Source organism: Diabrotica virgifera, chromosome 10 (assembly GCF_917563875.1).
Source record: "Diabrotica virgifera virgifera chromosome 10, PGI_DIABVI_V3a".
Lineage (NCBI taxonomy): Eukaryota > Metazoa > Arthropoda > Insecta > Coleoptera > Chrysomelidae > Diabrotica > Diabrotica virgifera.
In genome coordinates this window covers 9,460,269-9,532,357 of record NC_065452.1, presented here as the reverse complement: position 1 = coordinate 9,532,357, position 72,089 = coordinate 9,460,269, and the positions used below count along the sequence as shown (strand labels likewise).

The following is a 72,089-nucleotide window of genomic DNA, read 5'->3' as shown; positions in this document are numbered from 1 at the left end:
GTTAGCAAACAAAATTATATACAGGATGACGGTTTAAAACTCAGAGATGCCATACGGGAAAGAGTCGAGAAACTCGTATATCCGGCAGTAATATCGATGAGTAATATCGATCCAACCGCAGATATTAAAAGCCGAATAGAACGACCCCAAGCTACATTTGTATCAATGAGCAACATACTTTGCAGCTATAATCTTAGTATTGATCTTCACGTTAGAATGACATATTGCTATATCTTTCCAGTACTACTGTATGGAATAAAGTTTTGACTCTACGTGAGGCTTAAAAACCTTTGAGATATGGCTATGCAGACGATTAATAAGATTAAGCTGGGTCGATAGAATTAGAAATAAGAAAGTCCTTAGATGTAATAAAGAGACGCAAGCTAGAATACTTCGGCCATATTATGAGACACACTGAAAAATATGAACTTTTGCATCTGATAATTTAGGGAAATATCCAAGGTAAACGTGGTCATGCTAGAAGAACATCATGACTGTATAATATAAGATAATGGTACGGAAAATCGAATACATTATTATTTAGAGGTGCTGTCAATAACGTGACGATAGTGAATATGGTAGCCACTAAGATATCCAACTATGTATAACGGTCATGGAACTAGAAGAAGATCAGGCCCTAAAAAGACCTATGTCAAGTACTTATCGCGTTGGCGCCCAATTTTCCTGCAGTTACAAACAACATGTTTGACTATTTCTTTTGTATTTTGCCCAATTTACAGGCCATACTAAGTTCCTTTCCCATTTTTAAAATTCCTCCATTATGGGTTTTCTTGACACACAACAAAATGGTCATCATCAACACTTTGTGAGTCTTACCTTATTCTATGATTTTACACCACTCTGATATGTTTCATGCTTTGTTTCATGCTTTGTTTTTCTAGTTGGTAATCTTTGGAGTTTTAGATCTTTTCCACTCTGTCCGTGTATCCAAGTTTGGCCTTTTGACCTTTTCCTGCTGGCATATCTGACTTAATATTTCCTTTGGTACACTTTTGGTACAGTACTTTGCGGTACTGGTCCAATAAAAGAAGTATATGGGGCCTCTTTAATAAAACTATCAGAAATCTGATTATCAACAATTCCTTTATGCCTTGATACTAAGAGTAAAGGTACAATGCCAGTTGTTTAAGGGACTAATTACACTTCCAAGCTGTTATCTACACAAGCTGTAGACTTTAAAGCCTTCTTGGGAGCTTGGCTGTCTGATGTAACAAATATTTTAGCTGATCTGAGGCGTTTTTAAGGAACTCTTAAGCACAAAAATTTATTGCCACCAGTTTCAGTTGAAATATTGGATAAGTATTTCCCAGGGGTCTTGACAGTTGAAGCGATAAACTACCCCAGATAATTGAAGTGATATTGAAGAATAATATTTCAACCAACTCTGATAGTTATCGTTTACCCTAGACCAGCTCAATCTCCTAAGTTGTGAGTCTACCTTGTCTTAATAAAAAATATGAACACTGAAAATTCAGAATGGAGCAAATAAAACAATAATTTAACTAATCATGTTTATTTTTCACAAAAGACATAATTAAGTAATCTATTAAAAGATATACAAAAACCTTGCCGAAACTTAACAGAGCAGATTATACTTATTTAATGCCACTTGGCATCTGTCTGCGGATTCTTGGTGTCTTGCTGTTAGTTCTGCCACTGGCTCTGGGGTCGTAGATGTTCTGACCGCCAGGCCTGGTATCGGTCCTAAGGTATCGGTCGGTTGTTATGTTTCTTCGTAGGTTATCGCTGCATCGCCGGCGACATTGGGGGCTGCAGGTTTAGGAAGTCATCCCACGAGGTGAAGGGGTTGTTCAGATGGTTTTCTTATTTATCCAGAAAAACCAAATTTAAGAACGTATGTTTGAAAAATGTAGCTAAGAGGCCAGACATTGCCTTAAGTAGATTCCAAAATTAAAATAAAAAGTTCATCTATTTTAGAGGAAGGGTTACACTTGACAGAGTTACTGAGTGGGGGCTTAAAACTGACAGAAAAGAGAAACGACAGTGATATGCCATTGTCAGGAACCACAGAACAATGAAAAAAAAATGTTCTGAAAGTTTTATTCGGAGATATGCTTATAAATAACGAAAGAGGGCGCCAAACAAGTTTTTAACGGGTTAAAACAATCATATTATTATTATTAATGAATTAATAAAGAAGGTAAAAGAAAATAGATATTAGAAAATAAAATAACAAGGATGTGGCGTTTATAACGTTACACAGTATTGTGTTAGGACCAGTAACCGCTATCCCTACTCCCCCTTGTGCTTTTGACCGATCAGTATTAAACGTGAAGACATTTCTTGTGCTTTGTCTGATTTCGTTTTGTCTTAACTAATGCTGTTAATACTTCGTTGTGTGCTCTTAAAATTCATAAAATCTCTAAATACCCCTCTAAAGCTGCAGTGGGACACAAACGCAATGCACCCGTGATTACCATTAAAAACTGAATTTAGGACTTACTAACGACCGATGTGAAATATTTCTAATTGTGTTTATTAATCCCATGCCTATTGACAAGGAAGTACATCATATTTATATAAACCCCATTAACGGCCGAGGCAATAAACAAAGAGAAATTTGACAATTTATTTAATAGAATGGATTAAAAACACATAAATTAAGACTAATTTACAACCAAAATTTTTTTTCTCAAGAAAGGAAAAACAGGTGTGTGCGTATACGCACCTTTGGCCGAATACGGGTACAATTTTTAATAAAGGAACATGCTATATCTTAAATGTAATTTAAATTTTTTAGATGAAAATTTTCGAAACATTCGGGGTGTAGAGGCACTCCACACTTTTTACTTATAAATAGCATTACTCTTATTATATCCTACATATTTTTTTCTTGCGCTATTATCGTCTCTTTTTATAATATGGCTAATATTGTCGAATCTAGATTCATCTGGAAAAGCAAATTTAGATGGACGTCCATTTACTGAGTTTGACACTGATGTAGCAGTTTCTTCACTTTTCTCTGCATGTCCACTATATTTTAGTAAGTTACGAACCAATCTCGAAAGAAACTCCAGTTGGGAAATCTTAGAATCATTCTCAACTTTAAAAATTTTCTCGGTTCATGATTCTTTATCCTCATCCTTCGACCAATACATATCAACTTGAGGCCGAGTATGATAACCAGATAATATACACATGCCAATAAATTTTTTTAAATCTATGTCATTCATTTCAAAATCCCGACGGTTATTCTGAGATGCATAAATATTTTTTGTAAAATATCGAATGATCTCAACTAGTTCTCTATCAAAAAAGAATAAAAAAACTTCAATAGGTGACTTGCCCCCATATTTAGCTTTTATATTTTCTAAATGCCGATCAGACTAATGTTGAACTACTGGTGAGTACGAAGCAATATCTGGTTTTACTTAATTTTGGACAAATTTGGATTTATTATTTTTGCCTGGTTCTTTCTTTGGACGTTTTAATCTGTGTTTCAGAGGAATATCATAATCAGAATTGTCAGAATTCCCATTCCTTGCAGTTCATATGTACCTGCAATATTAGTTTTTATTCCTTCTTCATCAACAATATTATCATCAATGTCTTCTACATCGGAAATTTCATCTGTTCCTCATGACACATAAACCACATCAAGTGAGTCAGCATTTTTACAATCTGAGTCCTCTTCTAACAAAACCATTAACCATTTAGTCGTTAGTGCCCTCTTCATTTAATATTTCGCGAATTTACTAAAAGAAACAAAAAAAATGCACTACTGTTCACGTATCTACATGATAATAATTTAGATTACCTCATTTTAATTTATTTGGAATGTAAAACAAATAAACACAAGGAAAATGTCAAACTGATTCATGGAATGAAGAGCAATGACGTCTAACGAAAAAACTATAGTATGGTTTCGGCCAAAGGTGCGTATACGCACCCATCGTATACACATGCAATTATAGGTCTTATTTTTAAGAATGAGTGAATAAGTTTAAGAATAATAAAAATTTCAACATATATTTATAATTATAGCATACAAAATATAAATTATGTTTATAATATTAGTTTCGAAAAAAAAATTGTTTATGAAGATGTGCATAAATCATTAAATCTTTAAATTATGTAAAATTATAATAATCTTAAAATATTATTTAACAGGTAATATTTTTGTTAAAAGAAAAATGATACTATATACCTCAATCTATTGAGATGTTATTTGAAAAAAAAAGAAAACATTGAAAGAATTATCCTCCAGCCAAAAAAAATTAACAATAAAGGTTGCGTTTACGCACCTTTGGCCGTAAATGGGCTAATGATCCAACTGGACAAAAATATTTGTTTATTTATACATCATTGCACCAGAAATCCAAAAATTCCTAAATTGAGAAAGATGTCATAAAAACATATACCTATTAGGAGATAATTAAATCCGAAATACGGTGAAATCAAGTCAGATAAGATACGGAACGATATTATTCCTTTATATACAGATTCACAATTATAATGCCTAGACTCATGCATAATTATTGTGGTATAAAGCGGTAAACCAAGCAATAAACACAGCGGGGGTTTAAGAAGCTTTGAACTTTTAAAATGTCAGTGCAAAGTCCAAGGATAGTACGAATTTTATAAAAAATATCTCTATCTAACAAGTTGTATGTTACTGAAGATATAACATTTTAAATGTGGAACAAATTTGAAAATTGTGAGGAAATATAAAACTATTGATGTATATAGACTCACCGTAGGAAATCTATACAGTTGAGCTAGGTCCCCTGGGAGGTGAATCTGTAATAAAATTTTTGAAAATTGGTTTAAATTTGGTACAATTTAAATTAATCTGAGTATTTAGACAATGAGAGTTTTCATTTGTTTCCTTTGTAATCTCCAAATCCTCTAATAAGTCTAACTCCAAATAGTTTTTCTTCCTACTGATATCATGTAAAATAGAGGAGCCTGTATTGCTGTTGAAATTATGTTTGCTGGACTGTAAGTGTTGACCGAAATTTGAAGAGTTTGGCCTTTTCAAATGTACTGTTATTCTAGTAGAAAACTTGCGAATAGTTCTACCTACATAAGAGGCATCACAATCGTCACATCTTAATTTATATATACCACTCTTATCCAAGGTGCTCATCCTAATTTTGGTGTTAATTAGAAAGCAGCCTAAAGTATTATGTAACTTGAAAGATATTTTGATATTGTCAATTGTGGAGGTGAAAAGTTTCGATGTTCTTTTAGAAATGTCACTAATGTAGGTAAAGGAGAAAATACTGAAGTAGATGATTGAGAGGAGAGGAGAGAGAGGAGTAGATGATTGAGAATAAGCAACCTTTTCGGCAAGTTTGCGTTTCGCTCTATTGAGAAGCCTATGAATAATGTTGGGATTATAAACACTGTTGAAAGCGATTTTCTTGAGAGTACCAAGTTCTAAATTGAAGTTGTCACTGGAAAGTGGAAATTTAAGAAGCCTACGTGTAAAAACGAAACTATTTAAAGCAACCATTTTATGTTGCGTAGGATGGTTAGTTTCTCCACGTCTCCCTGTCTTGAGCTACCAGCAGTTCCAGGCAGATCTCTTTATATCGTTACAGCGTCCAGCGCGTTGGTGGTCGACCTCTGCTTCATCTGTCTGCCCACGGTCGCCATTCCAATCATCTTCCAGTCCACCTGCCGTTCAGTGTTCTTGTCACATGATCTGCCCATCTCCATTTCTTTTTCCTACATGTTCTCCTATGCCTTTGATTTTTGTTTGTTTGTCTGATGGTATTATGTGGTATCCTGTCTATCCTTGTGATTCCCAGCATGGCTCTCTTCATGGTCCTCTGCGTCACTCTTAGATTTTCTACAGGCCTTGTGGTTAATTTTAGGGCCTCTTCTACATTTTTAAATATTTGCCGTAGCTTACCAAACGCAGCTCAGCCCGAACAAATTCCGCGCTGTATCTGCGCTTGGTTGTTCTTTCCAATTTGTATCTCGTGTCCAAGATATTTATACACATGTGTTTCTGTTATGTCTGCGTCGTCTATTCTGATGTTTTGTGCAAGAACTAAACATCGAAACACCCTGTATAACGTGCAAATTTAAAGCAAAATATGAAAAAATATTTTCACGTTTTAGGAATATCTGGGTTAAAATCATGAAACAGTAAAATAACAAAAACGGTTAAATCAACCTAAGTATCGAACCATCTGAAATAAAATCAGTTTCAGATTGAAAACGGTGGTATTAAGACCATCAACAACTGCTACAACAATTACAATATTTTAACGATTAATTTCCACAAGTCACCGCAATATTCTTGCTAACGATAGATCGTCCATTTGAGTAAATTGGTTGGGCATGACTAGTGCTTTCCCGAATCTCGGACCAAAATGTGTTTATGATGACGTTCCTATTATTTCCAGGCTTAGGTCGGCCAATCGGTGACAACCTCTTTCCTGCTTTGATTGATTTCTGTCATTTGCAGATCCTCCAGATTTTTTTCTTTCGTAACATTTCGAATATTGATTTTTTGTTTTTGTATAACATATAATAATAAGTATAACTTTGTCGTCAAATGTAATAAGAGAAAAGCACATTTTTTTAAAGATTTTTATTTTATTTGGCAGTAGCTTGTGTTACTCTTTCAAAAGAAATACATTTTGCAAAATTTTAAAACCAATATAATGTTTATACAAAATTTAAAATACATAATATAGTCAATAAAGTCTGATGGTATGAATCATTGCATATTCTCCTAAGGAGTATAAAGGGTGAGTATTTGTAAATATCTAAATCTTCTGGTAGTGTATTCCATCTTGTGGTAGTCTTCATATGTGATCTGTCACATTCCCAAATACTTTGTTTTATGCTCATTAATAATCAGTCCATATTGCTTAGCCTTCGCTTCAAAAAGTTTGAAGATCCTCAGTAGTTCCCTTCCATCCAGTTCTTTCCATTAACACTACATTGTCCGCAAAGGCCAGGGACTGACTTCTGTTGTCATAGATCATACCTTTTGTTCGTATTCCACTCTCTCTATCTCTCTATCACTCTCTCAATAATGCCTCCAACATTACATTGAAGAGTAGTGTGGACAGAAAATTTCAGGTTAATTTTTTACTGGTCATTGATAATCTTTTCCTAAATTCCAAGTACTCTTAGGGCCTGGTACAGACGCGTTATTATCACGGAATCGTAAGCTTGTTTGAAATATATAAAGAGAAGGTTGTTTAACTTTAGCTTTTGCTCGTACGTACTGCTCTAAATCATTTTCAACACAAATATTTGATCTATGGTGGATCTGCACTTTTTGAATCCTCCCTGGTACTCACCAACCTGCTCGTTTTAGTACCTTTCCAGTCTGCTTCTTCATCTAGATCAGTGATACCCCTACTGTTCTCGCATACTGATCTACCTCTCTTCTTATGAATGGGAGATACTATTGCCTCTCTCCATACTTCCGGCATTTCCTCTCGCTGCCAGATTTTCGTCAGTAGGTTATAAATCCGCGTTATGAGTGCTGCTCTCCCATGCTTGATTAATTCTGCAGTAATATCATGGCTGCCTGCACTTTTATTGTTTTTCATGCTATATGATTTCTCTTATTTCTTCCACGGTTGAAGTCTCCATTGTTTCCGTCGGGTCGTTAGCTTACCATTTCATTTCGATACATCCCTCATCACTTCCATCCTATTCTTCATTAAGCAGATCTCTAAAATGCTCCAGCCATCTACCTAGCTTCCCCTGTTCATCTCCCATTAGATGCCCTTATTGACTCTTGTAGTATTTCTGTTTTTTTGTACATTGGTCACTGATTCTTTTCGCCTCCTGGTAGAAGTATCTTACATTTTTATTAGTATAATGCTCTTCAATCTCTGGAATGCTTTTTATCCATATGTTTCCTTTTCTTCCCCTACACACTTTTTCCGTGTTTCTTCTCTCGGCTTCATATTCATTTCTATTTTCGTCACTTCGTTTATCGATATATTTTAGTCTTGCCTCCGTCCATTTGTTAAGGCTTTTCTTGCAATCGGCTCCAAACCAGGGATGGTGGTTGTTGACAAAACACAGGTATTCGGTTATACCCACGCGCGGATACAGAGGGGGGTCAAGGGGTCCATAGACCCCCTATTGTATTTAGTTTATAAGTATTTTTTTTATTATTTATTATTGTTTTGTGTCAACCAGAGTTCAATTCTTTTGATACCATAGGTATCTGAGATGACTGAATTTTATCCTTAGAGTAAGTGTGAGTCGTATGGCTAAATCTGGACAAAAAAATATTTGCGGTACGTCTGACCCCCCTATTATGAATTTCTAGATTCGCGCCTGGATATACCGGTTTTTTTTACCTACGGTTTAGCCTACCGGTTATAACCGGTCAAAAAAACCGGTTGTTCCAAAACCGGTGTTCGGTTTTTGTAGTCACAGACAATACCCAATAGGTTACATTTACATTGCGCTTCAGTTTGCGATACTCCATTCGAATGGATATCAGTCCATATCAGTATAGCAATCAGTCATCAGTTTTGTGAAATCGGTTTCAGTCAGCTTAAAATTTCTCATTTTTGCGTGGTGGGCGAAAAATTTTCACATTTTTTCTCTGAATTCAGTATTTTTTCCACTTACCCGGTTTTTCACTGGTTATTACTTTAAAAAGAAAAAACCGGTTATAATCGTGACAAAAAAAAAACAACCGGAAAACCGTGTTTAGGTTACAACCGGTAGGTTTTTCCCATCCCTACTCCAAACCTTTAAATCTCACCCTCTTAACTCCACCTAACGGCTTTTGAGCTACTTCGTTCATAGCTTCTTGTATTATTCCCCACAACCTTTCAACGTCACCTGGCATTTCGCTTTGAAGTAGTTTTGTTTTCACGACTGCCTGGAAGTTGTCAGCGGTTCCTTAGTATGGCGACGTCATAAATTTTTTTATACGACATTCTCTGTTGTCTGACGTTTGGGATAGTTTCTTTTAACTGATCATTAGTAGTACATTATGTGATCGGATTCCGGGTCTGCACCTCGAAACATCTGTTATTCATTTCGCGTGATTGCTCTCCACTAGGACGTGGTGGTCGATTTTTTTTGCGTGTTTTGCTGTCTGGAGTGATCCATATATGGATGACTGTAGGCATGACTAGTGCTTTCCCGAATTTCGACCACAATGTGTTTATGATGACGTTCCTATATTTCCAGGCTTAGGTCGGCCAATCGGTGACAACCTCTTTCCTGCTTTGATTGATTTCTGTCATTTGCGGATCCTCAAGATTTTTTTCTTTCGTAACATTTCGAATATTGATTTTTTGTTTTAGTACCTATATAAAAATAAGTATAATTTTGTCGTCAGATATAGTAAGAAGAAAGTAAAAATATTTTTTGTTAAATACTGATTTTTATTTAATTTGGCAGTATCTTGTGTGTACTCCTACTAAAAAGGAATATTTTTAAAATTGCAATAATTTTAAAACGAGTATAACTATATGCAAATTTTAAAACCAATGTTGTTCTTAAAGTGACCTTTGCTCAATGGAAGTTGGCTGCTGCAATTGCTAACTCTTCTGTCTTCAGCCGTTTTTATAAGATGTTCAACATTTAGCCCTGTCCATTGTCGGATGTTTGTTAGCCACGATAGTCTTTTCCTTCCTAGTCTCCTCTTCCCCTCGATCTTTCCCTTCACTATTAGTTCAGGGTATTGGTACTTATTATTTCTCAGTATGCAGTACTTCTATATTTCTATGCAGTACTTCTTCCTTTGAGATGTGCAATGTTCATGAAATTTTAAGGATTCTTCGACAGATCCACATTTGAAAGGCCTTCAGTTTATGTACGGTGGATTTTTAAGGGTCCACGTCTCAACTGCATATAGAAACATTAACCAGATGTAGCATTTTAATCATCGTAGTCGAATTTTGAGTTTTATTCGAGAATTACATAAGTAGCAATCTAGCCTGTTCTATTCTGGATGTTATTTTCTAGATCAAGATTGAAGCTGCCATCGATCCAGCATACCAGGTACCTAAATATATTGACCTGTTTTAAAATGTGTCAAAATGTGCCCGTTTATTCTGCAAGGTTAAGGCATTCTGGTTTTTTCGGTTTAGCATCACTGTATGTAATAAAGCCTAAATGTAAAGGTTTTAGAGTAAGTAGGTATTATTCAAAACCTCCATATTCCAAAAATAATTTTTTATGATTCGTTTCATTAAGGGCCCCTTTTACAGATTGTCCTGGTTTAATTCTTAGATATTTGTGTGTTTGTTCTTCTCCTTCTCTCATCCCTACCTCTCGTATCTATGGCTTGCTAACCTATGTGGTTGGCTGTTTGACTATTCGGTGAGAGCCATGTGACCTTATGGATATAGCGGTTAGGGAATAGCTATTTGTATAACGAGGGAGGAAAGTGCTACTTTTCCTCCCTAGAATGAAGTTTACTGCCCGACGCAGTAAACGGAAGGCAGTAATAATTCAAGGGAGGAAAAGGCACTTTACTCCCATGTTATACATATGGTTTTTCCTCCTTCCTCAAATAAAAAGTAATTTTTTCATGTTTACTTAATTTATTTATGTAACTAACCAACAAAATTTGTTAGAACTAAAACTAACAAGTAGGTACAATATAACTGTCAACTGTCAAATATAAGTCAAATTGTTAATGAAAACATTATTAAATCAAAATAACAATTTACTGTTTTTTTACAATTTTGCAAAATACAGGGTGTTTTATAAATAAACGTTAAAATGTATAGATTCTTACGTAATAAAAAATAGATATTGTACAGGGCGTCAATAAGTTATATTTCATGAATAAAATACCATGACGTCACTTTTACTTTTCCTCCGTAGGGAGGAAAAGTACAACTTTGCTGCCTACAATCAGGTCCGGAAAAGTATACTTTCGGTAGAGGTTGGTGGAAAAAAGGTTTATGATCATTCCCTTGCTAGGAAGTCTATTAGCTTCCATTTTCATGAGGTTCATCTTCGGTTTCTTCAATTTTAGCATTCATATCTCCGATTATTATTTTTATATCATTTTTTGGTGACTGATTGTGTGCGGTCTCTAGATGCTGCTAAAACATTTATTTTTTCTTCTAGGTCTTTTTCTTCAGTAGGACAGTAAATGTTGATAATTATACATATTAATGAACTTTGATTTAATTTGTAATTTACATATTCTTTCACTTAACGTCTGGAAGTCTAGTATATTTAAATTTATTTTCTTGTCCACTATGAACTCCACTATTTACTGCCAGTTAGTTTACCACTTTGTAGAATTGTTAATTTAATTTAGAAATTACTTGTTTCATATTTTCATTACTAGAACAATTTACTTCCGTACTTCTTATACTCTACCTACAGTATATTGGACCATTGGCTGTCGAGTGTCTAGCTATAATCCAAAACAGTCACAAATTCGTGAAATCATGTTAATGTATCCAATTAATAGTGTGGCAAGATAAATTATAAATATCAGGTTCAGTTTAAACTAACCTTCTTTAAAATGTCAATAAATATTACCAATAAACTGTTAATTTGCAATTGTGTAAATTTACCATCATCCATCTTGTTTTGCATACCCCTGGTGTTATGAGGTTTAATAATTATTGTCTATCTTTAATGGAAATACCCCCATATTTGATTAGTGCTAGGTCGTATGGTCAAGATGCGATTGAGGGCAGGTTGTTGGAACAAAACACCCTGTATGTACTGGTGGTCGGCAATACTATTTGCTGGTCACAATTCAACTGATTTATAGGAGAGATAAATAATTTATACCCACATCGACAAAGCGTTTCTCTTCTGGAACCAAGATATTCGTGTTTAAAATAAAGTTTTGTATGAAACGATATCCTTTTTCCAAAGTTCGCTTTGTTTTTCTTCTTTTGGCGTCATAGTCCTCGATGGGTCTTTGCCTGTCTGGCTATGTCCTTCCATTCAGACCTCTTCTTCTTCTTCTTGTGCCACTCCTATCGGAGATTGGAAATCATCAAGGCTACCCTGACTTTGTTTACAGCTGACCTAAAAAGTTCATTAGTGGTGCAGCCAAACCACTCTCTCAAATTCCGCATCCACGACATTCTTCTACGGCCTGGATTCCGTTTTCCTTCTATTTTTCCTTGCATTATATTTTGAAGTAATGCGTATTTATGACCTCTCATCAGGTGACCCAAATACTCGAGTTTTCTTCGTTTTATCGTTAATAAAATTTCTGGGTCTCTTCCTATCCTTCGTATTACTTCAAGATTTGTGATTCTTTCAACCCAACTTATCTTCAGCATTCGACGGTAGAACCACATCTCGAAACTTTCAATATTTTTTATGTTGTTCTGTTTGAGAGTCCAGGCCTCTACACCGTATAATAGCGTGTTAAATACGTGGCCACTTAGCATTCTTAATCGTAGAGGGATGCTTATATCTCTGTTGCAGAAGAATTTTCTCATCTTTATGAAGGTGGCCCTGGCAATTTCGATACGTCTTTTTATTTCATTGTTTTGGTCTCCAGTTTCGTTTACTAAAGTTCCCAAGTATTTATAACTTGATACTTTTTCAATTTGAATGCCGTTTATACTAATATGTGCTGGTTGTGTCATGATTTTACTGAATACCATATATTTGGTTTTTTGATATTAATGTTTATGCCATAATTGTTGTAAGCAATATTTATGTTTGTAAGTAATCGTTGTAATTCTTCTACTGTTCTTGCAACTAGTACAGTGTCGTCTGCGTATCGAATATTATTTACCGTATTCAGACCTCGCTTATGCTTTTCTCCTTCATAGTCTTATATTCATGGTTTTCAGGTCGTCTTCCACGTCATCCAGCCATCTCGTTCTTGTCCTTTCTTTTCTCGTCTTCCTATAGGCTTTTATTGTTATATTTTCTTTGCTGTTTTTGCACCTTCTTGTCTCTGGACATACTCCAGCCGTGACAGTCTTTGACTTTTTACAAATCTTACAATATCATACCCTTCGTTCAATTAGTTAACCTCGTCGTTTCTCCTGATTCTCCATGTGCTGTCTTCCTCTTTCACCGGTCCATACACTTTTCTCAGTATTTCTCTCTGGAATGTCCTTAGTTGGGCTTAATCATTTTTTTTGTGATTACCCATTTTCATAACTATAGGTTACTATGGGTCTAATCAATGTTCTGTAGACAGTCATTTTGGTTCTTTTGTCTAATAATTTCGATGGTATTGATCTTCTATTAGCATAGTATGTACGATTCCCACGGGAAATACGTGTATTAATTTCGCTACTTACGGAATTCTTCTGATTGATTTTCTTCCCAGATATGTGAAGGCATCCACACGTTCAATAGTATGTTTGTCTATTGTTAAATTATTTTCATTGTCAGGTGTTCTTTTGATGGTCATGTACTTCGTTTTGGTTTCATTTATTTTAAGCCTTCTGTTTCGTCCTTCAGGTTCAATTTCCTTGAATGCTTTTATTAGTCGTTGATTGCTCTTACTAATAAATATTAGCTACATTATCTGCATATGCGGTAATTTGCACTGTTTTGGTATTTATATGGCCGGTTACATTGGTTTTTCTGATGTCTGCCTGAAGAACTAGGTTGAACAGTAAGGTTGATAGTGCGTCTAACTGTCTCACTCCCATATTGATGTCAAATAGGGGGAGTCAGTTCTCCATCTACTCTTACTGCGGCTTTTGAACACTGCAAAGTCATTTTATGAGGCTGATATATATTTAGGTATATGTATATTAAGAAGGTCTTCCAACATTTTGTCTATTTGTCTCATTTGTTTAAAGTCTATACATATTAAATAGTTATATTTATGTCGTATTCATAAACTTTTTCTTGTATCGTTCTAAACATGAATATAACATTGTCTGTAGTGACTCTATTTGGTCTGAATCCGTTTTGATAATCTATTGTAGATAATAGAAGGAAGAACTTTGTGTACTGCATTTAGCAATGTAATTGGCCTATAATTCTGGCATTCCCTCTTATCTCCCTCTGCTATAATGCCAACTGCCCATTCCTCCGGCATTTGTTCCATGGTCCATGTTGATGTTATTAGATAATGAATTGTTCCATTCCTCGAGATTTATTGTTTTTTAGTTTTTTATTACATATTTGAACCACGTCCTCATAACTTGGATTTTCAGTGTGTTGCTCCGCCGCATAATCGAAATATTCTTTCCATCTCATAATAATTTTTTATTTCTCTGGTAGTAGTTCCCCGTCCTTGTTTTTGCATATCGTTAATTACTGTGTGATTTCTTTTATTCTTTTATGGAATAATGTATATAAAATAGATTTTAGGTTCATCACCACTGTTACCATTGGTAACAGTTAAAAATCTTGCAAATAAATATTTTATGATTACTGTGAAATAATTCCATTTTATTTTATTTTTTTTTTCGATCGAAATATGAGTGTTAATAGTAATTCACTAAAAAGCCAACTAGACGCACGAGAATACTGGCGAATTTATGCGACTCGGTTGCAGGTAAAATGTTAAATGGATGGGATTCTGCAGAAAGGAACCAAACCGCAAATATGTATTTTCCCTATGTGAAGCGTTTCACATGTCTGCTCTTATGGGGGCAGGGAAAGAACTAACTACTAAGATACTGGGGGGTCGAAATGGGGCTAGTAGAAGGAACAGACACATAAAGCCTCGTTGCAAGACGGCAGCTCAATGGTTGTGCGGTGGTATAGGTCGCAGATTCGTTAGGGAGGGGGAGGGGTGTTAAGACGACTAAACTACCATAATCAAATACAAAAGGGTACTTACTCAGACTAGAGGATCTTTCTACTATTTAACCAAAAGGACGCCGTTCGAAATAAATCCTCTGGTTCACATATGGGTACTTACTAGACATTCGGTCTATTAATTGGGGGGACATTCCTCATAGATTCCTCGTTTGGGGTCATACTGGGCTACTATTTACTGCATTCTATGACTTCTATGCCATTTTCTTTTCTTCTATACTAAAACTTACACAGTTGCATTAGACATCTGGTTAATAATTTTCCAAAGGTTATAGAAAGAAAAAGGTACATCTTCAAAAACATTTATTTAAAACTTCAAACTTTATTTTTACTATAAAAAATACTTTCTTCAATATGAAGTTATTACAACTACTAATTTACCAAAACTTTGACTTTGATATTACAAAGGTTTTAACCTGGTTTAGACTTAACAATACTCTCAAATATGAAAATGATTTTACATTACAAAAGAACTTGTTGGACAGTGTATGTCAACATAATATTTGACGTAGCTGTCAAATGTTAAAGTCACTGTCATTTACCATTATGAAAGCAATAGCAAATTATTATTATTTTTAAACTCTTTACCAGCAAACTTTATATCCATTTGGAATCCTTACAAAATTAAAAAAATGTCTAATACCTTTTTAAATCACTCTTCCAAACACAAACATCCTGTCATCACGCTTGTGGGTGGGGCGCAGGACTTTTATCTTCAATGGAAATGGAACGGACAACATGGGCGGATTTGGGCCAAATCAGACATCTCTTCGGAAAATAGAGGACTTCAAACTAGAGGACCATATTGGTCCACAAAGGGCACAGGATCATAATTAACCATCGGGGCTTCAACAAGGATACAGAAACCAAACCACTAAAATACCGGCTAACTGCGTCACCAATATTTGCACTTGCATTTTTCACCTTTCAAATCCAAGACTATGAAGTGAAACTTTTTACGGGTGTTCTCTAATGATTATAGAACAAGAATAAACCATTCTATTTGATTTCGCATAACTATAATACCCAAATTATGCCGGCATGGTGGTTTCTGGAGTTCAACAAGCTGGTCGAAGTGACACCAGCAAAGATTGGTGTAGAACTAACTGCGCTTCGCTCTGATGACACAGATCGAGAAAAGTATCGCGCATTTAAAAAAGCGATTTTCGCCCTTAATGCCGCAACGTCAACAAGCTCTGGACGGAACCATTAGGCTTTTCAAAGGGGAGTTAGGGTACTTTTCAGATGGACTAAACCATTTTTTCAAGGGGATTACCCTACTTTCTAACATTACGCAATATTTTGTAATGCTCAGAAGCAGGGCGGGCTTTAAAATATTTAGGACGGGATATATAGCATTAACAAATTGGAAAAATAGATGTTCTTTTTGGGAACTGGGATATAAAATTAATGAATGCTATTAACAAAACATTATAGCGGGAAATCCAACTGCTATATATTAACAGTATCATAGGTTATAAAATACTCCGTAGATACTTGTGCAGAAAAGAACCAAGCCACATACGAAATATACCGTCCTCTATGAGCAAAAGAACCAACCAACATTATCGTTGCAGCATGACAGCGTTCTGCAGAACAGATCCATGTGGGTTGGTTCCTTTATGCAAATTAACTTAAGTTATTTTGCAGAAGGGAACCAAGCCACAAAAGTGGATTCTTTTAAACAACTGTTTTCTTGACTTCACTTGAATTCACGGGACTTCCACTTCCAGAACAAATTATTAAATCCCAGTAATTTCATATTAATATTTTTTTAGCTTATACGCCTGATTATGTAACTCAATAATGGAAAATAAATGTTTGTTAATTTTGAATTCACTTAAGTTGCTTTGCAGAAGGGAACCAAGCCACAAAAGTGGATTTTTTTTAAAGCAACTCTTTTCTTGAATTCACGGGAATTCCAGATTTTGAAATCGAACAAATTATTAAATCTCAGTAATTTCTATTAACATTTTTTTAGATTATACGTCTGGTTATGTAACTCAGTAATGGAAAATAAATGTTTGTTAACTTTGAATTCACTTAAGTTGTTTTGCAGAAGGGAACCAAGCCTCAAAAGTGGATTTTTTTAAAACCAGTATGTGTTAAATCAAATCTAATGCATATATTGACGATTTTAATGTTAAACCGTGATTTAATAGAGAATTTTAAATTTGATCGTAAAGTTTTTGGCTAATATCTCAGTTTTAACAAAGTGTGGTTTGGATTCTTTCTGCAGAATCCCGTCCAAATGTGGATACAAATGAAGGTCCATCGGCTATCGGTCGGAGACGGATCGTGTCTGAAAATTTTGAAAGGCGAAGGCGTAAGAGCGCTTTGGTTATTAGTAGTATTGTTGCCACTTTTTGGAATGGTTACAATGGTAACTTAACTATTACAGTGTGCGTGCAACTAAACATGGATGAGTGTCGTTGACGACTTTTTTTTTAATATTTGACACTATGATTATCCAACTTAAAAATAGGTTTTCTAATTTAAAGCAAAAAAATTTTCAGATAGGGCTTTTCATCAATTTGTACAGCTATATGTACAAAAATTAGATACAGTTAAGTTAAAAAACAGAATTGAGAGTTCTTTATAATGATCCAGATTATATAAAAAAATGTACAAGAATTGTATCAATCAAACTGGAACATGAAGTAAAAACCACTTCTATGTAAAAGGTATATTTACTAAAAAAATTTTAAAATCCCAATGGATTCAATAAAATGAGTTCATCAGAACGTTTTCAAACCTATCGGTCCATCATCAGTGAATCTAAAATCAAATAAGTAATCCCACTATTAAAATTGAAAAGATGGTTGAAATTTTGAAAGTTAAAAAATGTGGTTATGATTACTTACTTGAATACTTGCAAAATAGTCCCAGAACCAAACAATGGTTGTGATTATAAATAAATCTACATTATGTTAAAAAAAAATTAACATGGCTAAACGCCGATGTTCAGGGATTAAACCTCTGGGAACATGGTGAAACTCTACCCGAGGACCCAATCAACCATCTTCGGTCAACGATGACTACTAAGTGTCAAAGCTGTGTAAGGAAATCCTTGATGTGACATTGACAGTTGAGGAAGAAGGTAGTCGATTTTCAAGGAAGTTTAAAAACAAAGTCATGATCCAAGACGAAGATATGGTAAAGATTTTAATATCTGAAAATGTCTGTTAATTAAATCTATTGTTTTTTAAAATTAAAAGAAAATGTGTTTTACAAAATAAAAATTATTTAACTGTAGGTAATTACAAATTGACTGTATCAAATAAAATTAACCTGATCAAAAAATTTCTCAATTTTTTTTAGAGAATTTTCTCAATTCTATAAAAATTGTTCCATAATAATTGCATTCCTGAATCATACTTTCTACTATCAGATTGACTATATCTTAACTCTAATTTATATAGTTTTTAATTTTCACGTACATTCAAATAAAAATTTCCCTTCTACCTATACAATCATTATTACAATATCAATAGACATACCGTGGACATATAAATTTCTTGATATAATATCCCTTTTCAAAATTTAAAGCTTCTTCTATATCACCACCTACTTATTTTTATTTCTGTCATTACTACTAATCAGCTTACATTTTCATTTTGAATTATTTGATCAGGTTAATTTTATTTGATACAGTCAATTTGTAGTTACCTACAGTTAAATAATTTTTATTTTGTAAAACACATTTTCTTTTAATTTTAAAAAACAATAGATTTAATTAACAGACATTTTCAGATATTAAAATCTTTACCATATCTTCGTCTTGGATCATGATTTTTGCTTTTAAATTTCCTTGAAAATCGACTACCTTTCCTTACGAAAGGATGACGAAGGATTTCCTTACACAGCTTTGACACTTAGTAGTCATCGTTGACCGAAGATGGTTGATTGGGTCCTCGGGTAGAGTTTCACCATGTTCCCAGAGGTTTAATCCCTGAACATCGGCGTTTAGCCATGTTAATTTTATTTTAACATAATGTAGATTTATTTATAATCACAACCATTGTTTGGTTCTGGGGCTATTTTGCAAGTATTCAAGTAAGTAATCATAACCACATTTTTTAACTTTCAAAATTTCAACCATATTTTCAATTTTAATAGTGGGATTACTTATTTGATTTTAGATTCACTGATGATGGACCGATAGGTTTGAAAACGTTCTGATGAACTCATTTTATTGAATCCATTGGGGTTTTAAAAATTTTTTAGTAAATATACCTTTTACATAGAAGTGGTTTTTACTTCATGTTCCAGTTTGTTTAACTATAAGGTATACAGCCAACCCAGGGAACTACCCCTCTTTAATTGTATCAATATTTAACATCTTCAGAACTTGATAATGCATTTCAGGAACCTTTTAAATTGGCAAACCTATTTTTAATAATTTCGGCTACAAGTGCATCCGTTGACAGAAGTTTTTCAGCAATGAAACGGATTAAAACATGCCAAAGAAATACCCAATTGCAAGATCGAATGTCGTCATTTTCTTTAATTTTCATTGAGTAACGCTTTTTAAATGGATTAATGACATAATTCTCTTTCTACGATTCTGTTATTAACATTTTTCCAGATAAAATAAACAAAAACTTATATTTGCGAAGTTCTTTTAAACAAGATTTTTTACATCTGGGTGTGGTAACATTTAAGAAAAAGTCACGCTTCGCCACTGGGGTTCATTAAATATCTGGTTCAGTTTAAACCAACGTATCCTTTAAAATATTAATCAATATTACCAATATACCTACTGTTAATTTGCAGTTGTGTAAATTTACCATCATTTAGCCCATGTTGCTTTGCTTACCCCTAGTGTTGAAGGTTTATTAATTATTGTCTGTCTTTAATAGATATACCCCGCATATTTCATTAGTAGTACATAGGTCGTATGGTCAAGATGCAACCGAGGGCAGGTTGTTGGAACAAAACACCCTGTATGTAATGGTGGTCGGCAATGCTATTTGCTGGTCACAGTTCAACTGATTTATAGGAGAGATAAATAATTTATACCCACATCGACAAAGCGTTTCTCTTCTGGAACCAAGATGTTCGTGTTTAAAATAAAGTTGTGTATGAAACGATATTTCATTGATTTTTTTCGTTCAACCAGACGCCTTGACATTAGTGCAGGTGTAAGTAAATAATTTGTAACCGTATATCCTTATTCCAAAGTTCGCGTTGTTACTTACCAATAATGCGTCAACTGATTTATTTGTTTCACAGAGCAAACTATAATACTACTTGCACGATCGAATAGGAAAGAAGCCGTTTAGTAAAGAATCCCACTGTTTTATTAATGATTGCTATGTCTTTACCCGCCACAAACTAATATTTTTTACCGAATGTTCGTTTGTTGCTGCTTAGCGCTTCCAGTGACGTACAAATAAGAAATCGTTAACATGAGGTTGTGTCTACAGCCTTTGCGACTGGTTTTAAATCCCACGAGTTTGCGCCGTATCAAATTCATATTCGTGAAGATCATATCCAAAAGTCACACCGATTTATCAGATATGTATGGTTGGACTATTGTCAACAGTTTGCAACTTGTCATCATGGCATAGATCGCAATGAGAAAAAAGAAAAAAAGAAAAAAAGAAAAAAGGCAATGATATGAGGAAGGCAACCGTAAATAAGTATTTCTGTCTAATTGGTCATCGGCAGTAGGCAATGGAGGCAGTTTTAAGAGGTCTAACATGGAAAACATGCCTGGTTTATTTCTATGGTGTAATTGTGGTTGGAAGATCCTTCGATGAATATGCCAAGAATCTGATAGAAGTCTTTCAACGATTGTGAGCAGCAAATTTGAAGTTAAATAGAAGAAGAAGAAATGTCACCTGTTTCGACGTCAAGTTAAGTAATTGAGACATATTATTTATAGAGTAATGGTGTAACAGCTTATTCTGAAAAATTTGCAGCAATTAAGGATATGTCAGTGCCAAAAGATAAACACGAAATTAGAAATTTCCTTGGTCTATGTACATATTATCGACTTGTCAAAGTATTTGCCAATATCCCCAAGCCCAGAAGAAGGCAAAGAAATGATCCAAACCATCTATGTTCCATCAATTATCCAGCGTAATCCAAACGGATAACGCTGCTCTAATGGCTCCTAAAATTCCGCAATCCAGAGGACCAGATGGCAAGATGGTAAAACGATTATAAGAATATGTTTAAGAGATCGAACACAGGGCTGGAAGAGTTCATTCAAATGCTGATGCTCTTTAAAGATGACCATACGTAACAAATCACTGTCTTAAATTAGAGGAACAACTTAGCCCCGTGGGACGAACCACCGTCATTAAGATCAGTGGCAGCATCAACACCTAAAAGACGCCTAATCAGACGATCTATGTATAAAAAAAGTATTGGGTTGGATGCGTCGAGGTGAGAAACCTTTCTGACAAGACATTAGTACATATAGTCTAGAAGTCATGTCCTACTGGAGTCTATGGAATTGCCTAGTACTTAAAGATGATCTTCTGTACAAATCCTATGTGAACAATAATGGTACAGAATCTAAGCTTCAGTTAGTCAGTCAGTACCTAAAAATAAAATGTCAGAAATATTCCGTCAGTTGTATGACGGTGTATCAGGTGGACAGTTTGGTATTACAAAGACTCTGCAAAAGGTTCTAGAATAGTTCTAGAACGGAAACTATAAAGATGATGTAAGAAGATGGTTTCAGAAATGTGAACTGTGAGTAATAGTCCAGTTGGTAAAAAGGGCACCCATAAAACAGTAAAATTTGGATAGTTCTTTGAAAAGAATAGTAATCGAGATGTCTGGTTCATTTCCAGAAATGGATGAAGGGAATAAATATATCCTAGTATTCAGGGATTATTTTACGAAATGGATTGAGGCCTATGCAATACCAAATCAAGAAGCTGTTACCAGTGCTTGTGAAATAATTCTTCAGCCGATGCGGTGTTCCTTTGTAGATCCACTCCGACCACGGATGAAAATTTAAGACAATCCTCTTTCAAAATATTTTTGAATTGATTGGTACTAATAAAACTATAATTAAACCCTTGCATCCTCACTCAGATGGAATGATCGAGAGGATGAACCGAATAGTAAGCCAGCACCTGCCCAAAGTGTTATCCGAACATCAGAGAAGTTGGGACAAACATTTTCATTTATTCCTAATAGCGTACCAATCGGCCGTGAATGAAACTATAGGCCAGACTCCAATCTGCTTGATGTTGGGTTGTAAAGTTAGTTTGCCTTGCGACCTCGAGTTTGACTGCAGATCTTCTGACGAGAATGTTGCAAATGTTGCCGCCTACAGATAAGAATGAAAAAAATTCATGCACTTGCCGACAACACATCCAGATAGCTAGTGACAGAATGAAACATCAATATGATCCTCGATGCAAGAGTGAAAGCTTGTAGGAGGTTTTGTAGGCAGTTTTAATGAATTTATCTAAAGTTAGGCGCACAGAAAGAGTGCTACATTCAGCGTAACCACAGAAGTTCAACAGGATCTTTTTAATGTTTCGAAAAATGTCTTCATAGCACACTGGTACCCAAGACCTCGAGATGACTAAAGGAATCTCGTCCATATTCAATAAGAGGTTCGGTCGCTTAGACGAGTTAAGAAATCAGCAGCCCAAATTTGGAAAAGTAATGCGATTAGATGGTCCTCGATCTTTGCTGTACCGGGTGTCCCAATAAGAATGACTCTCGGTCATATCTCAGGAACAGTTTATACTACAGCTTTGGGAAAAAAAATTTTATAACATAAGTTGCCTCGGGAAAAGCCTGGAAATTATTTTAATAATTGTAAGTACACCGCTAGAGGGCATAACTAAATACCAAAAATTTAAAAATCAAAATTTTACAAAATTTACCTAATGTAAGGGCACTGGAAATCCAATCGTCGTATTCTTCATAAAATTCTGCGCATATTTGATTTCACAAGTTTAAATCTACCTTTGCAAATTAGAGGTGAGGGTGAGAGGGAACCTTCTTATGAAAAAATGGCTGTAAGTCCGGTTCTGCTAGATCGAATTTTACATACTTGGTCTTATTGAAAACAAGAAATCTTTTCAGAAATCTAGTTTTTTTGGAGAATATTAAATACAATGCACAATATCTTACAATGCATTTTACAATGCATTTATATTTATTTTATATGCATTTGTAATGATATTACAATGCATTTTTAATCCTGTATAACACAATTAGACCAAATTAGCAAAATAATACCGAAAACCACATGTCGATAGGTACCTTTTTTCTATCTCGAGATATCTTCAGAAATGTGTAAAATTTTAACATAACTGTTACTGTCACCGGTAAATGAAATTAAGGAAAAGTAGTGTGCTATGGAAAAAACAAATAAACATTTTCCAGATGTAAACGTATATAATTAGTTGAAACAACAATAAGACAAACAACACTATAAAATATAACAAAGAAATAAAAGCAACTACTTACTTAGTCTTAGTGACTGCCTAAATGTTCAAATTGTTGCCCATCATTTTCGATGCAAGCATTTACTCTTTCAAGATTAGATTGAATAGCAACAGGTTTAACTGTTTTAGACTTTTATTTATGGGGACGGATTAAAGACCTTGTTTTTGCCGCTAGGCCCACTACGCGAGAAAACATGATCTAGAATCTAGAATCTAGAGAATACGAAACGCCATTCAAAGCATTTCGAAAGCAGAAATTGAGACTGCTGTTCAATTTACTCTTGAAAGAGTAAATGATTGCATCGAAAATGATGAACAGAAATTTGAACATTTGGGTCGTGGCTCTAAGTAAGTAGTTGCTTTTATTTCTTTGTTATATTTTATAGTGTTGTTTATCTTATTGTTGTTTTAATTAATTATATACTTTTATATCTGGAAAATATTTCTTTGGCAAGGAGAAATATTTGGAAAGCGAGGTCCAAGAAGAGGAAGAACATTCTGGTTAAAAAACCTCAGAACCTGGTTCAACACAACATCTGTGCAGCTTTTTCGCGCTGCTGCAGATAAGATAAAGATTGCCATGATGATCGCCAACATTCGTCACAGATAGCTACATCTAGAATAATAGTTTCTAAAATCAAGAGTAATAGTTTTTAAAATCGAGACTATTATTTTGGGAACAGGAACAGAGTATATTAAGTCGTTTATATTAGAATAATTTATTACGATTATGAAACACCTGGTATCAAGTCACCCTAACTTCTACTACAAACAGATAGACGTCGTTATAATCAGAAATGAAGGCATATGTTCATGCTCAAACAACAAAAATAATTCCATGCGGAAGAAGTACATTCTAAGAAGGAATAAACTCCTTACGCAAACTATAAAATGACGATATCGTAGCGTCACGTTCGACACATCTGCAATCTGCATTACATTCACGGTTGGAAGTGTCAACTCTCAAGCTAAAATGTTTCCGCAAACCGTTTAGTGACACTTTAAATACACACATCTCTAATTTTAAACATTCTGAACGAATACGAATGAAGCTCATTTCGTATGCTACAGTGCCTCCGTAAGGAGCTTTCGGAGAAAGTGGAAAATAAATTTTGAGCGAAATCGACCAAAAGGTCATAAATTAATAGGAATATCTGAAATTTTGAATAAGATATTTATTATTGTGGCTTAAGATGAGAAAATGCCTTATCACGATATAGATTTATAAAGCAGATAAAATTAGGAAGCAATAAAATTATTTTTAATTATTTACTATCTTTAATAGTAGTTAAAGCAAGAAACCCATTATGAACAGCCAGCACGGCACAGCACGGCACAGCCCGGCACGGCACAGGACAGCCCAAATTCATTTGTATAGTTTTAAATGCAACGTAACCCATTATGAGCAGCCAGCGCGGCCCGGCACAGGCCAGCACGCAAACGGAACGGCCGAAATTCTCCGAGTAGAATAAAATCCGTTGGCCGTCGAACGGCCAGTCGGCGCCAGTGTGTCATAATTGTTGGTAGTAAGCAGATAAAATATTATATTGTTGATTTTTTAATTGAAAGCGCGTTGTTTCTTTTGGAATAATATGGACGAACTTTTAATTGAGAGTGTCAGAGAATACCCATTTTTGTATGATGCATCGGAACCAGGTTATCACGATAGCAAGAAAAAGGACAATGCATGGGTACAAATATCCGAAAATTTTGATCAATGGACAGGTACGTACATTATCTTTTAACCAATGAATTCGTTTTTTTAACATGATGCATATTCATTAAAATTGTGTAGTTTATGTCTTTTAATAACTTTTATTTTACGATAGTTTTTAAAATATATCATAGATGACATGATGCGTTTCTAAAATAAAATTAAAACAATACATAACATTTTTCTCCTACATAGAGATGGGCTAAATTATGGAATAAATTCATTTTCTCTAAAATGGACGGCTTTGGAGAAAAATCCCGAAACACGTCGATTTTTATTTTTAAATTACAATTTTTTTGGCATATATTTCATACTAGCGACGTTATTCATCTGAGCGTGATGACGTAATCTATGATTATTTTAAATGGGAATATGGGTCGTGTGGCATCTCATTTGTGGCCAAAAAATACTTTTTTAATTAAATTAATTGACGAAAAAGTAAGAATGTATGCAATTTATTTAACTCAAAATACTTTCTAATGATGTCAGAAAATAGAAAAAAATGTTTATTTGGCAAAAAACATTGCTTTTCGCTTAAATTAAATGTTCAAACTGTCAAGAGGTAGGTGGGAGGCTGTTTGTGATTTAATTTAAGTGAAATGAAATGTTTATTTGTGAAATAAACATTTTTTTCTATTTACTGACAGCAGTACAATGTATTTTGAGTTAAATAAATTACATACATTCTTCTTTTTGCGTCAATTAATGTAATTTAAAAATTATTGTTTTGGCCACCCTGTAGAAATAATGATATTATTGTTTATATTACTGAATAGAGGATTGAACACCCTTTCAAATGAGATGCCACACAACCCTTATTCCCATTTAAAAAAATCATCGATTACATCATTAAGCTCAGATGAATGACGTCTCTAGTATGAAATACAGTGGAACCTCGATTATCCGTCAGGGCACCGGACCAAGAGTATGACGGATAATCGAAAAGACGGTTAACAGAACATTAAAAAAAATAAAAATCATACTGTTATGGTGACACACAGATATTAACTAATAATTTGTGTGATGTACATTTTTATTTTCGGCTTGCGATTCTAAAAATAGAACTCTAAAAGTATGGTATCATTTATCATTACCTATTTAAATTGAAATTTAATCCAGAGCCCTGAATAAGAATAAAAATTATTTACATAAAAAAATGCGGTGATGGCATAACTGCACGTGTACATTTCAATGAATTTCGTTTGGCTTATCGCAATGCTCAAACAAAATGAATTGATGACTCAATTTTTACTTGTGTATACAATATAACTTAATGGACCCTGACGGTTAACAGAGGTGACGGATAATCGAGGTTCCACTGTATATGCCAAAAAATTGTAATTTAAAAGTAAAAATCGACCTGTTTTGGTATTTTCTTCCAAAATTTTAGAGAAAATGAATTTATTCGATAATTTAGCCCCTCTCTGTATATATTTTATTAATAAAAATACATTATCGTCTTCCATCATATACACGTTCAAGCTGCCAAGGTACACTTCCATTTGGGGACACAAAATATTCAGTGAAGGCTTCCCTGATTCTTTCTGCTGAAAAGGGGGTTCGACCGCCAATATGAGAAAGGTCACGAAGAAAACAAAATTCTTCTGGTTGCCAGGAACATTTATCGTTTCTCAAAAAATTGTGCAGCACTACTGTTGCTAATATGATTTTATCAATATTTCTAGGAAGTATGTTGTATTTTGTATAATACCATTTAAACTTTTTGGTAAGTAACCCAAATGCATTTTCGACTACTCTTCGTGCACGAGAGTGTCTATAGTCGTACACTTTATAAGCTTCATTATTGGCAATTTCGTTTGAAGGGTAAGGTCTCATAATATTATCTTTTAAAGGAAACGCCGCATCCGCTACAATGACGAATGGTAATACTGTATTAGTATTCGGCAAAGGCTTACTAGGAGGAAAATTTAGTTCATTAGCATATAATTTTTTTCCAAGAGACGACGAATTGAATATCCCACCATCACTGTTCCTACCATAGGCCCCTACATCAACTGTGACAAATCGATATGTTGCATCCACTAATGCCAATAGAACTATACTATGCTGATGTTTATAATTAAAATAGAGTGATCCACTTCTTGGAGGTTTCTCTATGACCACATGCTTACCATCTAATGCTCCGCAACAATTTGGAAAATTCCACATCTCATGAAAATCGCGTTCAATCTTTTCCCAGTGCTCTTTGCTTGGGTTAGGTAAAACAACAGGTTGTAAGTTTTCCCAAATACACTCTAAAGTTTCATAAACAATGGTACGAACTGTTGTATATCCAAGTCTGTAGCTAAATGATAATGTGGTGAATGAGTTAACGTGACCAATAAATCTAAAATAAAAAAGGAACTAATAAGTGCTGTTGCAATACCCTTTTTACATAGTACATTTTCTGACGGTTTTTGCTGTATATTTTAAAGAACCGCTTGGATTGTTATGAAATTTGGCATACGTATAGCAAGCATGTCAAAGAAAAAAAGTGATATTGTGCCGATGTGTGGTTTTGCTCTGGGGGTGAGTTTCACCCCTTCTCAGTGGTAAAAAAGATACGTTCAAAATAAGTCCGGAATTAAATAAACTGACTAATTGTAAGCAACTTTTTTTCTATATCGCTTTTCACTCAAAGTCAATACTTTTCGAGGGGTTTGCGAGTTAATATGTTCATATTTCAACAAAACAAAAACACGCTTTTAGACGGTTTTTGGCAAATAATTCAAAAAGTAAGAATTTTATCGAAGAAACATTCGTAGCAAAAATATAGCTTGTAAAAAGGTAAAAAAATGGAGTATGCATGAAGTCTCTAGACCTAGTGGAAGCAGAGTTATAACTGAAAAATAAGAAAATGTGAAAAAAAATTTTTAAGAAACGCTTTTGTTTAGTTACGAGTGACTAAAATTACTGTGACTATAACATATTATAAAAAAATCAACCAAAAAGCAAAAAATAAAAAAAATTGAAAAAATCTAACACATTCGTTAAAGAAAAGCGTGGCGCGTTTTCATCGAATAAACGGTTTTCGCCCCACGCTTTTCTTTAACGAATGTGTAATATTTTTTCAATTTTTTAAATTTTTTGCTTTAAAAAAAATTATTGACTATTCGTGTATTGTTCCCGCGAATGCATATGTCTGCAAATTTTCATTCATTTGCTTTGGAGAAAAGGCAGTCAAATTAACGTCTAAAGATTTAACGCAAACTATTGAACTAAATAAACCCGTTTCATAAAAATAGGTTCGTACTCGCCAAATTCCAAATAGATTATTTCAACAGTTGCTTAAAATTAGTCATTTTATCCAGTTCCGGACTTATTTTGGACGTATATTTTTTCATCCCCGAGAAGAGGCGACACTCACCCACAGAGCAAAAGCACACATCGGTCCAATATTACTTTTTTCTTTGACTTGTTTGTTAGCTATGTGTATGCCAGATTTTATGTCAATCCAAGTAGTTCTTTAAAATTTGGAGGTTTGCAATATTTTACCGTTAGCGAACATACGAACATGCACAAACCTTGTATAATATCACTATAATAGTTTATAAGAGCGTTGGGTATAAGCAATCTTTTTTTTGCAGCTGATGACTGTAGGAAGAAATGGATAGCCCTTCGAGATAGCTTCAGAAAAGCATACCGAAAACGGAGGACTACAAGTGGACAAGCGGCTAAACAAATCCGGCCGTGGAAATTCGAAAAAGTCATGTCATTTATAATTCCGTATATTGCAGAAAGACATCAAATATCTAATTTGGCACGTGACTCAGAAAGTAGTAATACCTCCTATACTGATGCTGATACTGAAGTTGAAGTTGACAATCTAGAAAAAGATAGCGAATGCGAACCTATAGAAGACGATGGAACGGTTGAAAACTCTCAGCAAGTGACTGATGATGATATGATTTCAAAACTTAACACTTCACATAAAGTAAGTACCGTTGCAAGTAAGAAAAAACATTCTGCAGTAAAGAATGTTGCTGTGCCATTACAGTCTCCTCCTCCAGTGGCACAAGTTCTTCAAGAGTATCTTCAGGCAAGAAAAAATAAAACAGAAACCATTGCCACTGAAAGAAGTGATGCGTTAAGTTCATTTTTTAAAGCAATGGAACAAACGGTGAGAACATTTTCCTTACCACTACAAATAGAAATTAAAGGAATAATTTCAAACCTTGTGACTGATTATGAGTTAAGAAACTACAACTTTCAAAATGTTACATCAACATCTTCGTGTTCGCCCAATAGACTTGCCGCAAGTGCCTCAAATATTTCATGTCCTGCACCTACTCCACATTACCGTTATCAACAACCATACCCAGTCTGTAGCAACGAATATCCACCATCAAGTTCTCTCAACACACAACAGCCCTCCAATACACCTAGTGGATCCGGATCAGAACCTACTCCACATTACCGTTATCAACAACCATATCCAGTCTGTAGCAACGAATATCCACCACCAAGCTCTCTCAACACACAACAGCCCTCCAATGCACCTAGTGAATCCGGATCAGAACAGCTTCATGGCATTGATAAGCCTTGGAACAATATAGTATAAACATTTTGTTTACAGTCGGAAAAATGAAAGAATACCCATGAACGAACATATAAAACACGCTGTATTTTCCTGCCGCCGTGTCACAAGGAAAATTGTCCAGTGCAAGTATATGTAACAATAATTATTACATGTACTTGCGCTAGCCAATTTTTTGTGTGACAAGGTGACAGGAAAATACAGCGTGTTATATACAGAGAGAGTCTGTAATTTGGAATAAATTCAATATCTCAAATTAATACTAATGGTTTTTTTGAAAAATGCTAAGACCTGTCGATTAGTATTTAAAATTGTCCTTTTTGACATACAATAATAATGTATACAGTGTGTCCCAACTTGGAGATATGACGTCATCGTTGATTTTCTTAAATGGCAACACTGTCATTTTGATAGCTATTTTGATAGGGAGTGTAAAGTTATACACAACTGCAAAATATCAAATTTTTATTGTCTACCATTTACAAGATAATAAAAAATAACAAAGTTATATCTGTAATTTGGAATAAATTCAATAATTAAAATACTAATTGTTTTTTTGAAAAATGCTCATACCCGTCGATTAGTATTTCAAATTGTCATTTTTGACATCCAATAATAATGTATACAGGGTGTCCTAATTTAGAGATATGACGTCATCGTTGATTTTCTTCAATGGCAACACTGTCATTTTGATAGCGTGTGTAAAGTTATACACAACTGCAGAATTTCAAATTTTTATTCCCTGCTATTTACAAGATAATAAAAAATAACAAAGTTATGGAAAACAAGTAATCAAATAACAATTGAAATTAATTATTTCAATTAAGCAACTACTCATAATGTTGCCCTCAATTATTGTCAAATTGTCAATGGGCAACATCATGAGCATTTGCTTAATTGAAATAATTAAATTAAAATGTATACATTATTATTTTATGTCAAAAATGAAAATTTGAAATATTAATCGACGGGGCTGAGCATTTTTCAAAAAAACAATTAGTATTTTAATTATTGAATTTATTCCAAATTACAGACATAACTTTGTTATTTTCTATTATCTTGTAAATGGTAGAGAATAAAAATTTGATATTTTGCAGTTGTGTTTAACTATACACACCCTATCAAAATAACTATCAAAATGACAGTGTTGCCATTTAAGAAAATCAACGATGACGTCATATCTCTAAATTGGACACCCTCTACACATTATTATTGTATGAAAAAAGGACAATTTCAAATACTAATCGACGGGTCTGAGCATTTTTCAAAAAAACAGTTAGTATTTGAGATATTGAATTTATTCCAAATTACAGACTCTCTCTGTATGTTCGTTCATGGGTATTCTTTCATTTTTCCTACTGTAAACGTCTTGGGCATAAATAAATACTGTTTTTAGGTTATATTTCGTACACAAAATAAAAAATAATAAAAAATATTTTTGTGTTTGCTCACTATACTTACTTCAGCGTCAATGCAAGGCGCTCCTCCCAGCTGACAGGTTCTCTAAATGGAGTATATTTCTTCGAAAACGGTAGCATCCTAAGCAACTCATAAAATTTGGTTTGAGACATCCGAAAATATTTAAAAAATTTTGCATCATCTTTTAATAAATCCGGGAAAAGATGATGAAACTCGCCATATTCTCTTCTTTTTTTAAATATTTCATGAACCCAAAACCGATGTTTCCGGCGTAATTTTGCACTTTCCTCTTTTTCAATCTCGGCACAAATTGCACTAACTACTATAACCTCCTCTTCCGATGAGCTCTCCATGGCAAATGATCATTTTTCCGGTGCCGTGCCGCGCTGGCCGTTACAAATGGGTTTTTGGACGGGCCGGCCTGTGCTGTGCCGTGCCGTGCCGTGCCGGGCTGTGCCGTGCTGGCTGTTCATAATGGGTTTCTTGCTTATACTTCTTGTATAGACATTAGTCTAGGCGCCAGAGGGGTCACCGTGTCATATTCAATTCTGATGGACAAACTCAACGGTTTCTTATAGATTTTTGGCTGCTGATTACGAATTTCGAGGGGGGATTTCGATCCGAGTGGTCAAAAAATTGTTATAAACAATTTAATTGTTTATAAATTGTTTATAAGGCTCTGGCTCATAAACTAAAAGAGATAAAAAAATGTTTCAAATAAAATTTGTTCCTTAATAAAAAACGAAGAAAAAACAGTTTACTAAACTTAAATCTAACAATTAGAACTAAAGATATTGTAAAATTAGTGCACAATGCAAATTGAAAATTGCAAAATAAGTATTTTTCGAAGCTTTATAGATCGTAACTCGGCTTCTACGCATGCAAATAAGTCTTAGAAGGTGTCGTTTTAAAGCTTAATTAACAGGCTTCCAAACAAAGTTTATTAATTTACTTGATCTTTATTTGTTTTAAAGTTATACCCGTTTGAAGTTACAATTTTCTTAAAAATATTGTACATTCATTTGTTTATAAGGGTTTCAAGCAAATTTGAGCTATAAACATTAATACTTTAATAAACAAGAATGATAGAAAAAATCAAAAGGAACAATTTGAGGTTATGAAAATGTTCATAAGTTTATTTTTGGCCAAGATGTCGATATTTTAATGGCGCGCGCTATGAGGCGCAAGATCGGCTCACCGCGTAAAGGTTCACGCGCTAACTTCTCGATGTCGATGCAAATTATAATTTCTATGTATACATACGTTATCTTCATTTTTCATTTTTGAAGATCCTAATAAAATTTTATCATATAATTCTTATAATTAAATCATCATACTGTACCTCGTATCACCTTTCATTCTATTTACATTGTCTTCTATTTTTTGCACTAAATGAGAAAAAAAACATTAAAAACTAATATTTCAGAAGTATAACTAAAAAGTAAGTTGATATTATTTATTAATACTATTTTTACAAACATTTTTTTCATGCATCTGAAAATCTGCATAGAGATATACAAGGAATATCAGCTTTTTTACATCTGCATAAGTTCTTAGCGAAATTTTAACATTTACATGATGGTACAAGTCTGTTCTTCTTCTTCTTCTTCTTCTTCTTCTTCTTCTTCTTCTTCTTCCTCTTTATAAGCAATTCTGCTTGTTCATTGGCGGATTGACACCTCTATGGAAGGTTGTCGCTCCATCTTTTGCGCGGTCGGCCGATACTTCTTCTGCCGATTGGTGATTTATCTCGTGCTATTTTGACCACACGTGTCTCCCCCATTCTGGTTATATGGTTGTTCCATTCTTTTTTTCTATTTAGTGTCCATTCGTTTATACACTGTACGTTACATTGTCTTCTAATATCTTCGTTCCTCTTTCGATCTCTCAGTGTATTTCCTGTAATTCTTCTCAGTACTCTCATCTCTGCCGTTTCCAGCAGTCTTTGTGTTGTGGCTGTATCGGGTCTTGTTTCTGATGCATATGTCATTATTGGTCTTACACTGGCTTTATAAATTCTTGACTTCATCTCAGTGTTAATATGTCGGTTTCGCCATATAGTGTTATTAAGGCATCCTGCCAATCTATTTGCTTTTTGTACTTGATTTCTCACTTCTTTGTCTAGGTCTCCGTAACTTTGAAACACGCTGAAAGTCCTCCGTCTAAATATTTGAAAATTCCGACTCAGTTTACAGTTGTACACTTTCGCTACACCCTGTATATCGATCTTCCGCATAATGCAGAGTATGGCGTTATCCACTTCTCACGGGTTTGGGATGCTTGGTTTCGTTGTTCGTACAATTCTTTGAAAATTGGTGTACAAAGGTGCCCCAAATTGTTTATATCCTACAAAATTGTAAACGGAATATTTTTCAAAGAGGTTCCACGTTAAGTAGGGACTCAGAGTATTAAAAGGTTTTTATGATATTTACAGTTTTGGTTTGTCGGTTATATGTTCGTCGGTATATCCAAATAGCTACAGGAAGAACCCCTGCTATGCTGTTAGGCTGTTGCAGTCTAGAAGATGAAAGATTTTTATGACTTTCTCAGACACAAATTTATTGAGGGTGTATTGCAACCGGAAGGCTCAACCTAAAATAAGCCGATGCCTTTAGTAATATTGGTTCTCAAAACTAACTGTAATATTGTATGAGTCATCGCATTTCGTGTAAACTCGAGGGATTTTGTTATTGCGAAGTTTAAGTAATTGTAATTGGTTGAGGGTAAAACCATCATGGCGTTCGAGGGATGTCTTGAGAGTTTTTCTGACCATTTGATTGGTAGAGAAATATCTGGTATGATTCCTATTGGTCTAAGTGAGAAGTCACCTTTTTTTGGGAAAGGAACCCAAGTTTTAGAAGGATCGAGTTAGCGGTCCTAGAGAGCAGTTTAGTAGAAGCCGTCATCATGTTCAGTTGAGTTCCACCAGGGCCACCATCGAGTTGAGTTTAGTTTTGGTTCCTTTAGGGCCATCGTCATGGAGAAGAGTTCTCCCAGGGCCATCATCGAGTTAAGTTGAGTTTTGGTTCCCTTAGGGCCATCGTCATGGAGAAGAGTTCTCCCAGGGCCATCATCGAGTTAAGTTGAGTTTTGGTTCCCTTAGGGCCATCGTCATAGAGTTGAGTTCCATTGGGCTGATTCTAGCCCGGTGAATGTGATGGTGTATCGTGAACCCCGGCAATTTTCCCGCTGTTTCTAAGCAAATCGTCGTTATCATTTTATACCAATTTTGGTATCCACTAATTTCATTTAAGCAGTCAGAATAAGAAGTAGGAGAGAAGAGTTTCAATTTTCTCATTGCTATGTTTAACAGTGCAGTTAAAACATGTAGTATGCTCACATATTTTATTTTGGTCAAAGTTAATGAACTTTCAATAATCATGTTCGAGTCTAACTAAATAATTTTATTCGAGTAAAAGTAAAATTTGATCCAGTTTAACGAACTTTTAAACTATTTATCTTCATGTGAAAGCTGAATTTTTCTATAATAATGTTTGTTTATAAACAATGTACTGTTTGCTGTAATTAACGACAGTGAAGTAAGTGTTTCGCGAGTGAAATAGCGCCTTGGACTTTCGAATCAAGCTACGAGGAAGAAGCCAGGACACTAATTGTTAAGGTATAATTTTTATATTTGTAAAACTGTTCGTTTCATCTTTGATTAATTGGTAATCTGGTCTCTATTTGTAACAGAGAGATCAGAGATTAATTTTTTTGTTTTTAATAAATAATGTTTGATTTTCAACATATAATTTATTTTCTTCCCTTCTCTCTTGAATCGTAAGAACGATAAAACATTGACTGAGTATATAATTTTGAGTATAAAGTAAAGGAGGTAAGTTACATTATAACATTTTGTATATTATGTATATCATTTTATTTGACTATGTTTCTTTGTTTTATTTTAATTTATCTTTCTTTGTTTTATTTCTATTTTTTTTGTATAAAGTTTGGTTTCCCTTAGGTAACCAATGGCGCCCAATATTTTATTTTTTGTATTTTTCTTTATTTTTTATTTCACATCCTTATTTCCATTTTTCTATCTTTCTAATTTTTCTAAGCTAATAAGAATATATCATAACATCTATTAAAGAATCCACTCCCTAAAATCTCTGAGACAGTAGCAACCGAGGTACTTAATAAATTATGTAGCACGAATTTTGTCCAATTCTTAATTAGTCATGTTTCATAAAACAACAGGGGCTATCTTTTGTCTTACATTAAAATGGCCCCATATGACTTCCATTCTTTGTCGTGTTTCATCAAATGGCTTCCATGCGTGGGGCTGTTTCATAAAATTAATCGTGCTTACAACTTGACAATGTAATTCCAAGGTATTTTACTTCCATTACTTGTTCAATACTGATACCATCAATTTCTATTTTGCATCTGATTGGTTCTTTACTGATTACTAAAGTTTTAGTTTTTTGAGATGAAATTGTCATATTGAATTCTTTTGCTCTTATGTTAAATCTGTGGACTAATCTTTGCAGACTATCTTCATCTTGGGCTATCAATATTGCGTCGTCTGCGTAGCAGAGTATTTTTACTTCTTTGTTTCCCATTCTATATCCTCTTCCTTTGTTGACGTTTTTGATAATTTCATGCATGATTAAATTGAAAAGCAGAGGACTCAATGAGTCTCCCTGTCTTATTCCGCTGCCTATATCTACAGGTTCTGTAAGTTGTCCATCTATTCTGACTTCCATCTTGTTATTTTGGTAGATGTTCTCAATAGTTTTTATGATATCTAGAGGGATTTCTCTATTATACAGAAGGTGGATTACATCCCTGAGTCTTACTCTGTCAAATGCTTTCTTTAAGTCAATCAGACATAGAAATGCTGGTCTATTATACTCTAGTGATTTCTCAGTAATTTGCTTTATGACGAATATTGCATCTGTACACGATCTTCCAGTACGAAAACCCTGTTGTTCATGTGCTAAACTTATCCTCTGCAAGTCTGTTCTTGTAGGCAGTAAAACTAAAACTTTTTGAGGCTTCAGAGTCTAATTATCTATATGATATCCATATAAAGTGGATCTAGTTCTTTTGCAGCATCATCAAGGCCCGTCAATTGTGTGTATGCCGCCACATCATAAATGCTCGTTTTATATGCAATGATGATGCTGCAAAAGAACTCGATCCATTTTTATATGGATATCACATATTGGCTCATTTACATGCGTAGAAGCCAAGTTACGATCGATAAAGCGTCGAAAAATACATACTTACTTGTCTGTGAGCCAATCTTGCGCCTCATAGCGCGCCAGTAAAATATCGACATCTTAGCCAAAAATAAATTTACGAACATTTTCGTAAGCTCAGATTGTTCCTTTTGAGTTGTTTTATCATTATTGTTAATTAAAGTATAAATGCTTACAGCTCAAGTTTGCTTGAAACCTTTATAAACAAATTAATGTACAATTTTTTTAAGAAAATTATAACTTCAAACGGGTATAACTTTAAAACAAATGAAGATCAAATAATTTAACAAACTTTTTTTGGAAGCCTCTTAATTAAGCTTTAAAAGGACACCTTATAAGGCTCATTTGCATGCGTAGAAGTCGAGTTACGATCGGTAAAGCTTCGAAAAATACTTATTTTGCAATTTGCATTGTGCACTAATTTTACAATATCTTGAGTTCTAATTGTCGGATTGAAGTTTAGTAAACGGTTGTTTCCTCGTTTGTTATTAGGGAACAAATTTTATTTGAAACATTTTTTTATCTCTTTTAGTTTATGAGCATAAATTTATAAAGCCTTATAAACAATTTATAAACAATTAAATTATTTATAACAATTTTTTGACCACTGGGATCGAAATCCCCCCTCGAAATTCGTACTCAGCAGCCCAAAATCCATAAGAAACCGTTGAGTTTGTCCATCAGAATTGAAAATGACACGGTGACCTGTATTTGGCGCCTAGACTACATAAGTCTATCCGTTTTTCAATCTGCTTCCACGCGAAGATTCTCTTATATGAGCCAGCTTTCTAAGAATGGTAACACATTATACGGGATACGTCAAAGATACACTATTTAGTTACACTGCTCCACTCTGAGATCTGAACGTCCCGATCAGCAACTCTACATAAAGGCCCAGGATTACCTAATCTACAGGACTCTCCATAAATCCCTCAAGTAGGTAACAGTTTTTGAAGGACACAATCTCTTCGGGTTAATGCAATACACAGTAATTCGTACTTTATTTCTCAGAAGATTACTTCAATCATGCTTCTCACAATCTTACTATCCAGATTCTCTAGTGAATGGCCCATCTATGGTCAAGCCAAATTATTGATGTCATATCTTCTCCGATAGAGCCTCATGTCAAATGCTTTCAATTTTCTGCACATATCTGCGTTCAAATTCCACGATTCAATGTTATTTTGTTCATAAGGCAATACCGTTATTTTTTCATATCGTCATATTCCATAACGGAATATTTTGCGGCACTTCTTTGAGGGATTATGTTCTATATAGGAAATATTCTATTTCTAAAATAAAGACAGCAAGCTAACAATATTTAGACTGTCACCACGTTCCGACAAGGGCCCAAGGAAAGAGGAGTATTTTCTTGTTTCATATTTGTCAAATAAACTTTGTAACTCACTTTACGTTTTCTGTTTACACTACATCATCTAAGTCTCCCTTGATTTGCTTTATCTCCCTTTAGAGGCGTCAATACTCTTTTTTCTTCTCCGTGTGCAACCTGTTTCAAGAGTTTTTTGATATGCTGTGTTTTTGCTGTTTGTGGCCATCTCGCACTCATCAAACCAATGACTCCTCTATTTTAGGCCTAGTTTTACCCAATATTTCAACCAAATATTTAAATATTTATAAATTTAATATACAGGGTGTCCAGAAACTCTACCGACAAACGAAGACAGGAGATTCCTCAGATAATTTTAAGACAATTTAATCAAATTTACCTAGTTCGAAAATGCTTCCTAATGGAGCTAGAGCTCATTGAATATGGCGTCATGTAATTAGTTTTTGTTAAATACCTCCAGAACGCTTCTATTTAGAAAAACGAAAATTGGTACGCGTATTTAACGTCCAGAGATAAATTGATTCCATCCAATGCGAATTTATAGTACCGGTCAGAGGCGTCCATTTTGGGTAGGGCAACGGTTATTTTATCGCATAACTTTTTTGTATTTAAATTTTAAGCATTTTTGACAGTAGATTATTAAATTATGAGGTATTCTAGTACTTAAAGGTACTCTTGCCTTAAGTAGGTAGGACACACCGTTTTCTAGAAAAATCGATTTTAAAATTTTTCGTTTTTTGTATATCAAAAAAAATTCAAAAAAATCTATTTAGAAAGACGAAAACTGGTACATTTATTTATATTTCAGAAATGAATCGATTTCATTAATTTAGAATTTCTAGTACCGGTCATAGGCGTCCGTTTTGGCTAGGTCAACAGTTATTTTGTAGCATAAATTTTGTCTTTAATTTTTAAGCATTTTTGACACCAGATTATTAAATTATGATGTATTCGAGTACTTACTAAAAGTTACTCCTGCTTTAAGTTGGTAAAATACATCGTTTTTTTTTTGCAAAAAATTTTCAATTTTTTTTTCAAATGCCCGTAACGAAAAACTTTCAAATCGATTTTTCTAGAAAACAGTGTGTCCTACCGACTTAAAGCAAGAGTACCTTTTAGTACTAGAATACCTCCCAATTTAATAATACAATGTCACAAATACTTAAAATTTAAAGACAAAAAAGTTATGCGATAAAATAGCTGTTGCCCTACCCAAAATGCACGCCTATGACCGGTACTAGAAATTCGTATTGGATGAAATCCATCCACCTCTGGAAAGTAAATAGGCATACCAATTTTCGTTTTTCTAAATAAAAGCGTTCTGGGGGTATTTAAGAAAAACTAATTATATGGCACCATCTTCAGAGCTCTAGCTCCCTTAGGAAGCATTTTCGGACTAGGTGAATTGGGTTAAATTATCTTGAAATTATCTGAGGAATCTCCTATCTTCGTTTGTCGGTAGAGTTTCTGGACACCCTGTATATTATAAATAAAGGGCACATATTTTTGGCAAACTTCCTTTAAGTCTTCTTAGTTTGACTACTTACAGAACAGATGTTGGAATTACACGTTTTAAATAAAGAATAATTCAACGCTAAAACGTGTTTAGTTTTCAATTTCATTTACTGTTTTAAATGGAAATTAACAACAATTTTAATTTAAAATACGTTTATTTTGACGTTTCGATTTTCACTTCGAAAATCGTTATCAAAATACAAATTTGTATGGAACTGGATAACGAAATATCAAAAGAATTCTATTTTAAACTAAAATTATGGTGATTTCCCTTTAAAAATGGTAAATAATATTAAAATGCTACAAGAAAATAGCTTCAGTTTACACTTTTTTCGACTTAAAAGATTTAGTATTTTTAGTTTCTTTAGACTAGCAGTAAACATAATTAACATTTTTTCTTTGTGTGGAGGAAATATAAACTTGATTACCGATAATCGTAAATAGTGCAATGGGGCAAAAATAGCGTCAAGAGTTATCTGCACCGAAAGCCAAAGCAAAGACATGTGTGTTTCCTCCAGATAAAGTCGGAAGAGACGGAGGCAATCTAAAGTTGACGAGAAGCAGGATCAAAGTTGGCCCACCTTTTTATATCGACTCAATTAACTTCCTATTAGCTTTTAAACTGGCCCCAGAGACATTTTTTGTTTGACACTGACGGTTGAAGTAGTTTACGGCTTCTACTAATCGATTTTTCGTCTTTTTACATTAGTTTGAACTTGTTTTTATTTCGTGAAGAAAACGGATAAACTATCCAACGAAACTTAAATTACAAACTAGAATTAATTACCTATTGAAAGCTTTTGTTTTGTAATTTTTTACAAAATTGTTATGTGTCATATTTTTATATTAAGTTATACCAATATTAATCCCCATCACAGATATGTATCAGATGATTCTATGACATCTCGTAACGCGACAGTTCGTAGCCGGACAAATGGTAACGGACAATTCGTAACAGCGACAGTTCGTAACGGACAATTCGTAACGTCCAAATTGAATTATTCTGTTTAATTTTGTTAACGTGAAAACTAACTGTTATTACAGTTATAAATGAAATTATGTATGTTTATCAATTTAACAAATCAGTAGGTATCAATATAATAAAAGTATTTAAACACGCTAACAATAACAAATATTTAAATAAAATATTTTTTATTGATTTAAATAAAATAATAAAATATTAAATAATTACAATAACAAGTAATTATAATCTTTTTTTTACAACGTGTTTAAATACTTAGAAAGTTGGGAATGTCTAAAGACGGTTGTCGGTTACTTCATTATTCCTTAGTCTAAGTATATGCAAATTTAAGGAACAATAAAAATATTGTTAAAAGTTTGTATGTATTTAAATATTTGTTTGTGTTAAAAGATACACAAACGTTATTCTGAAACAAGAAATATAAAATGTGTTAAACATGTTTATCCCGGTACTGATTCGGTAAATTAATCGAAACGTAATTTCAAGTAGAACTGTAATAACAGCTATTTTCCACGTTAACAAAAATAAACAGAATAATTGAATTTTGATGTTACGAATTGTCCGTTACGAATTTTTATTGTTATGAACTGTCGCTGTTACGAACTGTCGCCTTTACGAGTTGTCCGTTAAAACTTGTCCGGTTACGAATTGTCGCGTTACGAGATATCTGCTCACCAATGATTAAATTTCTTCCAACTCTGATAACGTCATATTTTCTTTGGCATTCCTGTTTTTCTCTTTTATTGTTTATTCTTATTTTTGTACATTTATTATGCAGTTACGTAAACAAATCTTTGAAGCTTTCTAGCTGTTTCTTATCGTTTGCTTTTTTTTATAGTTTTCTACCAACATATACTTAGTCATGTTTCACCCTAAATATTCTCTTTGGTAAAAATGATTAGATGATGTCAGCGTAATCACATCGAAAAATAAACCTGTAAGATTCTTTTTTTATGTTTTCTTAGTAAAGTCGGTAATCCGATATATAAGTGCCAGTACTGAACTCAAGAATATCGGAATCTAAGTTGTCGAGATTTGCTGGCAAATGGGATAAGGTAGGAGAATTCCCTTAGTCCTCTATTGTTCAACCTGATCATGGATGAAATAATAAAAATAGTCATCATCATCATTCTCTTTGCCTTATCCCTATGCGGGGTCGGCTTCCTTAATTGCATTTCTCCACACAATTCTATCTTGGGTCATATCAATGTTAATCCCCTTTACCAACATGTCCTGCCTTATCGCCTCCCCCCAGGTCTTCTTTGGTCTTCCTCTCCTACTCCTTCCAGGAATCTGCACTTCAGCTATTCTTCGTATTGGGTGATTAACGTCTCGACGTTGAACATGACCAAACCATCTTAACCTATGCTCTCTCATTTTGGCATCAAGTGGTGCCACACCTAGACAATATACTCATTTCTAATTTTATCCTTCTTTGTCACTCCACTCATCCATCTAAGCATTCTCATTTCCGCCACATGCATTCGTTGTTCCTCTTTCTTTTTCACTGCCCAACATTCAGTTCCGTACATCATAGCCGGTCTTATGGCTGTTTTATAGAATTTTCCCTTCAGCTTCATTGGAATTTTTCTGTCACACAACACACCACTCGCTTCTTTCCACTTCATCCATCCAGCCCTAATTCTACTGCATGCATCTCCATCTATTTCTCCATTACTCTGTAATACCGATCCTAGGTACTTAAAACTATTGCTTTTCACAATCATTTCACCATCCAAAGATACCATTTTATTTGTAGTAGTTCCATCTTTAAATGAATATTCCAAATACTCTGTTTTTGTCCTACTAAGTTTTAAACCTTTTTCCTCCAGAGCTTGTCTCCACTGTTCCAGTTTTTGTTCTAAGTCTCTTTCACTATTTCCTACTAACACGACATCATCAGCATACATTAAGCACCATGGAATGTTACCCTGTAGTTTCGCTGTTATCTGGTCCAAAACTAATGAGAATAAATACGGACTAAGCACAGAACCTTGGTGCAATCCTACTTTCACATGAAATTTATCAGTCTCTCCCACACCTGTCCTGACACTAGTCGTTACTCCCTCATACATATCCCTCACAATCTTTACATATTCACCAGGGACTCCTTTCTTATTGAGTGCCCACCACAGAATCTCTCGAGGAACTCTATCATATGCTTTCTCAAGATCAATGAATACCATATGAGCGTTTGTTTCTTTACTCCTGTATTTTTCCATCAACTGCCTTATAATGAAAATTGCATCTGTTGTTGATCTACCCTGCATAAAGCCAAATTGATTCTCGGATATTTCGGTCTCTTCACGTATCCGTCTATCAATTACTCTTTCCCATATTTTCATGGTGTGGCTAAGCAGTTTTATAGCCCTGTAGTTTGTACATTGTTGTATATCTCCCTTGTTTTTGTAAACTGGTACCAGTGTACTGCTTCTCCAGGTACCAGTATACAATTATACAGGTTATACAGTTATACAGTTATACAGGTACCAGTATATAAGAAATAATAAAAATAGTAAGAACTAAAAAAGAATACCAAATGGAAGAAAAATAATCTGCTGTGCAGACAATCCAATACTAATATCTCAACGTGAAGATGAGTTACGTATGCTGCACCAATTTAACATAACCGCCAGAAAATTTAACATGTTAATCTATCCGTAAAAGACAAAATGGACAAAATACAAGCAGAAATACCAAGATGTAAATCAGAGCTGGAGAGTCAGATAATACAACAAGAGATGGAGTTTAAATATCTAGGCATCATACTATCTATCTACGAAAATCTAGAAATAGAAGTGGAAGATCAAGTGAATATAGTAAAGAGAGCCGCAGGTTGTATGAATGAAACAATTTGGAGAAATAAAAATATCGGGAAATAAATGAATGGCAGAATTTACAAAACAGTCATCATATACACTAATGAATACTCGACAGAAACACGACCAGACACGGATACGACACTCTGGGACATAGCTAGAAGTACAGATATACGATGGAGTTGCAAGGTATAGACATTAATAAGTGGGTAAGGAACAGAAGAGCAGAATGGAACGACTACATAAACCGAATGGCATCAAATAAAGCAATAAAGACGGCGAGATACGGTTCCCCAATACGAAGTCGATCAGTGGGAAGACCACGAAAACTATGGAACGACAACTTACTGGAGGAAGATAAAAAAGAGACAGTCATGTCTTCAAAAAAGAAGAAGAAGAAATTGTCGGGGTGTTACCAGTTTATTTTCTCCAATTATTGGTTTCAACAGCTTTGAAAACCTTAGCTTAGGAGGATTCATTATTTATGGGTTATATTATCAGTATTTGTGTCTGCCGACGATATCTGCCTACTAGAACAAAGGTTCCAAGATGTGACTGACAAATTGGAAACACTTTCCACTAAAGCCAATAACATAGGTTTGAAAATCAATATTAGTAAAATCAAGTACATGAGAACAAACACTGCAAGGAACAACACGCTATTTACTATCGACAACATGCAGATTGAAAATGTCGAAAACTTTACGTATCTAACAGAAATTGTCATAACAGAAAACGGAGGCATAGAAGACGATGAAGAAATCCATCATGAACGAGATAAGAGGTCAAGGAAAGTCTTGCAATGAGGTTAAGGCCGTAGCGCAAAATAGAACCCGATGGCGCGTTTTCACTGAAGCTCTATGCTCCAATTAGAAGTTCAAGAACATTATACATATACATTATGTCGCTGTAAGTTGTATCCATATGGAAAACTTTTTTATTATTAATTTTACGAAAAAAAGTTATTCTTTATAAAAAGTTCTGCATGGTCCAAAACCTAAGATTTAACCATCAAATATCAAATTTTTTGAATATTATACGAGGTATGTCAAAAAGTTTGAATTTCACTCAAGAGTAAAGTAGCTTTATTTTTCACAATTCTGAAAATTGCTTTTATGAAAAGTTGTTTGGAATTAAAAACTGTATTCTAGTATGCAATTACATCCTTCTAATTGAAAAAATTGTTTTTTTGAAAAATTATAGATAACTAACATTATTTTCAGTTATATCAATTCAGATAACTCTTTTATTATTAATTTTACGAAAAAAAGTGATTTTAATAAAAAGTTCTGCATGGTCTAAAACCTAAAATACAACCATCGTATGTCAAATTTTATCAATTTTATACGAGGCATGTCAAAAGATATGAATTTCGCTCAGGAGTAAAATACGTTTATTTTTCACAATATCGAAAATTGTTGTTATGAAAAGTTATTTAGAATTAAAAACTATATTTCAGTATGTAATTACATCCTTCTAATTGAAATATTCTGAACTATAAAGGTACTTTACTTTTGATCTAAATTTATCTTTTTTGACATATCTCATATAAAATTGATAAAATTTGATATGGTTGTATTTTAGATTTTAGACCATCCAGAATTTTTTATTAAGAATCACTTTTTTCGTAAAATTAATAATAAAAGAGTTATGAGTTATGGCTAAATCTGCATAAATAGTTATCAGAATTGAAATAATTGAAAACAATAGTAGTTATCTATAATTAAAAAAAAAAATTTCAACTAGAAGGAGGTAATTGCATATTAGAATATAGGTTTAATTCCAAACAACTTTTTATAATAGTAATTTTCAATATTGTGAAAAATACAGCTAATTTACTCTTGAGTGAAATTCAAACTTTTTTGCATATCTCGTATAAAATTCATAAAATTTGATATATGATGGTTGAATCTTGGGTTTTGAACCATGCAGAACTTTTTATAAAGAATAGCTTTTTTCGTAAAATTAATAATAAAAAAGTTTTCCATATGGATACAACTTAAAGGGACATACTTGTCCCTTATTATATATTTGTATATATTTGTGTCATTATTCAAAAGTTCTAAGCATGTATCATTTTTTAGTGAACTTATTAGCATGTAACATTTTTTCTTTAATATACGACGCTACTGATTCTGTATGTCGCTTTGCAATTTTTAAACTGCCCTTTGATAACTTTTAAATGATTCGATTAACCTGAGATTTCCGTCGGGGGTTACGAACTATAGAAATTGTATCATCTAAATCAGGGGAGATCACTGTAAGACTCAAATATTTCTCCCATAAATTTTAGTGTCTTTTGTAAATTAATGGGTTTCAAAAAGGTAAGGAAGTTTGATCATGTGTTCGGAGTGGTAATTTTTTGAATAGAAAAGCTTGACTTCTGTTTGGGTGGTTTGGGGGACACGACGTGTCTACCTTACGCGATTCGTTTGATTTTTTAAAGTTTTAATACTACAATATATGTATTAAGAAATATATAATAATATATCATATCAATATCACAGCTAAATATAGATTTATTATAAGTAATACTATCAATTTTCCGAGATATACTGTAAATGTAGAGTCAGTGTTTGAATTTTTAAAAGGAAGAAAATGTTTACGGACTTGCCATTTTTTTACAAATCAACTTAAATTTAACTTAAACTATTAAAGCACAATGTGATTATATAAAAAGGTATTTTCGATCTTATTCATAATAGTACTTAGTGATAAATGAAATTAAAAAATATGAAAAAAAAAATTTTAAGAAAAGCTTTTCTTTAGTTACAAGTGAATAAAATTAAAAATATTATAAAAAATTATCTAAAGAGCAAAAAATAAAAAAATTGAAAAAATCTAACACATCCGTCAAAGAAAAGCGTGGCGCGTGTTAATCGAACAAACAGTTTTCGCCCCACGCTTTTCTTTAACGAATGTGTTGGATTTTTTTAATTTTTTTTTTTATTTTTTGCTCTTTAGATAATTTTTTTATAATATTTTTAATTTTATTCACTTGTAACTAAAGAAAAGCGTTTCTTAAAATTTTTTTTCATATTCTTTTATTTTTTACTTTTTAGTCTTACACTTTTCAAACATGAAAATATATCTCCATGTTTATTAAAATGTGTATAAAACATATGATGTACTAACATAAAAGTAGTCGGAATCGGAAAAAAAATTGAAACTTTATTGTTTATTAATGAAGCATAACGTAAACAATTAAGGTAAAAAGTGAAATTATGTATTGTTCATATCATTAGCTATACAATCCGTAAAAGTTTCAAGTTTTTACATCGTAAAAAACAAGAGAATTTAAACGTTTTCCATTAAAATCGTTTTTTTTTTATTTAAACAATAAACATGAAACATTTTTTTTATTGACTATTCGTGCATTGTTCCCGCGAATGCATGTGTCTGCAAATTTTCATTTATTTGAATTGAAGAAAAGGCAGTCAAATTAACGTCTAAAGATTTGACGCAAAATTGAACTAAATAAAAGCGTTTAATAAAAAGCGTTTAAAAAACCATTACTATTAAATTTAAGGGTTTATTTACAGTATAAGTTCGATTATAAAATTCTAAATAAAATAAGTATTGCGATCTTGCGTCTCTACAGGGAGTACGGAAGTAAACCTTTTCCAAAAGAGCACTAGCATCAATGCCTGCTCGTATTAATTTATATACAGGGTGTTTCATTAATAATTGTCCATATAGTAACTGGAGAAACCTTAGCACAAAATACGAAGATTTAACCTAAAACACTTAAATAAAATGTGGTTCCTTACTGAGTTATAGGGTGTTTTATCTAAAAATTTTAAAATTATTTTTGCTCAGCATTTTAAAATTATTCGATATATCCTTTTCATACTTAACAGAAAGTGCGACTGCTAGACACCCTAATAAATTATGAAAAACAAACGTTTCTAGCTACAACCAGAGGCGTACGACAAGGGATGGTGGATGGTTGACCCTTCTCAAATTCTACGCCACTGGAGAAATTACTATTTTAGTGCCATTTTTAGATTCCCCAATTCTTTCTACGTAAATAATATACTTTTCATTGGTAACGATAAAGTCATTAGTTTTCGAGATATTTGAAGTTAAATATGAAACGGCACAGTTATTTTGATTAATTCATGATAGGTTTGTTCGTAGTACGATCCAATCGATCAGCAACCGTTGCCAACCATCAGACGCATGCTCAGTTAACAGTTAGCGCTGCGCAGTAAACAGTTCGAGTTCGTAGACTACGAACGCGCTTGCGTCTGACGGTTGGCAACGGTTGCTGATCGTTCTACGAACAAACCTGATATGATCCATATGATTAAAATTTAAAAATTATTTGTACCCAGTACTTTAAAACTATTTGGCGTATCCATATCATACTTGGCAGAAAGTGTAGGTACTGTACACCCTACTAAATTAAGATAAATAAACGTTTCTAGCTACTATCAGAGGCGCACGATAGGGGAAAGTGAACGGTTGACCCTTCCCAAATTCTACGCCACTGACGAAATTGCTATTTTGGTGTAATTTTTTGATTTTAAAATACTTTTTATGTAGATAATATACTCTTCATTCGTAACGATAAAATGATTAGTTTTCGAGATATTTGAAATTAAAAATGAAGCGACACAATACACTGATTAAAATAACCGTGACGTTTCATTTTTAACTTCAAAGATCTCGAAAACTAATGACTTTATTGTTACGAATGAAGAGTATATGATTTTCGTAGAAATTTTGGAGAATCCAAAAATGGAACTAAAATAGCAATTTCGCCAGTGGCGTAGAATTTGGAAAGGGTCAACCATTCACTTTCCCCCGTTGTACGCCTCTGGTAATAGCCAGAAATGTTTGTTTAACATAATTTAATAGTTTGTTGAGTACCTATACTTCCTGCCAAGTATGAAAAGGATATGTCGAATAGTTTTAAAATGCTAAGCAAAAATATTTTTTAAATTTTTAGATAAAACACCCTGTAACTCAGTAAGAAACCACATTTTATTTAGGTGTTTTAGGTTAAATCTTCATATTTTGTGCTAAGGTTTCTCCAGTTACTATATGGAAAATTATTAATGAAACACCCTGTATAAATGCAACATCTAGCAATATTCGCCTTTCTTTCAAGAGTAGGCAATTTAAGTAAATATTGTAAAACAATATATTCAATTTCATTTACAAGTATTCTCAAATTAAAAGCAATAAATCTTAAGAACTTTTTCTGTACCCTTTCTAATAGATCTTTGTAACATTTATAATGCGGAGACCAAATATTGCTACCATATTCGAAAACCGACCTAATAAGGGAACAGTAGATATTTTTGAGACAAAACATTATCAAATTCAAAGAAGCTACGTTTCATGAAACCTAAAAGTTTCATGAATCTATTAGAAACGTAAGAAAAATGGTCCTTGAAGCTTACTGTAGGGTCAAAAATTACCCCAAGATCCTGAAATGTTGTGATTACCTCTAAAATATTCGGTCAAATATGGTATTAAAATGAAATCGGATGTTTGTTTCTAAAAAATCGCATTAGCTTACATGTATTTATGTTCAAATTCAAAGCATTTAAGTTACACCAATCCAATAATTTACTTAAATCATTCTGTAATAAACTACAGTCATTGGAGTTTTTTATGACTCTATAAATTTTTAGATTATCAGCATAGAGAAGAATATTACTATATATGATGAATCAACAACTCTAAGTTATCTTATGTTATACATTTATATTACTTAGAATAGCTTCAGAGTTTCTGAATCTATCGCAAGTTCAAGATCATATCTTTATCAACCAACAGAATTTCTACTGGGTACCAGATAAATTTAAAGAAGGTCACATGAACTTTAATTTCCTAGAGTCATTGCATCTTGATAACCACAGTGTTAAAATTTAATTTGATAAGCACAGTGCGGTTTTCTTTTTAATTTTTAAACTCACACAGAAGTAAAAAACTTCGATTTGTATAATGGTATAAAAAGTTTATTAAAAACTATTAAAATGTCATCCAAATGGATTGCAAAACGTTTTCGATCTAGATCAGATCATCTTCAGTGCGTTTTGCTTAGTAGATGAAACTAGCATACTATTAAAAGTGGTGACATCGTGATATATGCTTTACACAGTAATATTATAAGAAATATGGCGACTCCAAGTCGACGTTAATAGATTATAATATATTATTAGAACTCAAAGGGCAACATGGTTCTCTGCTCGAATAGAACGCGTGGTTCTTGCCAGTTCAATGGACAGAGACCATGGATTTTCCCATTGGTTTTGTTTTTAATTTTTAGTTTAGTGTGATTGTCCAAATATCGTCATTTGTTAATAAATCAAAGTGTAAGGGTTAAATTAAATTATTAGGTTTAGAGTTTCCCTTAACTCGAGTTAAGTCCTGATCTAGTAGAAATTAGATTTTCCACATATATTTACTGATCAAATAGGGTACTATTTAATTTTGCCATGTCATTGCATGTTGGATAATAATTGTAAAATTGTAGGTTTTGATCTTTTAATTTTATTTACAGGTCCGGTACTGATATCGAATAAGCACACATGCTTTTTGATCGATCCTGACAAACTAGTAAATTGAAGTTATAAAACCCAATCATAAAATTCTTACACTACGTTAACATCATGTATAATAGTGTTAGTTCAGTGTGTATAGAAAAACATTTTCTGTGAGTACATATTTTTCTATTAATAAGTAATTCATAACCAAAGAATTTTATAAAACCGTCAATAAACAACACAAGTCATTTATCGACACCAGTTTTTTGTCGCTAAAGACAATTACCAAAACCCGAAGCGGAACAGGTCCGTACTTAGGAAAATCAAATGGTGTTGAGAAATGGAATTTGACGTCACTAATCATAGCGATGAATTATTATCGCAATCCACATCACAAAAATCTTTATCTTACTCAGCTGCAGCCAGCAAACAACAAGAAGCGATCTATCCATCCAAGCTACAAGCAGTAGTTTTTAATTCTCTCAATGATGTTAAATTAGAAGAATACTTGTTAGCGGTAGGATCTCTAGTTAGTCCAAAACACATTCTTTTTTCATCAAGAATCACCAACAATCGTATCTGTATTTATTTTTCAACCAAACAAGTCGTAGATGATTTCTTTTCAAACAGTAGAGGTTTCATAAGTGTAAACAATACACAAATTCAAGTCCGTAGACTAATTACTCCGAGTGAAAGACTCCTAATATCCAATGTTTCTCCCACTATCCCGCATAAGGTAATAGAAAACAAACTACGGATCTTAGGGCTAAAACCAACTTCATCAATGTCATTTTTGCGAATAGGAACCAACAATCCTGAATACAAACATGTACTCAGTTTCCGTCGACATATTTACGTATCTCCACCCACAGGCCCAATTCCCGATTCCATTTTGATAACTCATGAAGATACTAACAATCGAATTTTTTTGACACTAGACAACTTATGTTTCCTTTGCAAACAACATGGCCATATTTCCAGTAATTGCTCAGCAAATATAAGTCACTCAGACACAGCTGTCCCAACTGCTATACTTTCAAACAGAAACGAATCTACTACGGTAACTTCAACAGAAACGACTACTATTACACCTTCAACAACATGCACCTCTACAAGCATATCAAATTATTCAACGTCACTAACAAAAAATATTATCTACAACCAACCTAACATCTCTTGATACATCAACTACAGATAATACGATGCCAGTGATATCCAAACCAAATATACCCACCTCACCAACCCAATCAACTCATACAATCATAACTAAACATCCTTCATCTTCCAGTCTAAACAATATTTCTTGCTCTGTTAATGAAAATAAAGAGAATCCAGCACCACAAGTATTTAGCGTATCCAACGAGGAAAATACATCAAAATCGTCCTCCAAACGAACTGTATCTGAAGCAATATCACCCCCGATTGAGACATCAGCTAGTGACGATGTATTTTCAAAGCCAACTCAGAAACAAAAAAGAATAAAAACAAAAACATCAACAATACCTTTAGAAACGCTCATGCAACCAATTAGAGATTTATTCAATTCCGAAAAACAAATGTTAACTTTCGAGGAAACAGTTGATTTACTTGAGAACACTCATGGAACAAAAGATGTTCTCAGCGTTATAAATAAATATACAGTAGATATTCCAAAACTTAGAAAATTCTTATCTAAAATTCATTCATATACATCCGAGCGCTCATTAAAATTGAAATGTACAAAGTTAAACAAAAAAATTACGAGACAGCTTACAAAAGGCAACTACGAGGATGAAGAACCTGACACGGATACATCGACTGAATTATCCCAGGAGCTGAACATTCAATAATTATAAATATAACATTTAATTTGTTACAATTCAATATAAATGGGTTTTATACCCATTACTAAATATACTTCCATCAACAAACTTTTAAAATTTTCTAAATCCTATCATACTTATATTATACAGACGCTTCTAAAACACCTACAAATAGTACACTTGAGTATAAACTACCATCCTTAACCTGTATATATACTAGCGCGCTATACGTTATCTATCAAGCTCTAGTTTATATTAACTTCAGTAATATATCCAATGCTCTTATAATTACCGATTCCCTCAGTTCAAACAATACCATTAACCAACTGTACACAAAACATCCAATTGCCCTCCTTATTAAAAAAGAAATAAGCTATCACACAGAATAACAACCATACTGTACAATCTCTATAGGTTCCTTCACATCTTGGCCTTCAAGGAAAGGAAGAAGCGGATCGTACAGCCTAACAAGCAAGGAACAGTGAAACCGCAAGTGTAGTGACAAATGTAGTTCTTAATGATTTAAAATCATTTATTAAAGTGACAGTTGAAAATCTGTGGCAAAATCAGTGAGACAGTTCAACATCAAAACTTCGCGAAGTGAAAACATTATTTATAAAACCTTGGAAATCTCAAATTCCCAACAGAACTCATCAAGTCATTGCTACTCGTCTTCGTCTAGGACACATAGTTGGACTTACCACGGACATACAATTGGTCACACTGATCCCATTTTATGTGACAAAAGTAATATTCCACTAAGTGTTAAGCATGTACTTGTAGAGTGTCCAAGATACCAGTTGTAGAGACAGACCAACCACATCATCGGATCAACAAGTGAAATTCTTAGGAGAAAATTGTAAAATCGAACATTTGGTAAAACTCTTTAAAGATATCAATATATTTAACAAAATTTAACATTCGCAAGTAAACCATCTCATGTATATGTATATATGTCGCTAATAACATCAGAGGTTGATGCGACTATTTTGTAAAATAAAAAAAAAAAAATTTTTATTTACATTTCAACCATTTGTTGAAATAAATTGTTTATCTATTTATTTTTATTTGCATTTCATCGTTTTATCATTTATTTGCATATCCTTGCATTATAGTGTGTTGGTAACATGTATCAACAATTGCAGCTTCCATATCTACATATTATATTTTTGGTTTTCAGAACGTAAATTATTGTTAAAATATAAGCTTTCTTAACTTTTTAAATTTATTTACAAAAAGTTAAGTGGGCACTTTCAATATTTTCTTTTTATTTGTTGGACCAAATACTAATTTCAAAATCTAGTTTTGAACCCACGACTCGCTCTCCACTAAACATCCAGTTGCCGTTCGAACTATCTCAATTAAAATAAAAAATATTACACATTGGATAATGTTTAAGTTTTAGTTTAGAATATCTTAACTATTACCAGTCTAATTAAGCATAATCTATCTCGGCACGAAAAACGACATTTTCATTTCTAAACATTATACGAGCCGTTCACCGTGCTCCGAAACTAGTGTGAGCATCGACACTAGCTACTTCAAACAGGGTTAAAGACGCAAGTGGCGCCGGAACCTGTCCGAAAGGATCTCCCGGCAAAATAGGCCAGGGTAATAAAGGCAGGGTACTGAAGCGTTTTTTCGACAAGTAATACCTATAGGAAAAAAATTGTAACTATTTCCTGCGTAGGCTCTGGCTGCCATTTTTATTTATAAACAACTAACTGTAAAAAATGGCATTTTCCCTTTTTTTTCAAATCAATGGAAAACAGTGAAACTTATGATTTTTTTAGTACAAATATCTTCGATATTATGGAAAAATCTTTAAAATGACATATTACAAAGTTTGATATACTCATTTATTGTTAATATAATTGCGAAAAAAGTCGGAATTGCAAAAAAAAATATTTTCGCAATAACTGTTGCAAAAATTAAAGTACAGGTTTGAAATTTTTGTGAAATGAGGATTCTTTGGTGCTTAATATGTGATAAAAATTTCAAAGCGATTCATTCAACTGTTTAAATTTTATTCGAATTGTTTATCTCAGAGAGCATTTTTTTGCAATAACATAAGTCAGAAAAAACTTACGTTAGAACCATTCCACAGATGTCAAATGGAAAAGCATGAGCTATGCTTTCAACTCGGTTTAAAAAAAGCGAATAAAATATGCATCTATTAGTAATAAATAATTATGCAAAAGTATCGTAAGTCTTTCCTTATAAACTTTTTTGAATAACTTTTTCCAAAAAATTAACTTTTTTACCCTGTTTTAAGTGTACAACTACCAAGTAATGTTATTTATATCATAATTGATAAAAAATTGTAATAAATATATATAATTTCTTATATAACAAAATAAAAAGTTTATAAGGAACGATTTACGATACTTTGGCATAATTATTTATTACTAATAAATGCATTTTTTATTCGCTTTTTTGAAACCAATTTGAAAATATAGCTCATGCTCTTTCATTTGACACCTGTGGAATGGTTCTAACGTCGTTTTTTTTTGACTTATGTTATTGTAAAAAAAATGCTCTCTGGGAAAAACAATTTGAATAAAATTTAAACAATTGAATGAATCGCTTTGAAATTTTTATCACATATTAAGCACCAAAGAGCCCTTATATGACAAAAATTTCAAAGCTGTATACTAATTTTTACAATAGATATTGCGAAATTAATTTTTTTGCAATTCCGACCTTTTTTCGAAATTATATTAACAATAAATGAGTATATCAAATTTTGTAATACGTCATTTTAAAGCTTTTTCCATAATATCAAAGATATTTGTACTAAAAAAACCATAAGTTTCACTGTTTTCGATTGATTTAAAAAAAAAATGGAAAAATGCCATTTTTGAAAATGCCAAAAATGAAATAGTTACAATTTGCTCTAATAGGTATTACCTGTCGAATAAACGCTTCAGTACCCTGACTGCTCGAGTGCCATGGAAAAAACCTTATTACCCTGGACTAAAAATTCCATACGATATCTATTATTATTAGTAGTTTAACTGTATTTAACATAATTGTCAAATTTTATAATTGTCAAAATCAAACTTTTCAAAATCGTTTAAAATAATTATATTTTTTCTATTTATATCTTATTTATACATATTTTTATACATTCAAAGGGGGTGTAATGCTAGTTCGCGTCCGCAGGTAATACTGCACGTGCACCCTGGGTAAACTAAGGCTACGGCTCCACGGGCTGGAAATTGACGCTAGCAGTAGCCGCAAAACGAACTTATAGTTCCGCAGAACGGAATAGGAATAGCCGAACTGTACCGACTACAGGACTTGTGCGTAGTCGGTTCAGTTCGGCTATTCCTATTCCGTTCCGTGGAATCTTAATTTCGTTTTGCGGCTACTGCTAGCGTCAATTTCCAGCCGGTGGAGCCGTAGCCTAAAGAGCTAGCACAAGAGGCGCCAGACAATCTTTCCTAAAGATCTCCTGGCAGATATCACAGTTATTTTAGAATAATTATTAAAGATGACACAGTTATTGAATGGAGTTTCCAAAGAAGAATTTACAAAAGAAATTGGACCCAATGTAAGAGTTTGCCAATTAAATATAGAAGGTATAAGTAGAGCCAAATGTCAAATTCTAAACAAACTATTAAAAGATAACGATATTGATCTGGTCGCATTACAAGAAACGCATACAGAAAACGAATTTCAATTGAGTTCAAGAGGAAAAATCCCCGGCTATGATCTACTGGGTGCTACCTACGACAGAGCCTACGATATAGCAACTTACGTACGTACAGACATAGAAAATGCAGCCTTGATTTCTGTACTTCTACCAAGAACAACATCCACGAGGTAACTGTGAAAATCGGCAATATCTATTTATCAACTAAATTTTCGTTTATAAAAATTAATTATTATTATTTTTTAATGTATTGTGATCTTTATTTTTATACAAAAACTGTGATAGAGCCATACGATAAATAAATAGTAGTTTAACTAATAGGAATTATAGTAGAGGATCCGATGTAAGGTCGATTTGCACTGATCTGTTTACTGGATAAAAATTATTGGATATGTAATTTAGCATGTCAATAATTACAAAAAACAAGGGTTGCCGGATCTTACCTTGTTCTAACTATAATTAATTAATAATAAAAAAAGTCATTTTTTATAAATTAAAAAAAATTTCGACGCGTGCAGATATTATTTCCGATTTTTTTGGAGCATTCTAAACAAAAAAGGTCTTTTATAATTTTTCTCTAAAGTTGATCGTTTTCGAGTTATAAACAATTTAAAACTGAAAAAAGAACAAAAGATGACAATTTTCAAAGCTCAAAAACACAAGTAAAGAATATCATTTTTGTAATTATCAAATACGTAAATTAAAGTTCAAAACTTTTTCTATCAGGTCTCGATAAGAATTTTAGCCATGTTTTATTCTAAAACATATTTTTTTAACTGCTAATGAGGAATGTTGATGCGAGAAATTGTTTGTAAAATTTGGTCTGAGGAGCAAATGCCTGAAGAATGGAGCTTAGGTTTAATATGCCCGTTACACAAAAAGGGAAACCCACTGGAAATACAGCATACAAGATATTGTCAAACATTTTGCACGAGAGATTGAAGCCTTATACCGAAACGTTTCTAGGAGAATATCAGGCAGGATTCAGGCGTGGACGTTCAACCATTAACCAGATCTTTACACTACGACAGATCCTGGAAAAAGCGCAAGAGTTTAACATAGATATGTACCATATTTTTGTCGATTTTAAAGCTGCTTATGACATTGTATTAAGACCAAGTCTCTACAACGCTATGAATGAGTTAGGAATTCCAAAAAAACTCATATGCATGATAAAAGTGACAATGGCGAAGATGATATCAGCAGTAAAAATTCAAAACGACTCGTCAACCCCATTTGAAATACATAGGGGGTTAAGGCAGGGAGATGCGCTAGCGTGTCAACTTTTTAATGTAGCATTAGAAAAAGTCGTACGAGACGCTAATATAGATAGCAGGGGAACAATATTGTTGCAATTCTAGATGGGTTCAGGGATTAAGAGAATTGTTACTCTGTTTTAACAAGTTTATTAAAATTCCTAATAAACTAAAGTACAAAAATAAGTCCTCCAAAATTCAAACGTGACAAAAACAATTATTATGACAAAACTTCTAAATTGACAAATATATCTGTCAGATTCCTTATTAGTCTGACTTACTCCATCTACTTACACCTATGCTAGGTGATTTATAACACCGCCCCCTTCTTTCAGGCTGTTCGCCCCGAACAGTACCTAAATGGACCAGGTCGGTGGATTCTGCCCTTCATAAGGACACAGTCTCTCTAGGTGGACGACCTTCGGCTTACTTCGTGGCGTCAGTTGCACCCTATACACAAGGTCATTTATCTTCTTAATGACCAGGTACGGTCCCTCCCAGGGCCGCTGCAACTTGGGACTTAGACCTTTCCTTCTCGTTGGTTGGTAGAGCCAAACTGCATCACCTTCCTTGAAACTAACAGGTGTGGATTTCTTATCGAACCTAACCTTCATCCGGTCACTGGTGAGTTGTAGCTTGTTTCTGGCGAAATCGTGGACCTTAACCAGTCGATCCTTTAGACCGCTGACATACTCGGGAAGTGTCTCTTGACCCGCCTCTCCGTCTGGTACATTACTATGTAGGAGATCGATGGGAAGCCTCATCTCTCGACCAGTTAACAGCATTGCTGGAGTGTAACCAGTTGCATCATGTTGGGAACTTCGGTATGCTAGCAGAAACAGAGGCACCAGTTTGTCCCAGTCTCTCTGATTTTCGTCTACAAACAGGGACAGGTAGTTGTTGATGGTCCGGTTATGTCTTTCTACCATGCCGTCGGATTGAGGATGGAGCGGTGTTGTTCTGGTCTTCTTAATTCCTAACAAAGCCATCATGGTCTTCCAAACTGCCGATTCGAAGTTGCGCCCCTGGTCAGAATGAAGCAGAAGTGGAACACCATGTCGGGAAACGATATTCTCCAGCAGGGCTTCACCAACTGTGACTGCTTCTTGGTTGGGTAGTGCAACTACTTCAGGCCATTTGGAAAAATAATCCATAGCAACCATCAAATATTTGTTTCCTGATGCTGTCTCTGGAAATGGTCCCAAAATGTCTACAGCAACTCGTTCCCATGGAGTTCCAGTAATATATTGTTGGAGTTTTCCCCTAAGTCTTGTTTTGGGTCCTTTCTTGGATGCACACAGGTCACATCGTTTGCACCATTCTTCCACATCTTGCCGACAATGAACCCAATAATATCTCTCACGGACTCTGGCCAGAGTCCTATTGATTCCAAAATGCCCGCCGGAGCGACTATCGTGAAGTTCTGCAAGCACGTCCTTAACACATGACCTTGGGAGAACAACTTGGGGCACTGTTCTTGTTCCATCCGGACTCTCCCATTTACGAGTGATGATGTCATCTCGTAGACACAGGGAGTCCCACTGAAGCCAATAGCCCTTAACTGCTTGCCCATATTTTGCAATCTCCTGCCACTGTGGTCTAGCTCCGTGGTCCAGCCACTCCCGAACTATTTTTAGATCTGTATCTTCCTTTTGTTCAGCCTGAAGGTTTTCTAGAACTTCTTCGTCATTTCTATCCTCTATGGTTCTCAACTGTAGAATCTGGCCATCTCGTTCTTCTTGGCGGTCGCAGAATCGACAGTTCCTCCCGTTGCATGGTCTTCTCGAGAGACCGTCGGCATTCCCATGACTTCTTCCCGCTCTGTGACGAATTTCAAAATCATAAGTCTGTAGTTTCTCCAGCCACCGAGCTATCTGACCTTCAGGTGTCTTGAAATTGAGAAGCCATTGCAAGGCAGAATGATCGGTTCTTATCAAGAATTTTCTGCCATAGAGGAACGAATGGTAGTGTTCTACTGCTTTGACGACTGCCAATAACTCCTTTCTGGTGACACAGTAGTTTCTTTCTGCTTTTCCCAAAGTTTTGCTGAGGTATCCTATGACGCGTTCCTCGCCCTTTTGTACTTGGGAAAGCACCGCCCCGATACCATTTTGAGAAGCATCTGTATCAAGCACGAAAAGACCCTGTTCTTTCGGATATGCCAGAATTGGAGCCGTAGTCAATTTATGCTTGAGTGTGGTGAAGGCAAGCTGGCACTCTGGTGTCCAGTCAAATGACAGTTTTCTCTCAGTCAGATTATGGAGAGGTTTGGCAATCTTACCAAAATCTTTCACGAAGCGACGATAGTAACTGCAAAGACCAAGGAAGCTTCGGATATCGTGTTTGTTTCTTGGTGTGGGCCATTCCTGTACTGCTTTTATTTTCGCCTGATCTGCTGCAATTCCTGAGGATGAAATTACATGTCCAAGGAAACTAACTTTTTCTTGGAAGAGCTCGCACTTTTTGGCATTTACTTGTAGGTGAGCGTTCCTTAGTCTGGTGAAAACTTCTTTCAAATTGGCAAGATGTTCGTCGAAATCTTTTCCGATGACCATAATGTCGTCGAGGTATACCAGACAGATTTTCCATGTAAGTCCTCTAAGTACTAGCTCCATTAAACGTTCAAACGTGGCAGGTGCATTACACAATCCGAATGGCATCACTTTGAATTGGTAGAGCCCATTTCCAGCAGAAAATGCGGTCTTCTCTCTGTCTTCAGGGTGTACTGCAACTTGCCAATAACCGCTTTTGAGGTCCACAGTGGAAAACCATTTCGACTCAGCCAAGGCACTAAGTGTATCATCAATACGGGGTAGTGGATAGCTGTCCTTCTTGGTAACGCTATTCAGCCTCCTGTAGTCGACACAGAACCGCGTTGAGCCATCTTTCTTGGTTACCAACACCACTGGAGAAGACCAGGGGCTACTCGACTCTTCGATGACATTCTCCTTTCGCATATCTTCAAGGATGGCAAAAGCTTCTTTTTGTTTTGCAAATGGAAGACGTCTTGGTGCCTGTCTTATGGGGTTGGAGTTGTCAGTGTTAATCCGATGTTGGACTAAGTCAGTGCGGCCAGTTATTTCTCCTTTAAAGAATATGTCACTTTCGTTGTTAATGAACTCTTCTGCTTTTTGGTATTCATCTTCAGATAGATGTCCCCATGACTTCTTAAGATTTTCCAAAATTTCAGTGGAGAGTTGGTGTGTACTGTTAGCTGTTGGCACGTTTTCTTCTATTCTGGTCACTCTTACAACTGGCTCGCATATTCCAAGCACTTGGCCCTTTTTGAAAGTAATTTTATTGCCATTCGGGTTGGCCACCCTTACTGGAACGGTCTGCTTATCCCCATCTACCAAACATCTGGCCACAATGACGCCCTCGTGAATCTGCTCGTCTGGCTCTAATAACATGGCTCCCAAGCCACCAGATGCATCAATTTGTGCAACCACGATCTTTTCACTGTTAGGAGGGATATTCGTGTCTTTTGCTACTAACATCTTTAGCCCATTGTGCTGCTTTCTGGAGGATGACAGTAGAATTTCTTCATTGCCGACGACTAAGGTCCTGTGTCTGACATCTACAATAAACCCATGTTCGGACATAATGTCGACACCTAGGATGAACTCGTCTACGATGTCGGCTACTAGGACCACTACTTCTATCTCGATGTGTCCCAGCTCGATTTTTACGCAACTGTCCCCATAAACAGTAATGTTTTCGCCTGTCGCTGTCTCTAGTATGGGAGATTTCGATATTATTCGTGTAGATGACTGGTCCAGTAAACGTTTACTCATAACTGACCTAGTTGCCCCAGTATCGATGGTAAAACTGCATCTGTCGCCATTGAGAAGTCCATCGGCAACTAAGCTGTCACTACTTCGTCTTATTGTGGATATTGAGAATCTGGGAGCTTGGGACAGGTCAGCCAACGTGCGCCCCTTGACGTTGACTTCTTTTAGTTTTCCGAATTGCGTTGATATTGTGGAGCTTGCCTACTGTCCTCTGATCTTGTACGTTGTCTGCAATCACGTTGCAGGTGGCCTATCAATCCACAAAAATAACACTTTGGGCGCCCCTGACGTTTTTGCTTCAAAGATTCAGCTATTGGGCCAAGATATTTCTCGAATTGGGCGACCAACACCTGGGACAACGTATTTAGATCGCCTTCTTCCACTTCAGCAACACCTCTTATTTGATGGACTTTGCGTTGATGGCGGGACACATTCTTCACGGCTTCGTACTCCAATGCTGCGACAATAGCGTCCTTCAATATTTGGTAGCGTCCTCTTCCTAGTCGTAATGTTTGATGGAGGTCTACATCTCGCAGGCCATCAAGGAAACATTGGATGGTAAACTGGTGTAGAAACTCTTCAGGGGCTTCGGGCCAAGCGAGTCGTGCCATCTTTTCTACTTCTGCTCCGTATTCTTGCACAGATTCGTTGGAGCCTTGGATACGCACTTTTAGTTGGCTCTGGTATACTTGCTTCAAATATTGGCTGCCGTATCTTAGTTCTAGAGCCGATACGACAGTCTCATATTTCTTTTGTGCGTCCTCTGGAATGTTTTGGAGGATTTCTACAGCCTTACCTCGAAGTGCTAATATGAGAGCAGTTGCCTTCTGTTCATTTGTCCATCCATTATTCTGTGCAGCAGCTTCGAATTGTCTTCTATACACTGGCCAGGATATCTCGCCGTCAAATGTAGGAGGCTTAATTATTCCGTTGACAGGGGAACAAATCACTTCTGGTTTACCTTCAACTCTCAGTTTCTGGGACTTTTCAACCTCTAGGCGGATATTCTCAAGAGTTCTCGTTACCTCATCGTGCGTTTTTTCTACTAGGCCTCTTGTTACTTCAATCTTTCTAATCATGTCTTCTTTTGTCTCTTCGATTTCTTTTTTCATATCTTCTTTTGTCTCTGCGATTTCTTTTTTCATATATTCTTTTGTCTCTTCGATTTCTTTTTTCATATCTTCTGTACTCACTTTTGAAGTCTCTATTTTTGAGATAAGTGTCACGAGCAACTCTCTGTCTTCTAGACGACGTAAATTTTCTGTTTCTTTTTCTTCCTGCCGACGTTTGTCTTCATTTTCTTTTTCTTCCTGCCGACGTTTTTCCATGGCGGCAATCATGTCTCTAATTTCTTCCATCGTCTCGCTTCTTGTTTTCACCATATAAATTCTCTTAATCCCACTTTACTTCTGACACCAATTGTTGCAATTCTAGATGGGTTCAGGGATTAAGAGAATTGTTACTCTGTTTTAACAAGTTTATTAAAATTCCTAATAAACTAAAGTACAAAAATAAGTCCTCCAAAATTCAAACGTGACAAAAACAATTATTATGACAAAACTTCTAAATTGACAAATATATCTGTCAGATTCCTTATTAGTCTGACTTACTCCATCTACTTACACCTATGCTAGGTGATTTATAACAATATTCAATAGATCTGTCCAAATTCTAGCATATGCAGACGACGTGGACATTATAACAAGAACCAGAGCGAGAACTTCGGAAATCCTAACCGAGCTAGTAGCACCAGCAGAACAAATGGGGTTACATATAAATCGAAATAAAACAAAATTCATGGCGACTAACACAAACACAAGAGCTGGAAATATTGACGCAGATCTAATCATCAATGACCAAAACTTCGAAGCGGTCAAAGAGTTCATATATCTAGGGACATCGGTTAACCCCAATAATAACACATCAGAGGAAATAAAAAGACGAATAATAATTGCAAACAGGTGTTATCATAGTCTATCAAAGTACTTAGCTAACAAACGTCTGTCTCAAAAAACTCGTATAAGGCTGTATAGAACATTGATAGTCCCCGTTCTCACATATGGATCAGAGGCATGGACGCTAACTAAAACAGATGAATCCGCTCTGTCGATTTTTGAAAGAAAGGTGCTACGTAAGATATTCGGAGCGGTCTGTGAGAACGGAATATGGAGGCGTAGATATAACTTTGAACTGCAGAATATCTACAAGCATACGTTTGGTGGAAAAGATATTATCACTATAATTAAGCGAAACCGCCTGCAGTGGGCAGGACGTAGCCCGGGTCCCTGAATCGAACATGATAAAAAAGATTCTAACAGCGCAACCCGTGGGAATGAGAAGACGGGGTAGACCAAAGCTGAGGTGGATGGACGGGGTAACACAGGATGCCGAGAAGATCGGAGTTGGCAACTGGAAAATGCAAGCAAGGGACAGAACAGAATGGCGTAGAAAGCTTGAGAAGGTCGAGGCCCTCTAAGGGCTGTAGCACCAAGATGATGATGATGATGATGAATGAGGAATGTTTCTTATGGAAAGACGGGCATTAACAACTAAAAAACAATATTTCAGAATGAAATAAGTCTAAAAGACTTATCAAGAACTGATAGAAAAAGGTTTGAACTTGAATTAAGGTACTTCGTAATTTCAAAAATGATATTTTATACTTATGTTTTTGGTTTTTGAGCCTTGAAAATCGTCATCTTTCGTTCTTTTTTCAGTTTTAAATTATTTATAAGTAGAAAACGATCAACTTTAGAGAAAATTTACAAAAGATTTTATTTGTGTAGAATGACCTAAAAAATCTAAAATGATATCTGCCCGGGTCAAAATTTGTGTTTTTAAATTTATAAAAAAAGTTGTTTTTTAAATATTAATTAATTATAGTTAGAACAAGCTTAGATCGGGCAGCCCTGGTTTTTTGTAATTGTTAACATGCTAAATTACATATCCAATAATTTTGGTCAACATTGACATTGAATGATTGATCGACATTGAACTGGTCAATGCTCTTACTAAGCTGTTTAACTTGATGATTGTCTTCCTCCAATGGGAATATATTTTCAAAAGGGGATGTAAAGTAAATGTAGTTTTTGTTGACCAGGGCCCCCGTAACCGGGCGTGCAACGCGTGCGGCGCACGCGGGCGTAACCCCAAATGGGCGCCAAACCGAAGGTTTGGTAAATAAGAAATACCTATTTATTTTAAATGAGATAATCATTTTTTTATATACAATTTTAATTATTTCATGAACAGCTAGAGAAATCTCAAAAATCAAATATAATGTTATTACTGAAAAAATAATTATTCCCGTCCTGAAATGTTGAACTTACTCCGTCAAAAATATAAATATTACATTTTGTTGTTCCTTCATAATTTTTTTCTTTGAAGTAGATTGAATTACGCTTGGCACACCATTCAATCGATTTTATGTTGTAAAGTAAAGCAACACATAAAATAGTCAAATAAACATCAAATCACACTCCTTGACGAGTAGAAACATAAATTAACACCCATAAACGCAACTTACCAGTTTTACTCCAACAAAAACACAACTTGCTGGATCAAGCAGTTTTATTCGTATAAAGTGAATCTTTTACTCGAATTTATGATAATTTCCCTTAAGTAAACAAATACTCTATGAATTATGATTATGTATTTGACTTGAGTATCTTTTCTCTTCTCGTCTATGCGTTTATTAGGCACAAACATTATTTACTCTTGCTGGTGAACGGGTGGTTTCTTGCAGTTAAAGGTTTAAAGTTTTATTTTATATTAGCGTTAATAAAATTATTACCTACGACTAGGTATTATTGCAATATTCGTTGGGTTTGTTCTGCCCTGATTTTAAACTTTTGTTTTCGTGTAAAAAATATTGGACAATCTTTTTTATTTGTTGTTATTATAAGTGGTGGGGAAATTAAATTAATTTTCAAAGTGGTAAGTATCATAATCATTGCATAGAATAATAATAATTTATTTTAAATAGTTATAATCGGGTTTCCTCTAATAAAATCCACAATGTACAAATTTATTTTGAAAAAGAAAAGAAAATAATTAAGACATTATGTCTGCGTAACTTGGAACCATATGGGAAACTTTTTTATTATTAATTTTACGGAAAAAATTTATTCTTCATAAAATGCTTTGTATATACCTAGTCTAAAAACTAAAATGAAACCAAATATAAAATTTTGTCAATCTTATCAGTATCAAAAATATGAATTTCGATCAAGAGTACCTTATATTTCACAATATCGAAAATAATTATTATTATGAAAAGTTGTCTGGAATTAATTGATAACTATGTTTTAATATGCAATTACGAGACAACTCTTTTATTGTTATTGATTAATTAATTAATAATAATAAGAGAGTTATCACATTATTTGTAATAACTGAAAAATGCTAATTATTAATAATAAAAGACTTATCACATTATTTCTAATAAATGAAAAGGGCGGTATTGAAAAGTACAATTAATGTACGATAAAAAGTTCTTTCTAAAAAACTTTGCCTGGTCTAAAATCTAAAAGATACAACCATCAAATCCCATCAAATTTTTTCATTTTTATATGAGATATCTGTAAAAAAATATGAGTTTCGATCAAAAGTAAAGTACCTTTCTAGATCACAATATTTTAGGCCTTTAGAACACAAGGGATATAAGTGATAAGTTTTAAGAAAACAATGTTCAAAGTTCTAGACAAATTTAAAAAATCTAGGTATAGTCAGTTCGCTAAACTCAGACACAACTGGCTAGTGATTGTAGTAGGTAATTTTTTTGTTTATTGTCATGGCAAAATTACTAACTATTTAGTAATTATTAACTACTTAGTAATTATTTTTTGCCAATTTTACTAAATAGGCACATTTACTTACTAAAATCACTAGTCAGTTGTGTCTGAGTTTAGCGAACCGACTATAGGAACTACTTAGCATGTTTTCAATGACATGTCATTTTGGATTGTTAGTTTATGTAGAAAGTTTGAAGCCACCATGTTTTGTAAGTGTTTGTGAGTCCATTTTTGTATTTACAATCTGATTTTCAAAAATTGTCAGGCCCTTGTGTTCTAAGGGCCTCATTTCAATTAGAAGGATGTAATTGCATATAGAAACATAGTTTTTAGTACTGAACAACTTTTCATAACTTTTCAATATTGTGAAAACTAAACGTACTTTGCTCTTGACCGAAGTTCGTATTTTTTGACATACCTCGTACAAGATTCATAAAATTTGATATTTTATGGATGCATTCTGAGTTCTAGACAATGCAGAACTTTTTATTAAGAATAACTTTATCTCGTAAAAGTAATAATAAAACAGTTTCCCATATGGTTCCTAGTTATGTAGACACCCTGTATAAAATTTTTTTGAAAACTTTGAAATGACAAAATATTATTATTTATTTACTTAAATGTATATTTTTAATTTAATATGCAGGTGCTTCATTAGTGTTGCAAACAAATTTAAGGGGAAAGGCGCAAAATGTCGCCTGTAAAAATTTTCAATGTCTTTTAAATGTATTAATTTTTTTCGAATCCTGAGCAAACTAATAAGTATTTTTAAAAAATTTAAACGCAGAATCAAAGATAACGTTATTGCCGAGGTGCCGACATTCCCTTAAAATAAATACAAAGTTTCTTTTGAATTAAATATTTGCAATTATTAAAAATCACACTAAATTTTCTCTTTTATTTTTACCCCTGTAACTTATTAAAATAAACATTATAGAAGTTTTCAGGGACTTTCAGCCTCAGTAAAAATGTAGTCTTTCATTCTGCGTTTAAATTTTTCAAAAACATTTATTACTTTTATATAGTAGATTAAAAGGGCGCTAAAATATGTCCCGCACGCGGGCGACAATCAGCCTTGCGGGGGCCCTGTTGTTGACTATACCTTGCTGATTTGTTAGCTGTTGTTATAATATGCAATGTGTCTATGTGTACAAAATTTTTGCAGTAGACGCGGCGCATTTCATTCCTAATGTCTTTTTGCTGGGAAAACTATATGGGTTTTTTGCCTAACATTGAAAGTTTATATTAACCAGTCCAAATGGTTTATAATAAGTGCAGGTTATGTATAAAACTCAAAATGCAAAGCATTTACATATTTATATACGTAACATGATACAATTATAGATTTAAAATACAAAGTTGGCTGCCAAAATCGATATCATGTCATAAAGCTCCGGAAAGAGCTGTTAACAAATATCAATAACTTGTATATTTTGACTCGGATATATCCGAATCAACCTAATTTCGTGTATTATAGAAAACTCTTAGACAGAACTCACTTTCAGTAGTTTAAAAATAGCAAAACTTGACGAGCTATTGAAAACATTTTAACCAGAGTATCTATGTTTCAAAACTTAATGCCAATATAAATGTACTGCAAAGTATTCGATTTCTATTTATAAAATTTATTTCCAGCCATTCATCCCAACCACGAGTCAGTTTGTGTTTTATAAACAGCAGAAATATTGTCAATATTATTAGAATTAACAAAGCCTTTTGTTGCGGTTTGTTTTAAGTAGAGTTGTGGGGGGTCTGCTAAGGGGATACAGTTCCAGTCTATTTTCGGATCACTTCTATAATGCACATCGAATCTAGATCAATCTCGTCTCATAGGCGCACCTCCTGACACGTTTACAGTCGAAATCTTGTTAAACACACATAAAAATTTCCAACTGAAAAACAGATCAAAACCCTGATGAATGTGAAAAAATATGATACAGGGATACCTCATTTTTTATATCCATTTTATTGCGATCTATTTTACACACAACAATAAATAATGCATTTGTGTGTTAAGTGTTAAGAGAGTGGCATTGTCACTATTCACCCAGTGGTAGATACCTAAAAGAGTACAATGATGATAATTGAATTAATTGTGTGTTATAGTTTAGTTTCTAGTGTTGAGGTCAAGAATTGTTTTAGTCTACTGTTCTGTATGGCTGTCGGGAGATTAGTGACTTGGACTTGGAGAACTCTATGTATAAAAGCATTGGAAATGTACCAAGGAGTACCATCCATCCATATTTACTCAGGTTTTTGAGTACTCGAAACTGCCTTTAGGCTCTTTTTTCCTAGACGAAAAGAGAGTAGATACGTGGCCGTTGTCCTTTCTGCTTTCTTCTACACCGAGAAAAAAAATTATTGACATAAAGAAACTTCATTAATATTTAAGAAAGATCGACTTGGCATATTGCCTAAGAAATATACCTTTGTATGTAAGATATAATTTTCTAAAATATTTTAAATAAATTTTAATTAACCCAAAGAAGTATATCTTAAACATGATTGAACTATCACTTTCTTGCAAACTGCAAACCCATTTGTCAGAAAGAAATTATACTTGTCATAAGAATATATTTTCTTGGCATTACAAAATTCTTCTTTCTGAGCAATAATATTTCTTAGTAAGGAATATTGATATCTTACCATTATTAATTAATGTATTTAATGTTAAGAAATATATTTCACAGATATAATTGTATATTTAGAATTAAGTTACATTTCTTAAGAATAAAGTGATATTACATACGACGAAATAAATCATTATGTTACTGTAAAATTATTCTTTATTAGATAATAAAAACAGGGTATAAAACGTTAGATATTAACACATACAAATAATTTCTCCACTCTTAAACCACTGGCTTCTATACAATAATAAAAGGATGGTGAGGCAAATCCAACTTCCTTAATTTTTCCTTCTTTTGGTTAATAGCACTTTGTATATCAGGAATTACCTAAAAAAACGTTATGTAGAAAGAGTAAACTTATTTTAATAAAAAAAAATTATAAGGATATAAATACATACTTATTTTGACAAAAGGAAATACAAAAAAATACACAGACCCACATAAAAACTATTAATTTTTTGGTATAAGAACGGTAGGTACCAATAAAACAGTCTACAATCTAAAAACATTTCTTGGCATTTCAACAAATAATAATCAAAAGTCACACAATAGACATTAATTAGCTAAAACAAGAAGAAAAATACAACCAAAGTAAAACATTGAAGCAGACATATTATTGTAATTTTATTTATTTATACAGGGTGTCCAGAAACTCTACCGACAAACGAAGACAGGAGATTCCTCAGATAATTTTAAGACAATTTAACCCAACTCACCTAGTCCGAAAATGCTTCCTAAGGTAACCAGAGCTCTTTGAAGATGGCGCCATGTAATTACTTTTCTTAAATACCTCCAGAACGCTTCTATTTAGAAAAACGAAAATTTGTACACATATTTACTTTCCAGAAATGAATCGATTCCATCCATTGCGAATTTCTAGTACCGGTCATAGGCGTCCGTTTTCGGTAGAGCAACGGTTATTTTATCGCATAACTTTTTTGTCTTCAACTTTTAAGCATTATTGATACTGGATTATTAAATTGTGATGTATTCTAGTACTGAAAGATACTCTTACTTTAAGTCGGTAGGACACACCATTTTCTAGAAAAATCGATTTAAAAGTTTTTAGCTTTGGGAAAACAATTGAAAAAATTGAAAAAAATTAAGAAAAAAACGATGTATTTTACCAACTTAAAGCAAGAGTAACTTTTAGTATTCGAATATCTCATAATTGAATAATCTAGTGTCAAAAATACTTAAAAACAATAAAGTTATGCTATAAAAGAACTGTCGACCTACCCAAAACGGACGCCTATGACCGGTACTAGAAATTCGCCATTAATGAAATCGATTAATCTCTGGAATATAAATAAATGTACCAGTTTTCATCTTTCTAAATAGTTTTTTTTAACTTTTTTTTGAAATTCGAAGAACAAAAAATTTTGAAATCGATTTTTCTAGAAAACGGAGTATCCTATCGACTTAAAGTAACAGTACCTTTTAGTACTAGAATACCTCACAATTTAATAATTCAGAGTAAAAAATGCTTAAAAATTAAAGACAAAAAAGTTAGGCGATAAAATAACCGTTGCCCTACTTAAAACGGACGCCTATGACCGGTACTAGAAATTCGCAATGGATGGAGTCGATTCATTTCTGGAAAGTAAATAAGCATACCAATTTTCACTTTTCTAAATAGAAGCGTTCTGGAGATATTTAAGAAAAACTAATTACATGACGCCATCTTCAAAAAGCTCTAGCTCCCTTAGGAAGCATTTTCGGACAAGGTGAATTTGGTTAAATTGTCTTAAAATTATTTAAGGAATCTCCTGTCTTCGTTTGTTGGTAGAGTATCTGGTCACCCTGTATAATCCAAAAGATATCACCAAAAGATATACCAAACCTAATCATTAAGAAATTTTATTACGGGAAAGTATTATTAGGTTACATCTTAAGTCATTTAATACATATTAACTAATTCACGGTTTTCGGCATTAAAAGTTCTTAACCGTTAAGATCTTTCTTTTAGACTAACTAATATTTCTTTATGACAAATATAGCACACGCCATGTTTGATATAACCTTGAATTGTAGGATTGCATCTAGAAGACGATACATTCAAGAAACATATTATAGTTTATACATAAGTATACACATTTTTATAAAGGAACTTACCTGTATACAGTTCTATCATTTATGGAAGCCCATAGTTGGTTAATAGCTCCTTTCAATATTGTTCTGAAGCTTTATATTTTACATATTCTATTATTCTCTCCGAGGTGGAAGTTGAAACGTCAATGAAAGCATTTTTTAAGTTTAATTGTGGCTTATTTCCCAGTTAGAATAAAATCCTTTCTTTCAGAGTTGCCCATCATTATAGATATCTAAAATGCATATAAAGATACTATTTTATGTTTCTTTTAGAACTACATATTCGGATATGCAACAATATTATTATTACATCTAAAATTAGGTAATCAATTTACTTTTATATACCTATGTACGTACCTTCAAACTATCCCTTAGATTTTAAAGAAAACCAACAAATAACAAATCCAAAATCCATCTATGAAAATGAACTAACGCCATATGCACGCCATCTTATCTTGCCAGACACTGAGATACACAAATAGTGAATAATGTTTACTGCGCAATTCTTTTGTGGAAGAAAATCGCTTTGCAAGTAGCATTTCGGCATTAACCACAGTTACTACAGAGGGTATTTCTGAAGAATTATTTCTTGTGGTCTAAAATATTTATTTGATTGCAAGAAAATTTCTTGTTCACCAATATAAATATGGATTAACTTAACATATATTTCCTATACTGCAAAATATGTGTAGTTTTCAATTTAAGCAACAAAAACTTTAGGTCACAATAAAACACTGAAAAACGTTTGTTTTTCTATACTTCCACAAAATTTATTACAACTATGTTATTACTCAGCTGTTTCGGCAAAGTGCCTTTCTCAAGTGATATATTTTACAATGTGTTTGCCTTTTTAAGTCTTTAACTGAAGAGGTTGAGGAGTGGGGAGCTGTTTGTCTCGAGTTGGTCATTCAGAATTATATCTGTATTTTTCAATTTATTAATTTCCATTGATTCTAAAAGTGATAGCTTAAGGCCTTTATTTTGAATATGTAGAATTTGAAACTCTTCATTGAAAGAATGATTATGATCTAGAAGGTGAAGTGCATATGTAGAAGTGTCTGTTTTTCTATTGTTGAAAGCCCTTTTGTGTTCTGCTATCCGTTTGTCAAAAGTTCTGCCAGTTTGACCGATGTAAGTTTTCGGACAGTCACCACAAGTTAGTTTGTACACACCACTCTGTAGTTGCTTTCTCTTTCGGCTTTTATTGTTTTTAATATGTTTGCTTAAGTTGTTGTTAGTTCTGAAAGCTGGTGTTATTCCTTTCTTTTTTATGTATCTGGCTATTTTTGTTGTTATTTTGCCAGTATATGTGAGAGAGCAGAAGGTACTGGGTTCTTTCTGTGGTGGTGGATACACTAATTTCAAGGCTTTCTTATGGAGTTTTTGGTTTAAAATGTTGTTAACTGTTTGTTCGTTATAGCCATTGTTTACGGCTATTTGTCTAATGATATTAAGTTCTGTCTCGAAGTTATTTTTTGTCATAGGAATTTCTGTCAGTCTATGTATCATGCTATGGTAGGCTGCTAATTTGTGTTGTGTAGGATGGGATGATGAATTGTGTATAGTTGTGTCAGTATGGGTAGGTTTATGATATACGGAGAACTCATGTTTGTTGTGTAGTCTGGTAATCGTTACATCTAGAAAGTTTATGGAATTATTCTGTTCTGTTTCTATTGTGAAGTCAATATTACTATGAAGTGAATTAATGTATGATAGAAATTGGTCAAGTTATCTGTTAGTTCCTTCATTAATTCACTTCATAGTAATATTGAGTTCACAATAGAAACAAAACAGAATAATTCCATAAACTTTCTAGATGTAACGATTACCAGACTACACAACAAACATGAGTTCTCCGTATATCATAAACCTACCCATACTGACACAACTATACACAATTCATCATCCCATCCTACACAACACAAATTAGGAGCCTACCATAGCATGATACATAGACTGACAGAAATTCCTATGACAAAAAATAACTTCGAGACAGAACTAAATATCATTAGTTGTGTTTAACATGGCAGATACACAACAAGGCTTCCGGAAGAACCGCAGTACATTAGATGCAATTTTTATTATCAGGCAAATAGTAGAAAAGTCTATTGAATATGGAAAACCAGCATGCATGTGCTTTGTAGATTTAAAAAGTGCTTTTGACAGGGTGAGGCGAAATGATATCTTAAATTTATTACAAGCTGAACAAATAGACCACCAGATAATAAGGTTAATTAATGAAATTAACAAGAACAACAAGACCAGAGTTATAATGTCAACAGGAGAAACAGAACGTATAGAACTGAAAGGAGGAATCCGCCAAGGAGACTCGCTCAGTCCATTGTTATTCAATATGGTGATGAATCAAATAATTCACGAAGTAGGAAAACGAAATGGATACCACATGGGAGCGCATAAAATCACGATACTTTGCTATGCTGATGATACAGTACTAATTGCTGATAACGAGGATGACCTACAAAGGCAGCTCCACACTTTCAATATCACAGCAAATAAACTTAATATGAGAATATCATTAGAAAAAACTAAATGTATAGTGATAAGTAAAGAGCCGCGTAGATGCAAGTTGGAAATAGACGGAAAAATTGTAGAGCAAGTAATGAAATTCAATTACCTAGGGGTAGAGATCACTAGTGACAGGAATATAAGAAGAGAGACCACAACACAAGCAACAAAAGCGGCAAGAGTAAGTGCTTGCCTCCGAGAAACCATATGGAGAAACAAATATCTGACCACGGAAAGCAAAATAAAAGTATACAAGACAACAGTAAGACCTATCCCAACATATGCAGCGGAGACAAGGACGATACAAGAAAGATGAAACAACAAATCAACAATATCGAAATGAAAAGTATTAAG

At 33.8% G+C, this 72,089-nt stretch overlaps 2 protein-coding genes across 2 annotated transcripts; one reads left to right on the top strand and one right to left on the bottom strand.

Moving 5' to 3' along the window:
• The first annotated feature begins 24,500 nt into the window (after positions 1-24,500).
• LOC126878691 (transcription factor Adf-1-like) lies at positions 24,501-30,826 on the top strand. Its single transcript, XM_050641553.1, has 2 exons — positions 24,501-24,872; positions 28,449-30,826. Exons 1-2 carry the CDS (start codon positions 24,740-24,742, stop codon positions 29,420-29,422), a joined length of 1,107 nt encoding a protein of 368 aa, XP_050497510.1. The 5' UTR covers positions 24,501-24,739; the 3' UTR covers positions 29,423-30,826.
• On the bottom strand, positions 24,997-31,163 carry LOC126878693 (uncharacterized). The gene is made up of 2 exons (XM_050641554.1): positions 30,860-31,163; positions 24,997-27,208 (listed from the first exon to the last, which is right to left on the bottom strand). The coding sequence occupies exons 1-2, from the start codon at positions 30,967-30,969 to the stop codon at positions 26,314-26,316; spliced, it is 1,005 nt and encodes a 334-aa protein (XP_050497511.1). The 5' UTR covers positions 30,970-31,163; the 3' UTR covers positions 24,997-26,313.
• Between the last annotated feature and the right edge of the window lie 40,926 nt (positions 31,164-72,089).

Excerpts from the sequence above, each read along its gene's own strand:
- LOC126878693 (XM_050641554.1), bottom strand. The coding sequence starts at position 30,969 with ATGTCTCAAACCAAATTTTATGAGTTGCTTAGGATGCTACCGTTTTCG. Across the intron at positions 27,209-30,859 it reads CGCCTTGCATTGACGCTGAA|ATTTATTGGTCACGTTAACT; the intron begins GTAAGTATAGTG and ends TTTTTATTTTAG.
- LOC126878691 (XM_050641553.1), top strand. The coding sequence starts at position 24,740 with ATGGACGAACTTTTAATTGAGAGTGTCAGAGAATACCCATTTTTGTAT. Across the intron at positions 24,873-28,448 it reads AAATTTTGATCAATGGACAG|CTGATGACTGTAGGAAGAAA; the intron begins GTACGTACATTA and ends TTTTTTTTGCAG.